Source organism: Callospermophilus lateralis, chromosome 13, assembly GCF_048772815.1.
Source record: "Callospermophilus lateralis isolate mCalLat2 chromosome 13, mCalLat2.hap1, whole genome shotgun sequence".
NCBI classification, from domain to species: domain Eukaryota; kingdom Metazoa; phylum Chordata; class Mammalia; order Rodentia; family Sciuridae; genus Callospermophilus; species Callospermophilus lateralis.
In genome coordinates, this window is record NC_135317.1 from 3,018,250 (window position 1) to 3,090,338 (window position 72,089).

A 72,089-nucleotide genomic window follows, 5' to 3' on the forward strand; every position below is an offset into this window, starting at 1 on the left:
AGGAATCATCTCTATATTTATAGACCCAGGGTGTACCTATTTGTATCCCCAATACTAATTTATAAGCCTTTAAAATATTGCTTTCAAAAATGGTGGAAGAAATATTCTAGTCACCTGATATACATATGCATTTCATCACAGTAATATTCCTGACAAAAAATGCAAGTGTCACACTTATGATTGTACCAAAGCCTATATTGAAAGTGAGCATGTATTGCTAACAACATCCATGTCCTGATTCACTAATGACCTCGAATATCATTCCTATTGGTGACTACATATTTGTTTCTTCCTAAGATTGTATATTCAAACTCAACCCTGTTAAAAATGTCTTATCCTATCACTCACTTTGTACTTTGCCTGATTTCCTAATGTCTCTATTGATATCTGCTTTCCTACGCATTTTCCCCAGTTCATCACTGTGGCTGACTCTTCACATATGCTGAAATTTACATTTACTCTCTAACCAAAACCCTATATCTAAAGCCTTTGATCCAACTCCTTGATTCACTTAAATGGGTTCTTCAAATCCCTTCAGAGGGTAGCCCATAGGTGCTTGGGTTTTCTCATGACCCCAATTCACTTAAAGAATCTATACCCCACAGAGAGTAGGCCTCAAATTGGAGAAGTAGAGCAGTATTAATGGCAGGCCTATTTGATCACCCCTCGTTCACAGGAAGGGTTTCCATGCCACCCTGACTTTAGGCAAATGAGTGGCAAGTGAGCTTATTTTGAACACTGTCTTGGGCTGCGCCCCTCATGGAAACCTGCAGCCAGAGTTTATTATGACTGTCTATATGGAAGAAGATGAGGGCCATGTTGGAGTGTTTTGGTTTAATTGTGGTCATTTGTGTTACGGTTGGAAAAGATTCCAGGGTCAACCTGGGCTTGAACTCTTGTGTGATTCCCTTTAGAGACTGAGTTCTGGAACAGATCTCAGAGAAGTATTGGCATGAATTGTGTTTGGAATTTAGGAGGCCACACATGAGAGTTGCCCTTGGAAACTGAGATCTAGGTCCAGGTTGGCTTTTCAAAGAGCACTGGGAATCTCAGCCAGGATATCACATGACTTTATTCAGAAAGACTTGGCAGCCATAGTTGAGAGTCAAAACACACATGGACCTCAATTGTAGACCTCAATGGGCCTGGCTTCATGTGACCTTTTGGCCACTCTTTGGGAAGCCTTGCCTGTGAGAGTTGTCCCGAGCTTTCATTGAAATGAGCTTCCTCACTATTTCATGGTTCCTGAATGAATTGAAACCCACAGTGCCTCCAACTTCATCCTTGAAAATTGGCTAGATAAATACCATAAAATTTTTGATATTCCTATGAACAGGTGGCACTAGATAATCTTTGGATGTCTGTTGCTGATCACTAGTATACCAGACAGTGCCCTGATTGACTGGGTTTCATGAAAATGTTGTAGAACAGAGATGCCAGAATGTTGGAGCCTGCTGAGTAGTGGGCCTAGAGCAGTGGTTGGCAGGTGTATGATAAAACATCTGTCGTGGGGCCACATGGATCTTCCCTTGGCTTCCAAATGGCTTGTGACTGACATGGTGCAGCCAGCAGACCCTTACAAATAAAGGGATCTTGTTATATGGAGAAGTTTCAGGGCAATGTTCAGAATCATGTTGCTATGGACATGGGTGCAAGCTTTTTGGGATAGAAGCCTGGTTGGTGCATTCTCCTGCAGACCCTCACCCACCACACATGAGAGTACTCCCTCTAGGACTGTGTCCCAGTTTATCTCCTTGTACTTCGTGAAGCCAATACCAAACTCAGAGTACTGCAGTAAATAACACCACAAAAATTCGAGTATGACCAAATGGCTTCACAGACCACACGGTTAGACACTTAGACACCAGTGGCCTCAGTTTAGCTACAAAGAGAGAATTCAGAACTGCTTCCTCATGTTCAATAGAAAATAAGGAACCATGTCATCCAGGTCACATAGATGCTGACCCAGATTTGATGGTCTCACTACAAAGGAAGCTAAAGCTCCTGACAACAACAAATATTTCAAGGGCCCAAACTCAGAGGCAGTTTCTCAAAAATTTATTAGGCCACCAGAGCTCCATGTTTGTGGAGTGTTTATCCTTTCTTTTACATTTGGAAATTCCTCTACCACCTCCAAGGTTGTGAACTCCATTCATTTTCCTTTCCAGATATATATTCACAGATTTTCAAACTCTTCTCCACTAATTGTGTCTTACTTGTGGCGAAGGAAATATCAAGGCATTGTTCTGGAGGACAGTGGGAAGATTTTTGTCTAGCAAATATTTGAATACACATTAGATTCATTTTCCTATTTTCTATTTGAAACACTGAATTCCTGACACTAACCCATACCCTACTAGACTCTGACTGTTCCCGGGTGCCTATGGTTGGTATACCATTCTAACTTGTGAATGTGACACAGGAAGTAGGGGCAGCCTCCATGTCATGGAGCCATTGGAAGCAAATGTTAGAACAAAGTGGTTGCCAAGGCAGTGACCTCATTCAGTTCCTGAAGGAAGTGACCTACCTCACTTCCTTGGTGATGGAACCCTCTGAACTTGGGATCCAGGAAGCCAGGCACCCAGAGCCAGTCCCAGTCCCTTTCCCAGTGGGTTCACTTGTTTGGATATACCAAGGACAGAGTCAGTCTTTCTTGTGGATCACTAAATGCCAGGAAAGCTCTGAAGAGGGGTCTTTCCTGAGAAAGCAGGTAGTGACTCACTGATGGCTCCAGAAAACTTTACAGAGTTGGTAAAGGAGACCAGATCTGAGACAGGACAGGCCATTTCGGGGGAACATATTATGGCCTATCAGTCTGAGGACACTCTGGTTATTCACAGACCTAAGTGGGTAAAAGATATGCCTTTGTGGTTGTAGATGTGAGTTTATGGTTTTGTCTCATGTTCTGAGAATAGGTAGGAAAGGCAGTTTGTTTGGTTTGGAGTGGACTGTTTTTAATAAGTCATTTGACATGGTGAGTGATTCTATGTCTGTGTATCCCACTTTGTCCGTGGTTGTAGATATGAGAAAAGTGAATGCATCAATGCATGTGTCCTGACAAGTAGAAAGCATCCCAGCACACATCCTGCCCAATTTATGAATGGACTGTGGCTTGCCTTATCGATGGGCAACACCTACTATTTTCCTTAGTTCCTGTTTTTTTTCCTGAATTCTGGTCATTCTCCAGAATAGGCTCATTTATTTTTGTCCAAGATATGTACCACCTTCGAGCTCTGTGACATGGCCATTTACTGGATACCTGAAATGAATGGGAGGATCTCAGAAAACTCAGATATCAGTGTGACAAGTAAAGTCTCAGTAGAGAAACCATGCTTTGTGCCTTTTGCTTACCTACTGTTCTGTTGACCTGAATGTCAGGTAGGTCTTTGCCTCAGACCACCAGTTTGTGAAGCCTGAAGAAAACCACTTTCAAATGGAAATGAATGAGCATCACCCGTGGCTCTTAGCTGAATTGCTTTAGAAAAGGATGTGTCTAAATCATCCTCTCGGCTCTGTGTGAGGCTGTGGCTTAGATTCTCAACACCTGATGGATCTAAAGAAAGATCCCATGTGTGCATCCAAAACCAAAATGGCAAAAAGATCTGTCATTGTGGATGAAGTCTCTTGCTTCCTCTGTTAGGTTCCTCACCTCCATCAAGTAAGAATAGGGATCCTTTGGGTCTAATGAGTTCTTCAAAGACCAGAAAAGGTGCTTGGGTTTCACGTGACTCCAAATCACATAAAGAATCTATACCTCACATTCAGTAGGCCTCAAAAAGGAGAAAAAGAGCATTATTAATGGCAGACCTATTTGATCAATCCTGGTTCACAGGAAGGGTCTCCAGGAAACCCAGACTTTAGGCAAATGAGGGGCAAGGGAACTTATTTTGGACACTGTCTTGGGCTTTGCCCCTTATGGAAACCTCCAGCCAAAGGTAATGATGAGTGTCTACATGAAAGAATATGAGGGCCATGTGGTAGTGTTTTGGTTTTAATTGAACATGTTAATAACATTAACCATACATTGTTCCATCAATTTAAGTATTCAGAAGAGCAGGGACAGATTTGTTCTTACAATACAGGAATGTAGGGGATCTTCAAACTGCTGAAAATCTCAAAGGTCAATGCAGATATTATCCCTTGAGAAGATGTAGGCAGCTATGAAGGACCGGAGAGAGCAAAAGTAATCTTCCATGGCAAAGAACCTGGTCAGGATGAAGGGTTGAGTCTGAATCAGACTCTCTATCCTTAACGTAGAGGAGATGGAGCATACTGGGCCTGTGTGGAGAGCTGTTCCTGGGTACCTATGGTTGGTATACCCTTCTAACTTTTGAAAGTGTCTCAGAAATTAGAGGTAGCCTCCATCTCATGGGACCCTTGGAAGCAAGTGTTAGGACAAAGTGGTTGCCACGTCAGTGACCTCATTCAGTTCCTGAAGAAATGACCTTCCTAACTTCCTTGGTGATGGAACCCTCTGAACTTGTGATCCAAGAAGCCAGGCACCCAGAGCCAGTCCCAGTCACAGTTCCAGTGTGCTCACTTGTTTGGATTTACCAAAGACAGAGTCATTATTTTTGGTACCTACTTATGTGAGGATGGCCAAATGCCAGGAGTACTCTGAAGAGAGGCATTTCCTAAGAAAGCAGGTTGTGGCTCAATGCTGGCTCCTGACAACTTCACAGAGTTGGCTAAGGCAACCAGATCTGAGGCAGGACAGGCCATTTCGGGAGAACACAGTATGGCCCACAAGTAAGAGGACACTCTGGATAGTCACAGACCTACTTGGGGGAAGAAGTTGAATTTGTGGGTTTGGGTGGGGTTTGTGGTTTTGTCTCATGTTCTCAGAATAGGTAGGAAAGAAGGTTTGTTTGGTTTGGAATTAACTGATTCTTCTAAGTCCTTTGAAAATGCGAGTGTTTCTATGTCTGTGTATCCTACTGTGTTAGTGGTTGTAGACATTAGAAAAGAAAATGCATCAATGGATGTGTCCTGTCTAGTAGAAAGCTTCCCAGCATTCATCCTGCCCAATTTATGAATGAACTGTGGCTTGCCTTATGGATGGGCAACACCTGCAATCTTCCTAAGTTCATGATTTCTTCCTCAATTCTGGTCACTCTCAAGAATAGGCTCATGGTTGTGTGTCCAAGATATGTACCACCTCCAAGGTCTGTGACATGGCCATGTACTGGATAGCTGAAGGGAATGGCGAGCATCTCAGAAAACTCAGATAGCAGTGTGACCAGGAATATCTCAGTGGAGAAACCTTGCTTTGGGCCTTATGCATACATATTTTTCTGTTGCCCTGAATGTCAGGAAGGTGTTTGCCTCAGGTCAACACTTTTGGAAGCCTTAACAAAAGAGTTTTCAATTGGAAATAAATGTGCATCTCCTGTGGCTCTTTGCTTAATTGCTTTGGAAAGGGATGTGTCTGAATCAGCCTCTTGGCCCTGTGTGAGGCTGTGGCTTAGATTCTATGCACCTGATGGATCTAAAGAAAGATTCCATATGTGTATCCAAAACCAAAATGGCTAAAAGTGCAGTCATTGTGGATGAAGTCTCTTGCCTTCCTCTGGTTGGGTACTTACTTCCATCAAGGAAGAATAGGGATCCTTTGGGTCAAATGGGTTCTTCAAAGCTCTACAGTGGCTTGCCCATAGTGCTTGTGTTTTCTCATGCGTCCAATTCCCAAAAAGAATTTAAACCCCACAGTCAGTAGGCCTCAAATTGAAGAAGTGGAGCAGTATTAATGGCAGGCCTATTTGATCACTCCTGGTTCATAAGAAGGGTGTCCAGGCAAACCTGACTTTAGGCAAATGAGGGACAAGGAAGCTTATTTTGGACACTGTCTTGGGCTGTGCCCTCATGGAAACCTCCAGCCAGAGGTTATGATGAGTGTCTATATGGAAGAAGATCAGGGTCATGTGGGAGTGTTTAGGTTTTAATTGTGAGAGATGACTGGTTCAACCTGGATTGAATTCTGGTGTGATTCCCCTTAGAGACTCAGTTCTTGAACTGGCCTCAGAGAAGAATTGCAATGAATTGTGTTAAGATTTTCGGAGGCAAAGCATGAGAGTTGCCCTTGGAAGCTGAGATCTAGTCCCAGGGTGGCTTTCCACAGTTCACTGGGAATCTCAGCCAGAAAATCACATGATTTTATTCTGAAAGACTTGGCAGCCACAATTGAGAGTCAAAACACACATGGACCTCAAATTGTAGACCTCAATGGGCCTGGCTTCAAGTGACGTTTTGGCCACTATTTGGGAAGCCTTGCCTGTGAGAGTTCTCCAGAGCTTTCATTAAAATGAGCTTCCTCACCATTTAATGGTTTCTGAATAATTGAAACCCACAATGCCTTCAACTTCATCCTTGAAAATGGTTACATAAATATCATGAAATTTTTAAAATTACCATGACCAGGTGGCACTCGAGAACCTTTGGATGTCCTGTTGCTGATCATGAGTATACCAGAGAGTGCCTTGATTGACTGGGTTTCCTTAACATGGTGTAGAACACAGATGCCAGTAAGTTGGAGTTTTCTGAGAAGTGGACCTAGAGCAGTGGTGGGCAGGTGTGTGATAAAACATCAGTGGTACGGCCATGAGGATCTACCATTGGATTCCAAATGCCTTGTGACTGACATGGTGCATGCAGCAGACCCTTCTATGTAAAGGCATCATGTTATATGCAGAGGTTTCAGGGCAATGTTCAGAATCAGGTTCCTATGGTCAAAGGGGAAAGCTATGTGGATAGAAGCCTTGTTCGTGCATTCTTCTGCACACACTGACCCACCACACATGACAGAACTCCCTCCAGCACTGTGTCCTAGTTGAACTCTTTGTATTTCATGAAGCAAACACCAAACTCCCACTGCAGCAGCAAGAAACACCACGAAAAGTGGATCATGAACAAATTGCTTCACAGTCCAAACGGGGAGACACTTAGCCCCCAGTGGCCACAGTTTACCTGCAAAGAGAGAAACCAGCACTGCTGCCTCATGTTCATTGGAAAATAAGATGCCATGTCCTCCAGGTCACATAGATGCAGACCCAGCTTTGATGGTCTCACTAGAAAGAAGCTAAAGCTCCTGAAAACAACATATATTTCAAGTGCCCAAACTCATAGGCATTTCTCAAGAAGTCTTTAGGCCAGCAGATCTCCATGTTTGTGGAGTGTTTATCCTGTCCCTTACTTTTGGAAACTCCTCTACCACCTCCAAGGTTTTGAACTTCTGAGGATTTTTCATTGAATATATGTATTCACAGATTTTCTAATTCTTCTCCTCTAATTGTGTCTTGCTTGGGGCGAAGGTAATGTCAAGGCATGTTTCTGGATGAGAGTGGGAAGATTTTTGTGTAGCATATATTTACATACACATTGGATTCATTTTCCAAATTTCCATTCGAAATACTTAATCCATGACACTAACCACTACATTACTAGATTCTGACTACTATTCCTAATATGATGGAGATAAAAACCCAAACAGAATAGAAATATAAGCAGTTCAGAGGATGCATGTTGTATAGTTGGACTTGCCTTTTGCATTATATAGGGTAGGAGTTATAAATCTAGTCAATTTTCTGTTGAAATAGTTCTCCATGTATTTCTAAAGTTAACAAATATGTGAATACCTGACTCCCTTTCTCTGCAGCCTATTCAGCACATGTAATTTTATATGCACATATAGAATCCTACCTGGAATCACACGTACATTCTTGTGAGATGGCTCACTGGCAGATACAAATTGTTAGAAGAGTTCACTCTTCCTAAATGATGCTGGAACTGAAAATTCAACCAATGGGTGAGCTTCCTGGTTGAACAACTTTACACAAAAACCCATGTTCAGTAAAATAAATGTTTCTGATCTGTGGATGATATATATTTCATGGTGAATTTCAATTGGCATATATATTCCTACTTTTTAAAGTCTGTGTGTGTGTGTGTGTGTATACATACTCTCCAGATTTTTCAAAATATGAAATATGTGTCTTATTATACACTCCCTAAAATAATTCATATTCATGTATGTGGATTTTTAATCAACTTTTCACGAGATTATTCTCTGGAATATTCACACACCTAAAAAATATATTTGTTTCCTCTTACTGAGAACTACCTTCAGTGAATGGTGCATACAAATCCTTTTATTTCTGCAGTAACTTACCCAGTTTAACATCAATGCAAATAGATTTCAATGGGACATGATGTGTATTTTAAAATTCATTTTTATTCAACACTGGTACATTGCAATTTCTTCCATTTATGCACATCATAGGATATATATTTCATCTAGAAATTCGAAAATTAATAGGCATTTGTTTCATTTTCAATCACTTCCTGCTTCAGAACACATGTATAACTCCATGTTTCTTGACTGGTCTTTTCATGAGGTTTCTTTTTCGATTTCCCTAATCACTTTTGAAGCAAAACTCACACACCCTTCATGATGAACCATAACCCTAATATTACCATTAGATGTATATTTAGTTTTAATGAATGTATATATATCAATATAAGATTTCCTCTATATTTTCATATATCAATTCAATCCATTATTCAAAGTTGGAACCAGTAATACTATTTATTCACAGTATGGTCTATTCATGCATTATCTCTATATTCATAGACACAATTTACACCTATTTGTACCCCCAGTACTAACTCATACGTCTTCACAATATTGCTCCCAGAAATGGTGGAAGAAATACTCATGTCACCTGATCTACATGTACATGTTATCACAGTAATATTCTGGAAACAAAATGTAAAGGTCACACTTATGATTGTACCAAAACCTAAATGGAAAGTGAGCATGGATTACTATAAATATTCCTGTCCAGGTTGCTACCGCTCTCAAATGTCAATCATATTGGTGACTATATATTTGTTTCCTCCTAAGATTATATATTCAACCTCAAGCCTGTTGAAAATGTGTAATCCTACCACTCACTTTATACTTTGCCTGATATTCTAATGTCTCTATTGATTTCTGCTTTCCTAAATATTTTCCCAGTTTATCATTGTGACTGACTCTTCACATGTGCTGACATTTAAATTCACTCTCTAACGGAAACCCAATTGCTAAAAACATTTCCTCCAAAACCTGTAATCACTATGCTTTCTAAACCTACCGACACTCTTCCTAATCCTACCGACTATAGCTTTTTGTCTGGATATTCTCGTGACATTCAATCATCCAAGGTACAAGGTCCTCTGACATTGTATATGGACTTATTTAAGACATCTGTGCAGAACGTAAGTCAAAGCTAAGTATCCCAACTAAAGGCCCAATGCCCTTCTGGGCTTCAAATTTTACCTAGATTTCTGTTTTCATACTTATATTTCACCTAAATATTCTTGTAAATTTCACACATTGCCAATACCATTATTCATCGCTCAGAATGATTCTTAATCCAAATAGAACCTGTTATTAAGCCTAACCAAACACTGTTCCCTCAATCTAACTTTACAGAAGAGCAGCGACAGAGTTTGTCTTACAATACAGGAATGTAGGGGATCTTCCAGCTGCTGAGATCCTCAAAGTTTTAAGCAGAAACGATCCCTGGAGAAGACATAGGCAGCTATGAAGGACCTGAGAGAGCAAAAGTCATCTTTCATGGCAAACAATGTACTCAGGATGAAGCGTTGTGTCTGAATCAGCCTCTCTTTTCTTAATGTAGAGAAGAGGGACAAAACCAGGCCTGTGTGGAGAGCTGTTCCCGGATTCCTATGGTTGATATACCATTCTAACTGTTGAAACTGTCTCGGGAAGTAGGGGCAGCCTCCACCTCATGGGAACCTTGCAATCAACTGTTAGGACAAAGTGGTTGCAAAGGCAGTAAACTCACTCAGTTCCTGAATGAAGTGACCTACCTCACTTCCTTGGTGAGGAAACTCCCTGATCTTGGGCTCCAGGAAGACAGAGAAGACCAAGACCCTGTCACAGTTCCAGTCCCAGTGGGCTCCATTGTTTGGAAAAACCAAGGATAGACTAAGTATTCCTTGGTACCTACTGATATGATGATTTCAAATGCCAGGAGAGCTCTGAAGAGGGGCCTTTCCTGAGAAAGCAGGTAGTGGTTCACCGCGACCAGATCTGAGACAGGACAGGCCTTTTGGGGGAACATAGTATGGCCCACCAGTCAGAGGACACTCCAGATAGTCACAGACCTACTTGAATGAAGGAGGTGCGTTTGTGGGTGTGTGTGTGATTTTGTGGTTTAGTCTCTTCTTATGAGAATAGGTAGGAAAGGCGGTTTGTTTAGTTTGGAGTGGACTGCTTCTAGTAAGTCGTTTGACAAGGCGATTTTTTGCATGTCTTTGTAACCCACTGTGTTCGTGGTTGTAGACATTGGAAAAAAGAATGCATCAATGTGTCCTGTCTAGTAGAAATCTTCCCAGCATTCATCCTGCCCAATTTAGGAGTGGACTGCCCCTTGCCTTATGGATGGGCAACACCTGCAATCTTCCTAAGTTCCTGATTTCTTCCTCAATTCTGGTCACTCTCAAGAATAGGCTCATTGTTTTGTGTCCAAGATATGTACCACCTCCAATCTGAGTGACATGGCCATGTACAGGATAGCTGAAGGGAATGGCGAGCATCTCAGAAAACTCTAATATCAGTGTGTCCAGGAAAGTCAGTGGATAAACCCTGCTTTGGGCCTTTTGCTATTGTTCTGTTGCCCTGAATGTCAGGAAAGTCTTTGCCTCAGGCCATCCCTTTGTGAATCCTGAAGAAAACAGTTTTCAAGTGGAAATAAATGGGCATCAACTGTGGCTCTGTGCTTAATTGCTTTGGAAAGGGATGCGTCTGAATCAGCCTCTTGGTCCTGCGTGAGGCTATAGCTTAGATTCTCAGCACCTGATGGATCTAAAGAAAGATCCCATGTGTGCATTCAAAACCAAAATGGCAAAAAGATCAGTAATTGTGGATGAAGTCTCTTGCCTTCCTCAGTAAGGTTCCTGACCTCCATCAAGTGAGAATAGGGATTCTTTGGGTCAAATGAGTTCTTCAAAGCCCTGTGGAGGCCATTAACAGGTGGCACTGGAGAACTCTTGAATGGTCTGTTGCTGATCATTAGTATACTAGACAGGGCCTTTATTGACCGAGTTTCATGAAAATTATCTAAAACAGAGATGCCAATAAGTTGGAGCCTGCTGAGTAGTGGACCTAGAGCAGTAGTGTGTGATAAAATATCTGTGGTGGGGCCATGTGGATCTGCTATTGATTTCCAAATGGCTTGGAACTGACATGGGGCAGCCAGCAGACCCTTCTATGTAAAGGCATCTTGTTATATGGAGACCTTTCAGGGTAATGTTAAGAATCAGGTTGCTGAGGTTAAGGGGAAAAGCTATCTGGGATTGAAGCCTGGTTGGTACATTTTCCTGCAGAACGTGACGCACAACACGTGACAGAGCTTCCTCCAGCACTGTGTCCCAGTTGAACTCATTGTATTTCGTGAAGCAAATACCAATGACCCAGTTAAGCAGCAAGAAACACCACAAAAGTTGGAGGATGAACAAATGGCTTCAGAGTCCACATGGGGCGACACTTAGCCCCCAGTGGCTTCAGTTTACATACAAAGAGAGAAATCAGCACTGCTGCCTCAGGTTCATTGGAAAATAAGAAACCAAGAACTTCATGTCACATAGATGCAGACCCAGCTTTGATGGTCTCACTAGAAGGGAAGCTAAAGCTTCTGACAACCACATATATTTCAAGTGCCCACCCTCAGAGGCAGTTTCTCAAAAAATCTTTTGGCAAACAGAGCTCCATGTTTGTGGAGTGTTTACCCTGTCCCTTACTTTTGGAAACTGCTCTACCACCTCCAAAATTGTGAACTCCTGATCATATTCCACTACAGATATATATTCACAGATTTTCTACCTCTTCTCTTTTAATTGTGTATTAATTGGGGTTAAGGTAATTTCAAGGCATTGTTGTGGATGAGAGTTGGAAGATTTTTTTGTAGCACATATTTGCATACACATTGGATTCATTTTCCAATTTTCCATTCGAAATACTGAATTTCTGACACTAACCCATACCCTACTAGACTCTGACTACTAATCCTAATATGATGGAGAACAATAACCCAAACAGAATAGAAATCCAAGCAGTTCAGAGGAGGCATGGTGTATAGTTGGACTTGCCTTTTGCATTATATAGTGTAGGAGTTATAAATCTAATCAATATTTTGTTGACATAGTTGTCCATGTGTTTTTAAATTTAACAAATATTTGAATTTCTGTCTCCGTTTGTCTGTAGCCTATTCAGCACATGCATTTTTATATGCACATATAGAATTTTACCTGGTATCACATGTGCATTTTTCTGAGGTGGCTGACTTGGCAGATACAAATTATGAGAAGAGATCACTCCTCCTAAACGCTGTTGGAACTGAAAATTTAACCTAAGGGGGAGCTTCCTAGTTGAACAACATTATACACAAATCCATGTTCAGTAAATTAAATATTTTTGGATCTTTGGACGATATGTATTTCTACATCAATTTCAACTTGCATATATATTGCTACATTTCAATGTCTCTGTGTGTATATGTGTCTGTTTGTGTGTGTGTGTGTGTGTGTATATATATATATATATATATATATATATATATTCTCTCCAAATTTTTAAAAATATGAAATACTTCTGTCTTCTTTTACACACCCTAAATTCATTAATATTCATGTATGTGGTTTTGTAATAAACTTTTCATAAGATTATTCTCAGAATTATTCATCCACCTGAAATACATATTTGTTTTCTAGTACTGACAACTAACATCAGTGAATGGTGCATAGAAATCCTAATATTTCTACAGTAACTGACCCAGTTTATCATCAATCCAAGTAGATTACTATGGGACATGATGTACATTTTGACGTTCATTTTTATTCAACACTGGTACTTTACTATTTCTTCAGTTTATTCACACCATAGGATATGTATTTCATCCACAAGTTAGAAAAATTATTTGCATTTGTGTCACTTTCAATCACTTTCTACTTCAGAACACATGCATTCCTCTATGTTTCTTGACTGGTCTTTTCATGAGACTTCTTTCCAAACACATTATTTTCCATTTCCATTCTCACTTTTGAAGCACAACTCACACACCTTTAATGATAAAATATAACCCTAATATTACCATTAGATGTATACTCATTGGAATGAATGATTCTATATCAATATAAGATTTCTTATATATTTTCAGATATCAATTCTATCAATCCATTATTTAAAGTGGAATCAGTTATATTATTTATTCACAGTATTGTCAATTTATGCATTACTTCTATATTCATAGACACAGGGTACACCTCTTTGTACCCCCAATACTAATTTATTTTTTTTCATTTTGCATTCTTTATTAAAGTATTTTTATATTATTTTCAACAACATTTGAAACAACAGGATTTTCTAAATAGACTTGTCTTTAGCATACCCAGGTGAAAAAATATAATTCTATTTCATATCCCTTTGTGGGATAATGTGGGTTTTTTGTACTGGAAAAATGCTAGGAATATTAGAATATATGATCCGTTAGCCAATTTTGTTTGTTTGTTTGTTTGTTTTTGCAAAGCTAGGAATTCAACCCTAGTAGTAACTAGTAATTCTACTCATTCAGAAAAGTTAGCGTGTCATTTTATTGAAATAACTATACTGGATATAAAATAGATACACATGTGATACAATAGATTGCATGGTATATAAATTTGTATCTCAGTAAAGCTGATATTAAAATAAAATTTAAAGTATTGAAATTCAGGCAAAGGATAGGAATGATATTTGTGTCTATTTTTCAGAAGTTTATTGTCATCCATTTAAAAAATCTTTTAAAAGTGACTGAATTTGAACAAAAGGTATTGTTTAGTGTGCTTTCTCTGTATTCTTAGTGGTTCTTCAGTATTACTATTTTATACACACCCTCTTAATTTCTTATTGTTGAGCCAATTCTGCATCTAAATGTAGTGGCAAGATATATTCAGGAATCTGGTGCAATAGTGCATGCCTGAAATCCCAGCTACTAAGACCCTTTCTCAAAACAACAAAAAAGTAGTGGGGGTGAGGAGCATGGATGTAGTTTAGCAGTCAAGTGCTTTCCGAAGCATGTGGAGGCCCTGGGTTCTATCTGCAGCACCCCAAAAGCAAAACAAACAAAAGATGTATTCCAGAGATTTTGATTATTTCTGCAGGAGACATGCAGTCAAGACTAAGTAATTTGAAACAGGAGTGGCACAAGAAGAGGAAGATAAAGTATCACTTTTTTTTCTTTTTCTTTTTTTGGTTAGAATTAGTTCACTTTGCATTCCTTGCCTATGCGCCTCTACATTTGGAACCACATTGGTAAAAGTTTGTGTAAGAATTGTTTGTTGGCATATCCTAGAGTGCTCAATTTATACGTCTTCAAAATATTGCTCCCAGAAATGGTGGAAGAAATACTCATGTCACCTGATCTACATATACATTTTATCACAGTAATATTTGGAACACAAAATGCAAAAGTCACACTTATGATTGTACCAAAGGCTAAATAGAAAGTGAACCTGTATTACTAAAAACATCCATGTCCAGGTTGCCTAATATTCTCAAATGTCAATTCTATTGGTGACTACATATTTGTTTCTTCCTAAGATTATATATTGAAACTCAACCCTGTTGATAATGTCTAATCCTATCACTCACTTTATACTTTGCCTGATTTCCTAATGTCTCTATTGATATCTGCTTTCCTACATATTTTCCCCAGTTCATCATTGTGACTCATTCTTCACATGTGCTGACATTTACATTCACTCTCTAACCAAAACCCTATTGCTAAAGAACTTTTGGTCCAAATCCTATGCTCACTCTTCTTTCTAAAACTACGGACTATATTTCTAATCCTACTGACTATCCCTTTTTGACTGGATTTTCTCTTCTACATTCAATCATCCAAGTAAAGATCGGTCGAGTGTCGGAAGAGGAGACCACCAAGGGTCTATCTCATGTAACAGCAAAGGGTTTATTGGGGGTCCAGCATGCTGGGGCTCAGAGTTTACTTGAAAAGAGTAGAGAGCCCTGAGAACAGCTTAAACAGAGGTTATATACTTTCCCTTGCGAGTGCAGGGAGGGAAGTTTATTGATGTGTCAGGGCGAGTGGTCAGTTTGCATGCAACCTGGTGAAGGAGTACATTCTGCAGTTTGACAGTTGGGGACAGCACATTCTGGGAACAAGATTGGCAAACATTTCTCAAGATTTCAACAGTGTTTTGTTAAGCGTACAGAAAAACAGGAAGTGACAACTACATATTTTATTAACCTTTCATTCGACACTTCTTTTTCTGGCTACTTTTAATCATAAAAATGATCATTGGGGGGTGTCACATTCTATGTCTGCTAGTGGGGTATTACCATTAGTTTAACTTGTCCAATTTGAGCTTGGAGAAAATAAATTATATGGTTGAGCAAGCAGGGTTTAATAGTTAGCAATAATATGAGGATTATTATTGGACCAGCCATGGTTGATAAATGCGTAGTTAACCAGGGGGACTTTGTGAACCAAGATTCAAAACACCCTTTTTTGGCCTCTCTCTCTCGTTGACGCTCTTCAAGTCATCTTTTTAATTTACTCATAGATTTTTTTACAACTCCAATATGGTTGGCATAAAAACAACATTCTTCCATCAATGCAAAACAAAGGCCCTCTTCTCTAATGAAGAGGAGTTCCAATCCTCGACTGTTATGTAAAACAACTTCAGAGAGATAGGTTAAAGATTCCTGCAATGCTGTTATGAAGGTTTCTAATATCTTTAAGTTTTGGTCTATAGCTGCTTCTATTTGGGTCATTTGTTTTGTCCCATGGACCAAGGCAGTGGTTCCTGTGCCCACCCTTGCAGCAACATGTATTCCTAATAGGATGGCGAAAGTGAGGGATATATGTTCCCAGTGGAACCAGGTTTTATGCCCCCCATATTTGATCTTCAAATGAACCTGTGTCATGATAGAGCACTCTGGGAAACATTTGCACAATTACACAATTAATCACATCTGATGACCACTTCATGAAAACATAAACAATGTTTTAAGTATATAGAATTATACTGTTGTAGGGACAGACAAGGCAAGGGCCTAAGATAGTACCAAAGACAGGAAAACAGTCCTATTTGTTTGCAACCAGATTCAGAGGGCATTACTTCTGTTGTAATCAATTAAATCCCCGGAAACCCAAGTTTAGGTACTTTCAGAATTTTGTACCCAACATATAAGGGAAAGGGCTCAGAAATTCACAATCTTAAGAAGTTAACAAAAAGCAGTTTGTCTTCTGTTTTTTTCCTCTGTTGTGGGAAAGTTAACTTTTCAAGAACACCTGGGTGAGGGAGAGCATTATATTCCCTTTATTTTTTTCCCCCTGCCAACTGTTACCATGGAGTCCAGTTGGTAACTTCTTTATCTTACAAATGTAGCCATCTCTGTGAAGCCTCAGCTCAAGGCCAAGGCCTTGTTCACATATTTTGTGAAAAAATAGTAAGGTGGTGTCTAGCTTAGGATTGCTTATTTTTTTAGCCAGTGGCCAAGTAGAATAGGGCAACACGAAAAGAGAAAGTTTATGTACTTAGAAATCTTTTATTGGGACTCTTTTGCTGAAAGTCCTAAATTCATCTATGTTGAAGATTTCTGGAGAAGGTCAGTTAAGACATTTCTGTGGGCCTGGTACAGAGGGGGAAGACGGGGAAGGCGCGGCTGTGAGCAGCTCCGTGGATCTGAGAATGAGGTAGGAGAGATGTAAAAGAATAATGGGAAAGGGGTTTTGGATTTTTCTAGGAACAAATCTTGAGCAGTACAACAGGTAGAGCAGAGGGTAAGATGGGAATTAGTATCCCAAAAAGCCTTTGAGGGATTTTAAATACTTAGTAACCTTTTTTCAGTGATGACAAAGCAACTTTAAAGGCCATTTACATTACATCTTGGATAAGGGTCTGAGGGCTCTCCTCAGCTGGTTTGAGCTTTGTGTTAGCTGGTAAGAGGACCTGGTGGGACCTGGTGCGGGCAATGACAAGAGAAGAGAGGAGTGAGTGGGTTAAGGTGTACCTCAGTACTTGCTACCTCAACAAGGGGGCAATGGTCATAGAATGGGCGGAGGTTTGGGTTTTTGATCTAGTAATTGGAGGGGAGAAATCAGGTTGCTTAGGTGAGAGTAAGAGCAGAGAGTCTGGAGCAGAAGGCTGAGGGTGAGGATCTATTGGAGAAGCATAGTTCAGGATGTGAACAAAGGAGGGAAAAGGCCTCCACATAGGGGAATCTCCTTTCACACTTTTGAGCATTTGCAAAAGTTAAAAAGGTCACGCAGAATTTGATGATCTAGAGACCCCTCTGGGGGCTATCGATTTTGGTTATCTAATTGGATATGGCCAATGCTGTGTACAGAATTTGATGAGGAGTTTGGGTTTCATCAAGCAGTCTCTGTATGCTCACATCCCCATGACATACAGAAGAAGTCGGCTTCCCCCAACCAGCTGTGACTGTTTTTGGCTTTGATAGTCCGCCGGGCAAACATAGTAATCTAGGCTAGTCAAACTGCATCTGGCTCGCGTGTCCCTACATCCATAATATTTGTTTCCATTATCTATGGTAGAGAAGGGATTTAATGGAATTTTAGTGGGATCCACTTCATCAGGGATATCCCAATGGAAAAGACCTATAGCCAGCTGACAAATGTCTCTGTGGAGAGATGGCGACCATGTCCTTAAGTGGGCGGCATGCGAGATAGACCATACTTCTTGTCCAGTAAGATTTGTGATCAGCCATTGCTGCTGAATGGGCTGATGAGGGTTAGGACTACTGGTGGTCAGGGGGAGAGTCTATAGCCTTATCCACAAGTCAAATACACAATTTGAAAGGGTTACCTGTCTTTTACAGTTTCCAGCCAGAGTCTGGACAGGGCACAGTCTTGAGATGAGAGGTATGGATCCAGGAAGTGATTCTGTCTACCTTTACTTCTGTAGGTTTTATAAGTAGCACCTTCTATGGTCCCATTCAGCGGGGTTCCAGGGATGACACCTGATGTTGTCTAATGTAGACAAAGTCTCTTTCTTGATATTGATGTTGATTCCCCTCGTCCCCAGGGTTGGTAGGCAGTGGCCATCTGTCTTCACAGGTATCTATGTGGCCCTGGCTGAAAGACAATATCTCTGACTTTTTAAATTAGTGGGAAGTAGAAAGATCCTTCTAGGGTCCATCCAAATCCAATGGTGAGCCATTCTGAGGCACAGAGAGTCTGCCAGGTCCAGCGTTTTACAGAAAAAGAAAGATTCTGATCCCTTAAGCAAACTTTGGTGCAGTGATCAAGGGTCAGAGACAGAGGCATTGAAGTGCTCTGTCCCATAATGAAAGATACACAAACAGTAAAAGCAACAACACACGACACAGACAAGACAAGACAATAAAGACAGGATGTGGAAGTCCAACACTGAGACCAGGACTGAGTAGTTGGCAAAACCTGATCGGTTGGCAATACTGAATCTGAAACAAAATATCACTGAGTCATGGAGACTATTGTTACCTCAATTTTCCGAGTCCTCTATGACGTTTCCCAGGGACTTGGCCTGTGGCTCTGTGACATGACTGTCAGCCACCGTCGGAGAGAGCTCACGCTCTTCATTGACATCCATTTTGCCAAGCCCTGACCTGAAACCTGACCAGAAAAAGGCGCTTTACTTACCCTGAGAGGAATTCGTTGGGGTCTCTTGTCCACCGCTCCCGGATCTCGGTGGAACCTCCATATGTAAAGGTCCGGTGACAATCGGGGGAAGAGACCACCAAGAGACTGTCTCATGCAAAAGCAAAGGGTTTATTGGGGGTCCAGCATGCTGGGGCTCAGAGCTCACTTGAATAGAGCAGAGAGCCCTGAGAACAGCTTAAGCAGAGCTTATATATTTTCCTTGGAGAGGGCAGGGGTGTAAGTTTATTGATGGGTCCGGGCAAGTGAGCGGTTTGCGTGCAAACGGTTGAGGGAGTACATTGTGCAGTTTGGCAGTTGGGGATAGCACATTCTGGGAATAAGATTAGCAAACAGTTCTCAATATTTCAACAGTGTTTTGTTAAGCATACAGAAAAACTGGAAGTGACAAATACTTATTTTATTAACCTTTCACTGCGAACTATACTTTCCCAGAATTCCTAATGTCTCTATTGTGTTTGTTAAAGTTCATTTTTATTCAAACCTGGTACGTTATTATTTCTTCAGTTTATGGACATCATAAGATATATCCTTTCATTCACAAGTTCACAAATTTATAAACATTTGGTTCACTTTCAATCACTTCCTCTTTCGGAAGACATATGTTACTCCATGTTTCTTGACTGGTCTTTTTACTAGACTTCTTTCTAAACATATTATTTTCGATTCCATAATCATTTTTGAAGCAAAACTCACACACTATTCATTATAAATGATAACCCTAACATTACCATTAGATATATAACTGGTTGGAATGAATGTATGTATATCAATATAAGATTTCCTATATATTTTCAGATATCAATACAATCCATTATTTAAATTTGGAACAAGTTATATAATTTATTCACAGTATGGTCTATTAATGCATCATCTCTATATTCATCAAAACAGGGTAAACCTAATAGTATCCCCAGTACTAATTCATAAGTTTTCAAAATATTGCTCACAGAAATGGTGGAAGAAATACTCATGTCACCTTAGCTACATATACATATTATCACAGTAATATTCTGGACACAAAATGCAAAGGTCACACAGAACATAATTTAAGCTAAGTATCCCAATCAAGGGCCCAAAGTCCTTCTGGGCTTCAAATATTACCTAGATTTCTGTTTTCATACTTATATTTCACCTCCATGTTCTTATAAATATCACAGGTTCCCAATATCATTATTCATCCAGCAAAATGATTCATAACCCAAATCGAACATGCTATTAACCCTAACCATTCTGTAAACTGAGATTGTTCACTCAATCTCACTTTACAGAAGAGCAGGGACAAAGTTAGTATTACAATACAGGAAGTTAGGAGATCTTCCACCTGCTGAGTACCTCAAAATCCATGCAGAAGTGATCCCTGGAGAAGACGTAGGCAGCAATGAAGGACCTGAGACAGCAAAAGTCATCTTCCTTTGCAAACAACCCGATCAGGATGAAAAGATGTGTCTGAATCATCCTATCTCTTCTTAATGTAGGGAAGATGTATGAAACCAGGCATGTGTGGAGAGCTGTTCCTGGGTACCTATGGTTGGTATACCCTTCTAACTTTTGAAAGTGTCACAGGAAATAGAGGCAGCCTCCTTTTCCTGAGACACTAGGAAGCAAATGTTAGGACAAAGTGGTGGCCAAGACAGTGGCCTCATTCATTTTCTGAAGGAAGTGACCTCACCTCACTTCCTTGATGATGGAACTCTCTGAATTTTGTGATCCAGGAAGCCAGGCACCCAGAGCCAGTACCAGTCCCAGTCCAAGTGGGCTCACTTGTTTGGATTTACCAAGGACAGAGTCAGTCTTTCTTGGTACCTACTGATGTGAGGGTGGCCAAATGCCAAGAAAGCTTTGAAGAGGGTCCTTTCTGAGAGGGCAGGAAATGGCTCACCACTGCCTCCTGAAAACTTCACAGAATTGGCCAAGGAGACCAGATCTGAGACAGGACCGGCCATTTCTGGGGAACATTCTATGGCCTACTAGTCAGAGGACACTCAGGATAGTCACAGACATACTTGGGGAAGGAGGTGACTTGGTGTGTGTGGATGTCAGTTTGTGGATTTGTCTCATATTCTGAGAATAGGTAAAAAAGGAGGTTTGTTTGGTTCGGAGTGAACTGTTTCTAGTAAGTCATTTGACAAGGCGACTGTTTCTATGTCTGTGTATCCCACTGTGTCCTTGGTTGTAGATATTAGAAAAGAAAATGGCTCAATGGGTGTGTCTTGTCTAGTAGAAAGTTTCCCAGCATTCATCCTGCCCAATTAATGAATGGACTGAGGCTTGACTTATCCATGGGCAACACCTACTATCATCCTAAGTTCTGGAATTCTTCCTGAATTCTGGCCACTCTCCAGAAAGGCTCATGGTTTTTTGTCCAAGATATGTACCACCTCCAAGCTCTGTGACATGACCATGTACTAGTTAGCTGAAAGGAATGGCGAGCACACCAGAAAACTCAGATATTGGTGTGACCAGGAAAGTCTCTATGGTGAAACCTTGCTTAGGTCCTTTTGCTTAACTATTGTTCTGTTGCCCTGAATGTCAGGAAGCTCTTTGCCTCAGGCCAACCCTTTATAAAGCCAGAAGAAAACAGTTTTCAAATGGAAATGAATGGGCATCACCTGTGGCTCTTTGCTGAATTGTTTTGGAAATGGTTGTGTCTGAATCAGACTCTGGGCCCTGTGTGAGGCTGTGGCTTAGATTGTCAGCACCTGATGGATCTAAAGATAGATCCCATGTGTGCATCCAAACCCAAAATGGCAAAAAGAGGAGTCATTGTGGCTGAAGTCTCTCACCTTCCTCTATAAGGTTCCTAACCTCCATCAATTGAGAATAGGGATTCCTTAGGTCAAATGAGTTCTTAAAAGTCCTGAAGAGGCTAGCCCATTAGTGCTTGGGTTTTTTCTTGTCTCCAAATTACAAAAAGAATCTATATCTGAGAGTCAGTAGGCCTCAAATTGTAGAAGGAGTGCAGAATTAAGAGCAGGCCTATTTTATCTCTATTTGTTCTCAGGAAATGTAGCAGGACTCCCTGACTTTAGGCACTTGAGGAGCAAGGTAGCTTATTTGGACAATGTCTTGGGCTGCACCCCTCATGGAAAAATCCAGCCAAAGGTTATGATGAGTGTCTATATGGAAGAAGATGAGGGAAATGAGGGAGTGTTTGGGTTTTAATTGTGTACATTTGTGTGGCGGTTGGAAGAGATGACTGAGTCCAATTGGGCTTGAACTCTGGTGTGATTTTCCTTAGACACTGAGTTCTGGAGCTGACCTCAGAGAAGTATTTATATCAATTGTTTTCAGATTTTAGGAGGCCACGCATGAGAGTCACCCTTGGAAACTGAGATCTAGGCCTACGGTGGCTTTCCACAGAAAACTGGGAGTCTCAGCTAGGATATCAAATGATTTTATTCTGAAACACTTGGAATCCATAGTTGAGAGTCAAAACACACACGGAACTCACATTGTAGACCTCAATGTGCCTGGCTTCAAGTGACCTTTTGGCCACTCTTTGGGAAGACTTGCCTGTGAGTATTCTCCAGAGATTTCATTGAAATTAGCTTCCTCACCATTTAATGGTTCCTGAATGAATTGAAACCTACAGTTCCTCCAACTTCATCCTTAAAAAATGGATAGATAAATACCATGATGTTTTTGAAATTCCCAATGACCAAGTGGCACTGGAGAACCATTGGTAGTTCTCTTGCTGATCAGGAGTGTACCAGACAGTGCCTTGATTGACTGGGATTTATGAAAATGGTGTAGAACAGAGATGCCATTAAGTTGGACCCTCCTGAGTAGTGGGCCCTGAGCTGTGGTGTGCAGGTGTGTGATAAATCATCTGTGGTTGCGCCATGTGGATTTGCCATTGATTTCCAAATGGTTTGTCACTGACACGGTGCAGTGACCAGACACTTATATGTAAAGGTGTCTTGTTAAATGGATAGTTTTCAGGGCAATGTGCAGAATCAGGTTGCTATGGACAAGGGGGCAAGCTATGTGGGAATGAAGCCTGGTTGGTGCATTCTCTTGTAGACCCTGAAAAACCACAAATGACATAACTCCCTCCAGAACTGTGTTTCAGTTGAACTCCTTGTATTTCGTGAGGCAAATACCAAACTCCCAGTGCTGCAGCAGGAAACACTACGAAAAGTGGAGGATAAACAAAAGGCTTCACAGTCCACACGGGGAGACACTTAGACCCCAGTGGCCACAGTTTAAATACAAAGAGAGAATTCGGCACTGCTGCCTCATGTGCATTGGAAAGCAAGAAAGAATGTCCGCCAGGTCACATAGATGCAGACCCAGCTTTGATGATCTCACTACAAAGGAAGCTAAAGCTACTGACAACAACATATATTTCAAGTGCCCATCCTCAAGGCAGTTTCTCTAGAAGTCTTTAGGCCAGCAGACCTCCATGTTTGTGGAGTGTTTACCCTGTCCCTTACTTTGGGATACTCCTCTACCACCTCCAAGTTTGTAAACTCCTGAATATTTTCAATTCCAGATATGTATTTACAGATTTTCTAACTCTTCTCCTCTAAATGTTTCTTATTTGGCGTGAAGGTAACGTCAAGGCATTGTTCTGGATGAGAGTGGGAAGATTTTTCTGTAGCACATATTTGCATACACATTGGATTCATTTTCCAATTTTCCATTCCAAAGACTGAATCCCTGACATTAACGCATACTCTACCAAACTCTGACTACTAATCCTAATATGATGGAGAAAAATAACCCAAACAGAATAGAAATACAAGCACTTCTGAAGAGGCATGGTGTATAGTTGGACTTGCCTTTTGCATGATAAAGTGTAGGTGTTATAAACCTAGTCAATTTTTCATTGAAATAGTTCTCCATGTGTTTTTTTCCTTTAATATTTATTGTTGGTTCTACAAAACATTACATAGTTCTTGACATGTCATATTTCACACTTTGATTCAAGTAGGTTATGAACTTCCATTTTTCCCCGTATACAGATTGCAGCATCTCATCAGTTACACATCCACTATTTTACATATTGCTATACTAGTGTCTGTTGTATTCTGCTGCCTTTCCTGTCTTCTACTATCTCTCATCCCCTCCCCTCCAATCCTCTCTCTCTACCCCAGCTACTGTAATTCATTTCTTCCTTTTGTTTTTGTCCCCTTTCCCCTCACTTCCTCTTGTATTTAATTTTGTATAACCATGGGTTTCCTTCCATTTCCATGCAATTTTGCTTCTCTTTCCTTTTCCCTCCCACCTCTCACCCCTGTTTAATGTTAATCATTTTCTCATGCTCCTCCTCCCAACTCTGTTCTTAGTTACTCTCCTTATATCAAAGAAAATATTTGGCATTTGTTTTTTAGTGATTGGCTATCTTCACGTAGCATAATACGTTCTAATGCCATCCATTTCTCTGCAAATTGTATGATTTTGTCATTTTTTAATGCAGAGTAATACTCCAATGTGTATAAATGCCACATTTTTTTAATCCATTCATCTATTGAAGGGCATCTAGGTTGGTTCCACAGTCTTCCTATTGTGAATTGTGCTGCTATGAACATAGATTTATCAGTGTCCCTGTAGCATGAACTTTTTGGGTCTATAGGGATTAGATTGAGAAGGGGAATTGCTGGGTCAAATGGTGGTTCCATTCTCAACTTTCCAAAAAATCTCCATACTGCTTTCCAAATTGGCTGCACCAATTTGCAGTCCCACCAGCAATGTACAGGTGTACCCTTTTCCCTACATCCTCGCCAGCACTTGTTGGCGTTTGACTTCAAAATGGCTGCCAAGCTTACTGCAGTGAGATGGTATCTTAGGGTGGGTTTGTTTTGAATTTCTCTGAATGCTCAAGATGGTGAGAATTTTTTGATGTACTTAGTGATTAATTGTATGTCCTTCTCTGAGAAGTGTCGGTTCAGGTCCTTGGCCCATTTGTTGATTGGGTAATTCATTTGCTTATTGTTTAATTTTTTGAGTTCTTTGTATAACTCTTGATATTAGGGCTCTATCTGAAGTGTGAGGAGTAAAGATTTGTTCCCAGGATGTAGGCTCCCTTTTTACCTCTCTTATTGTTTCTTTTTCTGAGAAAAATCTATTTAGTTTGAGTAAGTCCTGTTTGTAGATTCTAATTATTAACTCTTATGCTATGGGTGTCCTATTGAGGAATTTGGAGCCCGACCCCACAGTCTGTAGATCATAGCCAAAGTTTTCTTCTATCAGATGCCATGTCTCTGATTTGATATCAAGCTCCTTGATCCATTTTGAATTAACTTTTGTGCATGGCGAGAGAAAGGGATTCAGTTTCATTTTGTTACATATGTAATTCCAGTTTTTCCAGCACCATTTGTTGAAGATGCTATCCTTCCTTCATTTTATGCTATTAGCTCCTTTATCAAATATAAGATTGCTGTAATTTTGTGGATTGATTTCTGTGTCCTCTATTCTGTACCATTGGTCCACCCCCAAGTTTTGGTACCAGTACCATGCTCTTTTTGTTACTATTGCTCCGTAGTATAGTTTGAGGACATGTATCGCTATACCGCCTGATTCACACTTCCTGCTTATAGTTGTCTTTGCTATACTGGGTCTTGTATTATTCCATATGAATTTCATAATTGTTTTATCTATTTCTACAAGAAATGCTGTTGGGATTTTGATTGGCATTGCATTAAACCTATAGAGAACTTTTGGTAATATCGCCATTTTGATGATGTTAATTCTGCCTATCCATGAACAGGGTATATTTTTCCATCTTGTAAGATCTTCTTCTATTTCTCTCTTTAGGGTTTTGTAGTTTTCATTGTGTAAGTCTTTCACATCTTTTGTTACGTTGATAACCAAATATTTTATTTTATTTTTTTTTTTGAGGATACTCTGAATGGAGTGGTTGTCCTCATTTCCGTTTCAGAGGATTTGTTGCTGATATTCAGGAATGCTTTTGATTTATGACTGTTGATTTTATATCATGCCACTTTGCTGAATTCATTTATTATCTCTAATAGTTTCTTTGTAGACCCTTTTGGGTCTGCTAGGTATAGAATCATGTCATCTGCAAATAGTGATAATTTAAGTTCTTCTTTTCCTATTTTTATGCCTTTAATTTCTTTCATTTGTCTAATTGCTCTGGCCAGTGTTCGAGAACTATGTTGAACAGAAATCTTGAGAGAGGGCATCCCTGTCTTGTTCCAGATTTTAGAGGGAATGCCTTCAATTTTTTTTCAATTCAGAATGATATTAGCCTGAGGCTTAGCATAGATTGCTTTTACAATTTTGATGTATTTTCCTGTTATCCCAGTTTTTCTAGAGTTTTGAACATAAAGGGATGCTGTACTTTGTTGAATGCTTTTTCTGCATCAATTGGGGTGATCATATGGTTCTTATTTTTAAGTCTATTGATGTGGTGAATAACATTTATTGATTTCCGTATATTGAACCAGCCTTGTATCCCAGGGATGAATCCTACTTAATCATGTTGCACAATTTTTTAAATATGTTTTTGTATCTGATTCGCCAGAATTTTATTGAGGATTTTTGCATCTAGGTTCATTAGAGAGATTAGTCTGTACATTTGTTTCTTTGAAGTGTCTTTGTCTGGTTTAGGAATCAGGGTGATATTGGCCTCCTAGAATGAATTTGGAAGTTCTCTCTATTTTTCTATTTTCTGAAATATCTTAAAAAGTATTGGTATTAGTTCCTCTTTAAAGGTTTTGTAAAACTCTGCTGTATACCCATTCGGTCCTGGGCTTTTCTTAGTTGGTAGTCTTTGGATGGTTTCTTCTATTTTCTCAATTGATATTGGTCTGCTTACGTTGTCTATATCCTCCTGACTCAATCTGGGCAGATCATATGACTTAAGAAATTTATCAATGCCTTCACTATATTCTAATTTATTGGTTATAAGGTTTCAATATAATTTCTGATTATCTTCTGTATTTCAGAAGTGTCTGCTGTGATATTGCCATTTTCATCCCTTATGATAGTAATTTGAGTTCCCTCTCTTCTTCTCTTCATTAACATGGCTAAGAGTCTGTCGATTTTATTAATATTTCAACATTTAATGTTGTCAATTTTTTCAATTGTTTCTTTTGTTTCGATTTCATTAATTTCAGCTCTGATTTAATTATTTCTTGCCTTCTACTTCTTTTGCTGTTGTTTTGCTCTTCTTTTTCTAGGATTTTTAAATGAACTATGAGATCATTTATTTGTTGTTTTTTTTTTTCTTTTTTTAAGGAAAGAACTCTAAGCAATGAATTTTCCACTTAGAACTGCTTTCAATGTGTCCCATAAATTCTGATATGTTCTGTCTGTCTTTTTCATTTATCTCTAAAAATTTTTTATTTTTCTCCTTGATTTCTTCAATAACCCATTGATCATTCAGTACGTATTGTTCATTCTCCAAGTGATGCATGAATTTTCCTTCCTTTATTATTGTTTTTTTTAATTAATTTTTATTGTAGGTTGTTCAAAACATTACATAGTTCTTGATATATCATATTTCACACTTTGATTCAAGTGGGATATGCGCTCCCATTTTTACCCCATATACAGATTGCAGAATCACATCAGTTGCACAACCATTGATTTACATATTGCCATTCTGGTGTCTGTTGTATTCTGCTGCCTTTCCTATCCTCTACTATCCCCCCTCCCCCCTCCCCTCCCCTCTTCTCTCTCTACCCCCTCTACTGTAATTCATTTCTCCCCCTTATATTTTTCCTCCTTTCCCCTCACTTCCTGTTGTATGTAATTTTGTATACCCCTGAGGGTCTCCTTCCATTTACATGCAATTTCCCTTCTCTCTCCCTTTACCTCCCACCTCTCATCCCTGTTTAATGTTAATCTTCTTCTCATGCTCTTTGTCCCTACTCTGTTCTTAGCTACTCTCCTTATATCAAAGAAGACATTTGGCATTTGTTTTTAAGGGATTGGCTAGCTTCACTTAGCATAATCTGCTCTAATGCCATCCATTTCCCTCCAAATTCTATGATTTTGTCATTTCTTAATGCAGAGTAATACTCCATTGTGTATAAATGCCACATTTTTTTTATCCATTCTTCTATTGAAGGGCATCTAGGTTGGTTCCACAGTCTTGCTATTGTGAATTGTGCTGCTATGAACATCGATGTAGCAGTGTCCCTATAGTGTGCTCTTTTTAGGTCTTTAGGGAATAGACCGAGTAGGGGAATAGCTGGATCAAATGGTGGTTCCATTCCGAGCTTCCCAAGAAATCTCCATACTGCTTTCCAAATTGGCCGCACCAATTTGCAGTCCCACCAGCAATGTACAAGAGTACCCTTTTCCCCACATCCTCGCCAGCACTTGTTGCTGTTTGACTTCCTAATGGCTGCCAATCTTACTGGAGTGAGATGGTATCTTAGGGTGGTTTTGATTTGCATTTCTCTGACTGCTAGAGATGGTGAGCATTTTTTCATATACTTGTTGATTGATTGTATGTCCTCCTCTGAGAAATTTCTGTTCAGGTCCTTGGCCCATTTGTTGATTGGGTTATTCGTTATCTCATTGTCTAATTTTTTTAGTTCTTTGTATATTCTGGATATTAGGGCTCTGTCTGAAGTGTGAGGAGTAAAGATTTGTTCCCAGGATGTAGGCTCCCTATTTACCTCTCTTATTGTTTCTTTTGCTGAGAAAAAACTTTTTAGTTTGAGTAAGTCCCATTTGTTGATTCTAGTTATTAACTGTTGTGCTATGGGTGTCCTATTGAGGAATTTGGAGCCCGACCCCACAGTATGTAGATCATAGCCAACTTTTTCTTCTATCAGACGCCATGTCTCTGATTTGATATCAAGTTCCTTGATCCACTTTGAGTTAACTTTTGTGCATGGCGAGAGAAAGGGATTCAGTTTCATTTTGTTGCAAATGGATTTCCAGTTTTCCCAACACCATTTGTTGAAGATGCTATCCTTCTTCCATTGCATGCTTTTAGCCACTTTATCGAATATAAGATAGTTGTAGTTTTGTGGATTGGTTTCTGTGTCCTCTATTCTGTACCATTGGTCCACCCACCTGTTTTGGTACCAGTACCATGCTGTTTTTGTTACTATTGCTCTGTAGTATAGTTTGAAGTCTGGTATAGCTATACCGCCTGATTCAGACTTCCTGCTTAGCATTGTTTTTGCTATTCTGGGTCTTTTATTTTTCCATATGAATTTCATGATTGCTTTCTCTATTTCTACAAGAAATGCCGTTGGGATTTTGATTGGCATTGCATTAAACCTATAGAGAACTTTTGGTAATATCACCATTTTGATGATGTTACTTCTACCTATCCATGAACAGGGTATATTTTTCCATCTTCTAAGATCTTCTTCTATTTCTCTCTTTAGGGTTCTGTAGTTTTCATTGTATAAGTCTTTCACCTCTTTTGTTAGGTTGATTCCCAAGTATTTTATTTTTTTTGAGGATATTGTGAATGGGGTGGTTGTCCTCATTTCCATTTCAGAGGATTTGTCGCTGATATACAGGAAGGCCTTTGATTTATGCGTGTTGATTTTATATCCTGCCACTTTGCTGAATTCATTTATTAGCTCTAATAGTTTCTTTGTAGACCCTTATGGGTCTGCTAGGTATAGAATCATGTCATCTGCAAATAGTGATAATTTGAGTTCTTCTTTTCCTATTTTTATGCCTTTAATTTCTTTCGTCTGTCTAATTGCTCTGGCCAGTGATTCGAGAACTATGTTGAACAGAAGTGGTGAGAGAGGGCATCCCTGTCTTGTTCCACATTTTAGAGGGAATGCCTTCAGTTTTTCTCCATTCAGAATGATGCTAGCCTGAGGCTTGGCATAGATTGCTTTTACAATATTGAGGTATGTTCCTGTTATCCCTATTTTTTCTAGAGTTTTGAACATAAAGGGATGCTGTACTTTGTCGAATGCTTTTTCCGCATCTATCGAGATGATCATATGGTTCTTATTTTTAAGCCTATTGATGTGGTGAATAACATTTATTCATTTCCGTATATTGAACCAGCCTTGCATCCCAGGGATAAATCCTACCTGATCATGGTGCACAATTTTTTTGATATGTTTTTGTATCCGGTTCACCAGAAGTTTATTGAGGATTTTTGCATCTAGGTTTATTAGAGATATTGGTCTGTAGTTTTCTTTCTTTGAAGTGTCTTTGTCTGGTTTAGGAATCAGGGTGATGTTGGCCTCATAGAATGAATTTGGAAGTTCTCCCTCTTTTTCTATTTCCTGAAATAGCTTGAAAAATATTGGTATTAGTTCCTTTTAAAGGTTTTGTAAAACTCTGCTGTAAACCCATCCGGTCCTGGGCTTTTCTTAGTTGGTAGTCTTTTGATGGTATCTTCTATTTCCTCAATTGATATTGGTCTGTTTAGGTTGTCAATATCCTCCTGACTCAATCTGGGCAAATCATATGACTTAAGAAATTTATCGATGCCTTCACTATCTTCTATTTTATTGGAGTATAAGGATTCAAAATAGTTTCTGATAATCTTCTGTATTTCTGAAGTGTCTGTTGTGATATTGCCTTTTTCATCCCGTATGCTGGTAATTTGAGTTCTCTCTCTTCTTCTCTTCATTAGCGTGGCTAAGGGTCTGTCGATTTTATTTATTTTTTCAAAGAACCAACTTTTAGTTTTGTCAATTTTTTCAATTGTTTCTTTCGTTTTGATTTCATTAATTTCAGCTCTGATTTTAATTATTTCTTGTCTTCTACTTCTTTTGCTGTTGTTTTGCTCTTCTTTTTCTAGGATTTTGAGTTGAAGTATTAGATCATTTATTTGTTGGTTTTTTCTTTTTCTAAGGAATGAACTCCAAGCAATAAATTTTCCTCTTAGAACTGCTTTCAATGTGTCCCATAGATTCCGATATGTTGTGTCTGTGTTTTCATTTATCTCTAAGGATTTTTTAATTTCCTCCTTGATGTCTTCTATAACCCATTGATCATTCAGTAACCTATTGTTCATTCTCCAAGTGATGCATGATTTTTCCTTACTTCTTTTATCGTTAATTTTCAATTTCATTCCATTATGGTCAGATAAGATGCATGGTATTATCTCTACTCCTTTATATTGTCTAAGAGTTGCTCTGTGACATAATATATGATCTATTTTTGAGAAGGATCCATGTGCTGCTGAGAAAAAAGTGTAACTGCTTGATGTTGGGTGGTATATTCTATATATGTCAATTAAGTCTAGGTTATTAATTGTGTTATTGAGCTCTATAGTTTCCTTATTCAACTTTTGTTTGGAAGATCTGTCCAGTGGTGAGAGAGGTGTGTTGAAGTCTCCCATGATTATTGTATGGTGGTCTACTAGACTCTTGAATTTGAGAAGAGTTTGTTTGATTAACATAGCTGAACCATTGTTTGGGGCATATATATTTATGATTGTTATGTCTTGTTGGTGTATGGTTCCCTTGAGCAGTATGTAGTGTTCCTCTTTATCCCTTTTGATTAACTTTGGCTTAAAATCTATTTTATTTGATATGAGTATGGACACTACTGCTTGTTTCCGAAGTCCATATGAGTGATATGATTTTTCCCAACCTTTCACCTTCAGTCTATGTATGTCTTTTCCTATCAAATGCATCTCCTGAATGCAGCATATTGTTGGGTCTTGTTTTGTGATCCATTCTACTAGCCTGTGTCTCTTAATTGGTGAGTTTAAGCCATTAACATTTAGGGTTATTATTGACATATGGGTTGTTATTCAAGCCATATTTGTTTATTTATGTTACTAAACATGGTTTGTTTTTCTCTTTGATTATCCCCTTCCCTTTACTGTACTACCTCCCGCTGTTGGTTTTCATTGATATTTTCCATTTCCTCTTCCTGTAATATTTTGCTGAGGATGTTTTGAAGAGATGGTTTTTTAGCTGCAAATTCTTTTAACTTTTGTTTATCATGGAAGGTTTTAATTTCATCTTCCATCCTGAAGCTTAAAATCGCTGGATACACAATTTTTGGTTGGAACCCAATTTCTTTCAGTGATTGAAAAATGTTATTCCAGGATCTTCTAGCTTTCAGAGTCTGTGTTGAAAGATCAGCTGTTATCGTAATTGGTTTACCCGTAAATGTAATCTGCTTCCTTTCTCTTGTAGCTTTTAAAATTCTCTCTTTATTCTGTATGTTTGGCATCTTCATTATAATATGTCTAGGTGTTAATCTCTTATTTGGCGTCCTGTAGGCTTCTAGGATTTGGGATTCTGTCTCATTCTTCATGTCTGGGAAGGTTTCTCATATTATTTCATTCAATAGATTGCTCATTCCTTTGTTTTGCACCTGTATACCTTCCTGTATCCCAATTACTCTTAAGTTTGGTCTCTTCATGTTATCCCATATTTCTTGGATGTTCTGCTCATGGTTTCTTAACAGTCTTGCTGAGCTGTCTATGTCTTTTCAAGTTGAAATACTTTGTCTTCGTTGTCTGATGTTCTATCTTCTAAGTGATCTACTCTGCTGGTAGTATTCTCAATTGAGTTTTTAAGTTGGTTTATTGCTTCCTGCATTTCTATGATTTCTGTTTGTTTGTTTTTCATAACCTCTATCTCCCTGTATAGTTGATCTTTTGCTTCTTGGATTTGTTTATGTAATTAATTTTCAAAGTGATCTTTCATTGTCTGATTTTGCTGTCTAATGTCTCCCTGGAGACTCCAGATCATCTGAAGCAAGTATATCCTGAATTCTTTATCTGAAATTCCATCTGCTGCAGATATTACCTCTTCTAATGTTCAGTTGACCTGCATTGCTTGTGGTCCTTTCTTTCCTTGTCTTTCCCTACTGTTCACGTTTCTTTCTGCTTGGTGAAACATTTGTGTTATTGATTTTTACACCTAAATGTTTATATTTCTATTGTATTCTTGAAAAGTCTCCCTCACAAGCGTAAGCAGCGGCTCTGCCCCTCCTCCAGTTGGGGCAATGTGCCTACCACACCAGCAGGCCGCTGGACCTGTTCTGCCGGTCGGTAGCTGGTCCGCCTACCTTGCAGGAGGGGGCAGTTAATCTACCCCTCTGCGGGTGCTGTTCCTGTTCAGCCAGTGGGTAACAGGTCCACCTACCTTGCAAGCGCAGACATCAGCTCTGCCCCTCTGCGCTCCGCTGGGCCTCTTCTGTCTGTGGGTTGCTTGGCTGTCTATATTGCAGGCACGAGTGGCATCTCTGCACCCCCCCCCAATCCGGGGCGATGTGTCTACCACGCTGGTAGGTCGCTGGGTCTGTTCTGCCTGTGGGTGAGAGGTCCACCTGCTTTGCAGGCACGGGCAGCGCCTCGGCCCCTCCCCAAACCTGGTTATGTGTCTAGCACCCTGGCTTGGCCTAGCGCCTGGTCTATCGTTGTTCGCAGGTCCGCCTACTTCGCAGGCACGGTGGCCGGCTCTGCCCCTCTGAAGGCAGCCGGGCCGCTTCAGCGGGTGGGTCGCAGGTTCACCTATCTTGAAGTCGCAAGGGGTGTCTCTGCCCCTCCGCGGGTGTCTGGGCCTGTTCTGCCTGTGGGTCGCATGTCCGCGTTCCTTGAAGGCGTGCAGCGGCTCTGCCCAACCCCCAACCAGGGCGATGTGTCTTTCACGATGGCGGGCCGCTAGGCCTGTTCTACAGGTGGCTCGCAGGTCCGCCTACCTTACAGGCGCGGTTGGCGGCTCTGCCCCTCCCTTCTCCATGTGTTTTTAAAGTTAACTAATATGAGAATTCCTGTCTCCATTTTCCTGTACCCTATTCAGCACATGTATTTTTATTTTCACATATAGAATCCTACCTGGTATCACACGTACATACTTGTGAGGTTGCTGACTTTGCAAATACAAATTGTGAGAAGAGATCACTCCTCCTAAATGCTGTTGGAACTTACAATTCAAACTATGGGTGAGCTCCCTAGTTGAACAACATTATACATAAATCGATGTTCAGAAAAATGAAGATTTTTGGATTTGTGGATGATATATAATTCATGATGTATTTCGATTGGTATGTATATTGCTACTTTTTAATGTATATGTGTGTGTGTGTGTGTGTGTGTGTGTGTGTGCATATATATATATGTATAAACTCTCCAGATTTTTCAAAATATGAAATGTATGTGTCTTATTATATACTCCCTAAATTCATTGATGTTCATGATTGTGGATTTATTTTCAGCTTTTCATAAGAATATTCTCATAAATATTAATCCACCTGAAATACATATTTGTTTCCTAATACTGAAAACTAACTTCAGTGAATGGTGCATACAAATCCTAATATTGCTACAGTAAAAGACTCAGTTTAACGTCAATGCAAGTAGATTCCTATGGGACATGATATGTATTTTGACGTTCATTTTTATTCAAAACTGGTACATTAATATTTCTTCAGTTTTTGCACATAATAGAATACATATTTCATTAACAAATTCACAAATTTATAGGCATTTTTTTCACTTTCAATTACTTTCTGCTTCAGAACATATGTATTCCCCCACGTCTTGACTGCTCTTTTAGTGAGACTTCTTTCCAAGCACATTATTTTCAATTTCCATAATCATTTTAGAAGCAAAACTCACACACACTTCATGATAAACCATAACACTAATATTACCATTAGATGTATAACTGGTTGGAATGATTTTATGAATATCAATATAAGATTTCCAGTATATATTCAGATATCAATTCAATCCATTATTTAAATTTGGATCCAGTTATATTATTTATTCACAGTATGGTCTATTCATGCATTATCTTTATATTCATATAACACAGAGTATACCTATTTGTACCCACAATACTATATTATATGTCTTCAAAATATTGCTCCCAGAAATGGTGGAAGAAATACTCATGTCACCTGATCTATATATACATTAATCACAGTAATATTGTGGAAACAAAAAGCAAGGTCACACTTATGATTGTACCAAATCCTAAATGGAAAGTGATAATGGATTAAAAAAAAAAAATCCATGTCCAGGTTGCCTAATGCTCTCAAATGTGAATCTTATTGGTGACTACATATTTGTTTCTTCCTGAAATTACATATTCAACCTCAACCCTGTTGAAAATGTCTAATCCTATCACTCACTTTATACTTTGCCTGATTTCCTAATGTCTCTATTGAAATATGATTTCCTGTATTTTTTCCCCAGTTCATCATTATGACTGACTCTTCACATGTGCTGACATTTACTTTCACTGTCTACCCAAAACCCTATTGCTAAAGATCTTTTGGTCCAAATTCTATACACACTCTTCATTCTAAACCTACCGAATATCTTCCTAATCCACCAACTATTCCTTTTGGACTGGATTTTCTCTTCGACATTCAATCATCCAAAAGACAAGGTCCTATGCCATTGTATATCAATTAATCTGAGACACCTGTGCAGAACATAATTCAAAGCAAAGAATCCCAATCATGGGGCCAATTCCCTTCTGTGCTTCAAAAATTACCTAGATTTCTTTTTTCATACTTATATTTCACCTATATATTCTTGAAAATATCACAAAATTCAATACCATTATTCATCCAAGAGAATGATTCCTAACCCAAATGGAAGCTGTTATTAACCTTAACCATACGATGTTTCCTCAATCTAACTTTACAGAAGAGGAGGGACAGAATTGGTCTTCCAATACAGGAATGAAGGGGAACTTCCACCTGCTTAGAACCTCAAAGTTCCATGCAGAAATGATCCCTGGAGAAGCTGTAGGCAGCTATGAAGGACCTGAGAGAGCAAAAGTCATCTTCCATGGCAAACAACCCGGTCAGGATGAAGGGATGTGTCAGAATAAGCCTCACTCTTCTTAATGTAGAGAAGATGGACCAAACCAGTCCAGTGTGGACAGCTGTTCCCGGCTGCCTATGGTTGATATACAATTCTCAGTTGTGAAAGTATCACAGGAAATAGGGGCAGCCTCCATCTCATGGGTACCTTGGAAGCAAATTTTAGGACAAAGTGGTTTCCAAAGCAGTGACCTCATTCAGTTCACAAAGGAGGTGACCTTCCTCACTTCCTTGGTGATAGAACTCTCTGAAATTGGGATCCAGGGAGCCAGGCAACCAGAGGCAGTCCCAGGACCAATCCCAGTGTGCTCACTTATTTGGATTTACCAAGAACAGAGTCAGTCTTTCTTGGTACCTACTGTTGTGAGAATGGCCAAATTTCAAGAGAGCTCAGAAGAGGGGCCTTTCCTGAGAAAGCAGGTAGTTGCTCACAGCTGGCTCCTGACCACTTCACAGATTTGGCCAAAAAGACCAGATCTGAGACAGGACAGAACATTTCAGGGAACATAATAAGGCCCCCAATCAGAGGACACTCCAGATAGTCACAGACCTCTTTGGGGGAAGGAGGTGCCTTTGTGGGTGTGGGTGTGAGTTTGTGGTTTTGTCTCATTTTCTGAGAATAGGTAAAAAAAGGCGGTTTGTTTGGTTTGGAGTGGACTGTTCCTAGTAAGTCGTTTCACAAAGTGAGTGTTTCTATGTCTGTGTATCCCACTGTGTCCGTGGTTGTAGACATTTGAAAAGACAATTCATCAATGGATGTGTCCTGTTTACTAGAAACCTTCCCAGCATTCATCCTGCCCAATTGATGAATGGACTGTGGCTTCCCTTATAGATGGGCAACACCTACTAATTTCCTAAGTTCCTGTTTTCTTCCTGATTCTGGCCACTCTCCAGAATAGCCTCATGGTTTTGTGTCCAAGATATGTAGCACCTCCAAGCTCTGTGACAAGGCCATGTAATGGATAGCTAAAGAGAATGGCTAGCATCTCAAAAAACTCAGATATCAGTGTCACCAGGAAAGCCTCAGTGGAGAAACTCTGCTTTGGGTTTTTTGCTAACCAATTCTTCTCTTCCCCTGAATGTGAGGAAGGTCTTGGCCTCAAGACACCGCTTTGTGAAGCCTGAAGAAAACAGTTTTAAAATGGAAATAAATGGGCATCACCTGTGGCTCTATGTTAATTGCTTTGGAAATGGATGTGTCTGAATCAGTCACTTGGCCCTGTGTGAGGCTGTGGTTTAGGTTCTCAGCACCTGATGGATCTAAAGAATGATCCCATGTGTGCATCCAAAACCAAAATGGGAAAAAGATCAGTCATTGTTGATGAAGTCTCTCGCCTTTCTCTGTTAGGTTCCTGACCACCATCAAGTGAGAATAGGGATCCTTTGAATCAAATGAGTTCTTCAAAGCCCTGCAAAGGCTATCCCATACATGCTTGTGTTTTCTCATGACTCCAAATCACATAAAGAATCAATTCAATACAGTCAGTAGGCCTCAAATTGGAGAAGCAGAGCAGTATTAAAGGAAGGCATATTTGATCCCTCCTGGTTCACAGGAAGGGTGTACAGGCCACCCTGCCTTTAGGAAAATGACGGGCAAGCGAGCTTATTTGGACACTGTGTTGGGCTGCGCCCCTCATGGAAACATCCAGCCAGAGGTTATGAGGAGTGTCTATATGGAAGAAGATGAGGGCCATGTGGGAGTTTTTTTGGTTTTAATTGTGGTTATTTGTGTGGTAGTTGGAAGCGATGACTGGGTCCACCTGGGCTTGAACTCTGGTGTGATACCCTATAGAGACTGAGTCCTGGAACTGACCTCAGAGAAGTATTGCCATGAATTGTGTTGGGATATTAGGAGGACACGCATGAGAGTCACCATTGGAAATTGAGATCTATTCCCAGCATGGCTTTCCACAGAGCACTGGGAATCTCAGCCAGGGTATCACATAATTTTATGCTGAAACACTTGGCAGCAATAGTTGAGAGATAAAACACAAATGCACTTCACATTGTAGACCTCAATGGGCCTGGCTTCATGTGGCCTTTTGGCCACTCTTTGGGAAGTCTTGGCAGTGAGAGTTCTCCAGAGCTTTCTTTGAAATAAGCTTCTTCACCATTTAATGGTTACTGAATTAAATGAAACACTCAGTGCCTCCAACTTCAACCTTAAAAGATGGGCTCGATAAATACCATGAAATTTTTGAAATTCACATATCCAGGAGGCACTGGAGAACCATTGGATATCCTGTTGGTGATCATGAGTGTACCAGACAGTGCCTTGATTGGCTGGGTTTCACGAAAATGGTGTAGAACAGAGATTCCAGTAAGTTGGAGCCTGATGAATAGTAGGCCTAGAGCAAAGGTGGGCATGTGTGAGATAAAACATCTGTGGTGCTTCCATGTGGATTTCCCAATGGCTTCCAAATGGCTTGTGACTGACATGGTGCAGCCACCAGACCCTTATATGTAAATGATTCTTGTTATATGGATAAGTTTCAGGGCAATGTTCAGAATCAGGTTCCTATGGTCAAGGGGGCAAGCTATGTTGGACAGAAGCCTGGTTTGTGCATTCTCCTGCAGACCGTGTCCCACCACACGTGACAGAACTCCCTCCAGCACTGTGTCCCAGGTGAACTCCTTGTATTTCATGAAGCAAATACTGAACTCCCAGTGTAGCAGCAAGAAATATTACAAAAATTGGAGGATGATCAAATGGCTTCACAGTCCACATGAGGAGACACTTAGCACCAAGTGGTCACAGTTGACCCAGAAAGAGAGAATTCAGCAATGCTGCCTCATGTTCATTGGTAAATAAGAAAGCATCTCCTTCAGGTCACATAGATGCAGACCCAGCTTTTATGGTCTCACTACAAAGAAAGCTAAAGCTCCTGACAACAACATATATTTCAAGAGCCCAACATCAGAGCCAGTTTTTCCAGAAGTCTTTAGGCTAGCAGAGCTCCATGTTTGTGGAGTGTTTACATTGTCCCTTACTTTTGGAATCTCCCCTTCTACCTGCAAGTTTGTGAACTCCTGAGCATATTCAATTCCAGATATGTATTCACAGGTTTTCTTACTCATCTCCTCTACATGTGTTACTTGGGACGAAGTTAAGGTCAAGCCATTGTTCTGGATGAGAGTCGGAAGATTTTTGTGTAGCACATATTTGCATACACATTGGATTCCTTTTCCAATTTTCCTTTCGAAATACTGAATCGCTGACTCTAACCCATACCCTACAAGACTCTGACAACTAATCCTAACGTAATGGAGAAAAATAACCCAAACAGAACAGAAATACAAACATATCAGAGGAGGCATGGTGTACCGTTGGAATTACCTTTTCCATTATATAGGGAAGGAGTATTAAATCTAGTCAATTTTTTGTTGAAAGAGTTGTCCATGTATTTTTAAACTTATCAAATATGTGAATTCCTGTCTCCCCCATTTCTCTGTATCCTATTCAGCACATGTATTTTTATATGCACATATAGAATTGTACCTTGTATCACACATATATTCTTGTGAGGTGGCTGACTTGGCAGATACAAATTGTGAGAAAAGTTCACTCTTCCTAAATGCTGTTGGAACTGAAAATTCAACCTATGGGTGAGCATCCTAGTTGAACAACATTATACATAAATCCATGTTCAGTAAAATGAATATTTTTGGATACGTGGATGATATATATTTCATGATGAATTTCGATTGGCATATATATTGCTAGTTTTTAATGTCTCTGTGTGTTTGTATGTATATATATATATATATATATATATATATATATATATATATATATATATACACACTGTCAAGATTTTTCAAAATATAAAATATATGTGTATTTTGGCCACTCTTTGGGAAGCCTTACCTGTGAGAGTTCTCTAGAGCTTTCATTGAAATGATGTTCCTCAACATTTAATGGTTCCTGAATGAATTGAAACCCACAGTGCCTCCAACTTCATCCTTGAAAAATGGCTCTATAAATACCATGAAATTCCCCTGACCAGCTGGCACTGGAGAACCTTTGGATGTCTTGTTGCTGATCATGAGTGTACCAGACAGTGCCTTGACTGACTCAATTTCATGAAAATTGTGTAGAACAGAGATGCCAGTAAGTTGGAGAGTGCTGAGAAGTGGGCCCAGAGCTGTGGTGTGCAGGTGTATAATAAAACATCTGTGGTGGGGCCATGTGGGTCTGCCATTTACCTCCAAATGGCTTGTGGCTTACATGGTTCAGCTAACCGACCCTTATCTGTAAAGGCATCTTGTTATATGTAAAGGTTTCAGGACAATGTTCAGAATCAGTTTTCTATGGATAATGTTGCAAGTTATGTGGGATAGAAGCCTGGTTGGTGAATTCTCCTGTAGACCCTGACCCTCCACACGTGACAGAACTCGCCCCAGCACTGTGTCCCAGTTGAACTCCTTGTATTTCATGAAGGAAAAACCAAAAGCCCAGTGCAGCAGCAAGAAACACCACGAAAATTGTAGGATGACCAATTGGCTTCACAGTCAAGACGGGGAGACACTTAGCCCGCCGTGGCCACAGTTTACCTTCAAAGGACGAATTGAGCACTGCTGCCTCATGTTTTTTTGGAAAATAAGAAACCATGTCCTCCAGGTCATATAAATGAAGACCCATCTTTCATGGTATCACTACAAAGGAAGCTAAAGCTCCTGACAACAACATATATTTCAAGTGCCCAACCTCAGAGGCAGTTTCTCAAGAAGTCTTTAGGCCAGCAGAGTTCCATGATTGTGGACTGTTTATCCTGTCCCTTAATTTTGAAAACTCCTCTAAAATGCCCAAGCTTGTGAACTCCTGAGCATTTTCCATTCCAGATATGTATTCACAGATTTTCCTACTCTTGTCCTCTAATTGTGTCTTACTTGGGTGAAGGTAATGTCAAGGCATTGCTCTGAATGAGAGTGGAAAGTTTTTTTGTAGCACATATTTGCATACACAATGGATTCATTTTCCTTTATTTCCATTTGAATTACTGAATCCATGACACTAACGCATACCCTACTAGACTCTGACTACTAATGCTAATATGATGGAGAAAAATAACCCAAACAGAATAGAAATACAAGCAGTTCAGAAGAGGCATGGTGTATAGTTGGACTTGCCTTTTGCATGATAAAGGGTAGTTGTTAAAAATCTGGTTAATTTTTAAATGATATAGTTCTCCATGTGTTTTGAAAGGTATCAAATATGAGAACTCCTGTCTCCCTTTCTCTGTTGCCTATTCAGCACATGTATTTTTATATGCACAAATAAAATCCTACCTGGTACCACACGTACATTATTGTGAGGTGGCTGACTTGGCAGATACAAATTGTGAGAAGAGATCACTCCTCCTAAACGCTGTAGGAACTGAAAATTCAACCTATGCGTGAGCTTCCTAGTTGAACAACATTACACATAAATCCATGTTCAGTAAAATAAATATTTTTGGATCTGTGTATGATATGTATTTCATGATGAATTTTGATTGGCATATATATTGCTACTTTTTAATATCTCTGTATGTGTTTTGTGAAAAATCTACACTCTATAGATTATTCAAAATAAGAAATATATGTGTCTTATTATACATTCCTTAATTTCATTCGTGTTCATGTATGAGACCATGGCTCATGCAACAGCAAAAGACATTTATTGAGGATCCAATCCAGCATGCTGCGGCTCCGTGCTCACTCAAGAAGGGAGAGCAGCCCAGATCCCCGAGCAGAGGTTAAGCAGTGCTTAAGTACACTTTTTGGGGAGGGCGAGACTTTACATATATCACAGTCTCCTTTAACAAATCATCATACACTGCGGGAAAATCAAACAACAAATCCTAAACATGATTAGTTCATTCATTGGTGGGAACACGTCAGGCGGGAGGGATAGGTCAGTTCTAAAGTGGAGTACAGATTCATATTGATTTGTTTAGGCCCTGCGATGCATATGTGCCAAGCCACACAGGGTCCTAGATTATTAAACAACCAGGCGATCAGGGGGAATATTTACTGGGCAGTCCAGAAATTGTCCTACAAGTAACAGGAATTTCAGATTTTTCGTGTAGCATAGGAACTTAACAATACCTGGTCCTTTACATTTTAAATCAGGCCTTGAATCTTAGAAACTTTACAAACCCGGTCTTTTACACTTTAACTTTTACACTTTAATTTCAATTTCTTTTACCCTTACAGATCACTCCTGGTTCACAAGAAGGGTGTCCAAGCCACCCTGACTTTAGGCAAATGAGGGGCAAGGGAGCTTATTTTGGACACTGTCTTGGGCTGTGCCCCTCATGGAAACCTCCAGCCATATGTTATGATGAGTGTCTTTATGGAAGAAGATGAGGGTCATGTAGAAGTGTTTTGGTTTTAATTGTGGTCATTTGTGTGGCGGTTGGAAGAGATGACTTGGTCCACCAGGGCTTGAACTCTGCTCTGATACTCCTTAGAGACTGAGTTCTGGAACTGACCTGAGAGAAGTATTGCCATGAATTGTGTTGGGATTATAGGAGGCCACACATGATATTAGCCCTTAGAAACTGAGATCTAGGACCAGGGTGGCTTTCCACCGAGCACTGGGAATCTCAGCCAGGGTAACACATGGTTTTTTTACTGAAAGACTTGGAAGTCATAGTTGAGACTCAAAACACACCGTACCTCACATTGTAGACCTCAATGAGCCTGGCTTCATGTGAACTTTTGGCGACTCTTTGGGAAGCCTTGCCTGTGAGAGTTCTTCAGAGCTTTCATTGAAATGAGCTTACTCACCATTTAATGGTTCCTGAATGAATTGAAACCCACAGTGCCTCCAACATCATCCTTGAAAAATGGCTATACAAATACCATGAAATTTTTGAAATTTCCATGACCAGGTGGCACTGGAGAAACTTTGGATGTCCTGTTGCTGATCATGTGTGTACCAGACAGTTCCTTGATTGACTGGTTGTCATGAAAATCGTATAGAACCGAGATGTCAGTAAGTTGGAGCCTGCTGAGTATTGGGGCTAGAGCAGTGGACTATATGTTTGTGAATCAATATCTGTGGTGGGACCATGTGGATCTGCCTTTGGCTTCCAAAATACTTGTGACTGATATGGTGCAGGCAGCAGACCCTTATATGTAAAGGCATCTTGTTATATTGAGAGGTTTCAGGGCAATGTTCAGAATCTGGTTGCTATAGTCAAGGGGAAAGCTATGTGGGATAGACCTATGTTTCGAACATTCTCCTGAAAACCCTGACCAATCACACGTGACAGATCTCCCTCCAGAATTGTGTCCCAGTTGAACTCCTTGTATTTCATTATGCCAATTCCAAACTCCCAGTGCAGCAGTAAGAAACACCACGAAAATGGAGGATGACCAAAGGGCTTCACAGACCACACAAGGAGACACTTAACTCCCAGTGGCCACAGTTTACCAAGAAAGAATTCAGCACTGCTGCCTCATGTTCATTAGAAAATAAGGAACCATTTCCTCCAGATCACATAGATGCAGACCCACATTTGATGGTGTCACAATGAGGAAGCTAAGTCTCCTGACAACTTCATATATTTCATGTTCCCAACCTGAGAGGCATTTTCTCAAGTAGTCTTAAGGCCAGCAGACCTCCAAGTTTGTGGAGTGTTTAACCTCTCCCTTACTTTTGGAAACTGCTCTACCACATCAAATGTTGTGAACTCCTGAACATTTTCAGTTCCACATATGTAATCACAGATTTTCGAACTCCTCTCCACTAATTGTGTCCTACTTGGAGTGAAGTTAATGTAAAGGAATTGTTCTTGATGAGAGTGGCAAGATTTTTGTGTAGCACATATTTGCATACACATTAGATTTATTTTCCTGTTTTCATTTGAAATACTGATCCCTGACACTAACACATACCCTAATAGACTCTGACTACTAATGCTAATATGATGGATAAAAAGAAAACTAACAGAACAGAAATACAGGCCTTTCATAGGAGGCATGGTATATACTTGGAATTGCCTTCTGCTTTATCAAGGGTATGTGTTATAAATCTTGTCAAATTTTCATTGTAATATTTCTCCATGAGATATATATATATATATACATATATATATATATATATATATATATATATATATATACACACACTCTCTAGATTTTTCAAAATATGAAAAACATGTTTCTTATTAAACACTATATAAATTCATTCATATTCATGTATGTGGATATAAAATCAACTTTTCATAAGATTATTCTCAGAAACATTCAACCACCTGAAATACATATTTGTTTCCTCGTCCTGAGAACTAACTTCAGTGAATCGTGCTTACAAACCCTAGTATTTTTACAGTACCTGACACAGTTTATCATCAAAGCAAGTAGATTCCTATAGGACATGATGTGTATATTGATGTTCATTCTTATTCAACACTGGGACATTAAAATTTCTTCAGTTTATGCACATCATAGGATATATATTTCCTCCACAGGTTAGCAAATATATAGGCATTTGTTTCACTTTCAATCACTTCCTGCTTCAGAACACATGTATTCCTCCATGTTTCTTGACTGGTCTTTTCATGAAACTTCTATACAAACACATTATTTTCGATTTCCTTTATCACTTTAGAAGCAAAACGGACACACACTTCATGATAAACCATCACTGTAATATCACCATTAGATGTATTACTGGTTGGAATGAAAGATTATATATCAATAAAAGATTTTTTGTATATTTTCTGATATCAAATAAATACATTGTTTAAAGTGTAAACAGTTATATTATTTATTCACAGTATGGTCTATTCATGCATTATCTCTATATTCATAGACACAGGGTACACCTGTTTGTACCCCCAATACTAATCTATACATATCTAAAATATTGCTCCCAGAAATGGTGGAAGAAATACTCATGACACCTGATCTACATATGCATGTTATCACTGTAATATTCTGGACACAAAATGCAAAAGTCACACGTATGATTGTACCAAAGCCTAAAGGTAAACTGAACATGGATTACTAAAAACATCCATGACCAGGTTGCCTAATGCTCTCAAATGTCAATCCTATTGGTGGCTACATATTTGTTTCTTCCTAAGATAATATATTCAACCTCAAAACTGTTGAAAATGTTTAATTTTTTCACTCACTTGATACTTTTTTGCCTGATTTTCTAATGTGTCTATTGATATCTACTTTCCTACATATTATTCGCAGTTCAACATTATGACTGACCCTTCACATGTGCTGACATTGACATTCACTCTCTAACGAAAACACTATTGCTAATGATCTTTGGTCCAAATCCTATACTCGCTCTTCTTCCGAAACATACTGACTATCTTCCTGATCCTTTCGACTATCCCTTTTTGAGTGGATGTTCTCTACTACATTCAATCATCCAAGGTACAAGGTCCTATGCCATTGTATATCAAGTTTTCTGAAACATGAATGCAGAACTTAATTCAAAGCTACGTATCGCAGTCAGTTGCCCAATGCACTTCTGAGCTTCAAATCTTACCTAGATTACTGTTTTCATACTTATATTTCATCTCTATATTTCTATAAATATTGCAGATTCCCAAGACCATTATTCATCCCGCAGAATGATTCCTAACCCAAATCAAACCTGTTATTAACCCTAACCATACACTGTTGCTTCAATCTAAAATTACAAAAGACCAGGGACAGAGTTTGCCTGACAATACAGGAATGTAGGGTATCTTCCAACAGCTGAGAACCTCAAAGTTCGATGCAGAAATAATCCATGGAGAAGATGTCAGCAGCTATGAAGGACCTGTGAGAGCAAAAGCCATCTTCAATGGCAAACAATCTAGACAGGAAAAAGGGATGTGTATGCATCAGCCTCTCTCTTTTTAATGTAGAGAAGATTGACCTAACAAGGCCTGCGTGGAGAGCTGTTCTCAGGTGCCTATTTTGATATACAATTGAAACTAGTCAAATTGTCAAAGGAAGTAGGGACAGTCTCTATCTAATGGAACCCTTGGAAGCAACGGTTAGGGCAAAGTTGTTGTCAAGGCAGTGACCTCATTCAGTTCCTGAAGGAAGTGACATACCTAACTTCCTTGGTGATGGAACACTCTGAAATTTTGATGCAAGAAGCCAGGCACCGAGAGCCAGTCCCAGTCCCAGTCCCAGTGGGCTCACTTTTTTGGATTTACCAAGTACAGAGTCAGACCTTCTTGGTACCTACTGATGTGAGGATGGCCAAATGTCAGTAGAGCTCTGAAGAGAAGCCTTTCCTGAGATAGCAGGTAGTGGCTAACCGTTGGCTCCTCAAAGCATCACAGAGTTGGCCAAGGAGACAAGATCTGAGACAGGAGAGGCCATTTTGTGGGGAACATAGTATGGCCCACCAGTCAGAGGACACTCCTGATAGTAACAGACCTACTTTTGGGAAGGAGGTGCCTTTGTGTGTGGGTGTGAGTTTGCGGTTTTGTCTCATGTTCTGAGAATAGGTAAGAAAGGTGGTTGGTTTGGTTTGGAGTTGACTGTTTCTAGTAAGTCTTTTGACAAGGCGACTTTCTATGTCTGTGTATCCACTGTGTCCGTGGTTGTCGACATTAGAAAAGAGAATGCATCAATGGAGATGTCCTGTCTAGTAGAAAGCTTCCCAGCATTCATCCTGCTCAATTAATGAATGGACTGTGGTTTGCCTTATGGATGGGAAACACCTACTAACATCCTAAGGTCCTGTTTTCTTCCTGAATTCTGGCCACTCTCCAAAATAGGCTCATGATTTATTGTCCAAGATATGTACCACCTCCAAGCTCTGTGACATGTCCATGTTCTTGATAGCTGAAGGGAATGAGAACATCTCAGAAAACTCAGACATCAGTGTGAGCAGTAAAGTCTCAGTGGAGAAACCCTGCTTTGGTCCATTTGCTTAACTATGGTTCTGTTGCCTTAAATGTCAGGAAGGTCTTTGCCTCAGGCCACCCTTTTGTGAAGCCTGAAGAAACAGTTTTCACATGGAAATGAATGGGCATCTCCTGTGGCTCTTTGCTTAATTGCTTTGAAAAGGATTGTGTCTTAATCAGACACTAGGCCCTGTTTGAGGCTGTGGCTAAGATTCTCAGCTCGTGATAGATGTAAAGAAGATCCCATGTGTGCATCCAAAACCAAAATGGCAAAAAAATCAGTCATTGTAGATGAAGTCTCTTGCCTTCCTCTGATAGGTTCCTCCATTAAGTGAGAATAGGATTCCTATGGGTTAAATGAGTTATTCAAATCCTGCATAAGTACTTGGGTTCTCTCATGATGCCAAATCAAATAATGAATCTATACCTGACTGTCAGTAGGCCTCAAATTGGAGAAGCAGAGCAGCATTAACGGCAGGCCTATTTGATCACTCCTGGTTCAAAGGAAGGGTGTCCAGGCCACCCTGAATTTAGACAAATGAGGGGCAAGGGTGCATATTTTGGACACTGTCTTGGGCTGCGCCCCTCATGGAAACCTCCAGCCAGAGTTTATGATGAGTGTCTATACGGATGAAGATGAGGGCCATGTGGGAATGTTTTGGTTTTAATTGTGGTTATTTGTGTGGTGGTTGGAAGAGATGACAGGGTCCACATGGTCTTGAACTCAGGTGTAATTCTTCTTAGAGACTGAGTTCTGGAACTGACCTCAGAGACGTATTGCCATTAATTGTGTTGGGATTGTAGGAGGCCACACATGAGAGTTGCCCTTGAAACCTGAGATCTAGGACCAGGATGGCTTTCCACAGAGAACTGAAAATCTCAGCAAGGATATCGCATAATTTTATTCTGAAAATCTTGGCAGCCAGAGTTAAGAGTCAAAAGGACACATGGACCTCCCGTTTTAGACCTCAATAGGCCTTGCTTCATGTGACCTTTTAGCCAGTGTTCGGGAAGCCTTGCCTATGAGAGTTCCTCAGAGCTTTCATTGAAATGAGCTTCCTCCCCATGTAATGGTTCCAGGATAAATGGAAACCCCAAAGTGCCTCCAACTTCATTCTTGAAAAATGGAAAGATAAACACCATGAAATTTTTGAAATTCCCAATGACCAGGTGGCACTGGAGAACCATTGGATGTCCTGTTGCTGATCATGAGTGTAACAGACAGTGCCTTGATTGACTGGGTTTCATGAAAATGGTGTAGAACAGAGATGCCAGTAAGTTGGAGCCTGCTGAGTAGTGGGCCTAGGGCAGTGGTGTGCAGGTGTGTGATAAAACATCTGTGGTGGGGTCATATGGATCTTACACTGGCTCCAAATGGCTTGTGAATGACATGGTGCAGCCAGCACACCCTTGTATATAAAGGCATCTTGTTACATAGAGAGTTTTCAGGGCAATGTTCACAATCTGGTTGCTATGATCAAGGGGGCAAGCAATGTTGGATAGAAGCCTGTTGTTGCATTCTCCTGCAGACCCTGACTCCCCACACATTACAGGACACCCTCCAGCACTGTGTCTCAGTTGAACTCCTTGTATGTTGTGAAGCAAATACAAAACACCCAGTGCAGGAGCAAGAAATAACACGAACACTGGAGGATGACCAAATGGCTTTAAAGTCCACATGGGGAAACACTTAGGCCTGAGTGGTCACAGTTTAGCTACAAAGAGAAAATTCAGCACTGCTGCCTCAAGTTCATTGAAAAATAGGAAACCATGTCCTCCAGGTCACATAGATGTAGACTCAGCTTTGATGTTCTCACTAAAAAGGAAGCTAAAGCTCCTGACAACAACATATATTTCAAGTGCCCAACCTCATTGTCAGTATCTCCAGAAGTCTTTAGGCCAGTAGAGTTCCATGTTTGTGGAGTTTTACCCTGTCCCTAAGTTCTGGAAGGTCCTCTAAAACCTCAAAAGTTTTAAACTTCTGAGAACTTTCCATTCCATATATGTATTCACAGATTTTCTGACTCTTCTCCTCTAATCTTGTCTTTCTTTGGGCGAAGGTTATGTCAAGCCATTTTCTGAATGAGAGTGGGAAGTTATTTGTGTAACACATATTGCATACACATTGGATTCATTTTCCAATTTTCCATTTGAAATACTGAATACCTGACACTAACTTATACCCTACTAGACTCTGACTACTAATTCTAATATGATGCAGAAAAGTAACCAAAACAGAATTGAAATACAAGCAGTTCAGAAGAGGCATGGTGTATAGTTGAACTTGCCTTTTGCATGATAAAGGTTAGGTTTTATAAATCCAGTCTATTTTTAATTGAAATAGATATCCATGTGTTTTTAAAGTTAACAAATATGTGAATTCCTGTCTCCCTTTGTGTGTAGCCTATTCAGCACATGAATTTTTATATGCACATATCGAATCCTACCTGGTATCACACCTACATTCTTGTGAGGTGGCTGACTTGGCAGATACAAATTGTGAGAAGGGATCACTCCTCGTAAACGCTGTTGGAACTGAAAATTCAAACTATGGGAGAGCCTCCTAGTAGAACAACATTATACATAAATACCTTTTAAGTAAATTGAATATTTTTGGATCTGTGAATGATGTATATATCATGGTGAATTTTGATTGGCATATATGTTGCTACATTTTAATATCTGTGTGTGTGTGTGTCTGTGTGTGTGTGTGTATACACATACACTCTACAGATTTTTCAAAATATGAAATATATATGTCTTATTTACACTCCCTAAATTCATTCATGTTCAAGTATGTGGATTTATAATCAACTTTTCACCGGATTATTGTCAGAAATATTCATCCACCTGAAATACATATTTGTTTTCTAGTACTGAAAACTACCTTTAGTGAATGGTGCATACAACTCCTGTTCATAGCCACAGCCTAAGGGGCCCAGCAAACTTCCAGCTGCCTGCAAACTTTCAGCTGCCGGCTGATGATTGGCTCACAGTGGCCCCAGCAACATCTAGCTGATTGGCTCCTCTGTGGTGATGCTCATGGGAGATGCTCATTGAGCTGTTTCCCCGCCCTTTCAGACTGCCAGCTGATATTTGGCTCACAGCGGCCCCAGCAACATCTAGCTGATTGGCTCCTCTGCGGTGATGCTCATTGGGCTGCTTCCCTGCCTTTTCAGATCACAGAGCTGCTCATTGGGGGACTTTTTTTACTCCACCCACGTGACCCAGCCAATCGGCCTCAAGAGCAGGAGGATTGTGGAAAGTGGAGAGAGGCTTGTGTGGGAGGGAAAGGCTTGTGGGAAGCCGGTGGTGGCAGTTGGGACTCTGAGGGTTTTTCCTGAGAGGCTCTTTTGCTTGGCGTGTGTGGTTCTAAAAATAAATTTACTTTCTTTTGAAAAGTGGCTCCTGATTGTGCCCAGCCAGACTGCAGCATCTGGTGGCTCGCATGGGGAGTGACTGAGGGTAACTGATAAGGTAAACTGCTCGCCCCTGAGGGCAGGACGAGAGGATGAGTAGCCATTTTAAGATTCCTCTTTTGTTTTGCTTCACTTTTGCTTTAAGTTGCCTGTCCCTGGAGACGAATGAGACGGAAGAAAAACTGCTCACATCTGAGGAAAAACTATTTGTGTCTGAGGAACAGATAGGGAGAAAGGCTATAATGATATTTTGTTGTTCCATTTTTATTTCATTCTATCTCTGTTTTGTTTGGTGTTATCTTGTTGGGTTGTATTATTGTAGAAATATGGCATCAGAAATTAGAAAAAAAAAACAAACTGAAAAAGTGTTAAGTAAATTGTTAGAGGAAGGAGGCATCCCAGTAAAATTAAGAGCAGTCAGGGCATACGTTGATACAATACAATAATGTAGCCCATGACTTTTTAAGGAGGAGTTGTTAAATATATCACAATGGAACCATCATGGTGAAGATTTAAAAAGAATAGAAAAGAAAAGCCCAGGGACTCTGCCAGTTTGAACATTGTCATTGTGGACTTTCGTATCTTGTTTGTTTAGTGCAAAGCCTTCAGTTCAGACAATGGTAGAGGAAGGAGAAAACATATTGATTCAAGTAAAAGAGAAGGTCTCTCAAGTTAGTCAGACAGAGGAAAAAATTCAAGTAAAAGAGAAGGTCTCTCGAACCAGTCAGACAGAGGAAAAAAATCATGTAAAAGAGAAGGCCTCTCAAGCTAGTCAGACAGAGAAAGAAAGTGTAAAACAGTAAAAGCCATCAGGTGGAAATTTACAACAGGAGACTGCTACTAACACCTTTCTATCACCAGAGGGTGTAAGTGTCCAACCAACAGAACCACCTCTACAGGAGACTGCTACTAATACTTTTCTATCACCAGAGGACGTAAGTGTCCAACTAACAAGGCCACCTCCATATGCTGGGAAGCCCCCAACCCCTACAGTTGATAGTTGGGATCCTGAGACAAGATCTCAAATATTAACATGCCCTATATTTGAGGTAGGAGGGCAACGAGTTTACCATGCTTTAAATTTCAAAACAGTGAAGCAGCTAAAAGAGGCTGTAACAACCTATGGTCCTCAAGCACCCTTCACTGTAAGCATGGTTGAATCCATTAACAACTTGAACATGAAGCCAGTGGATTGGGCTAATATGTGTAAAGTTGTGCTAAATGGAGGGCAGTACCTGTTATGGAAGGTTGACAATGAGGAATTTTGCAAGGAGACGGCTAGGCGAAATGCGGCAGCTGGTTATCCTCAGAAAAATCTAGATATGTTGTTAGGAAAGGGACCTTATGAGGATCAGCAGCAACAGATTGCATATGATTCTGGTGTATGTGCACAAATTGCTGTAGATGCAATTAAGGCATGGAAGACTTTACAAGGACATGGAGGTTTACAAGGTCAATTATCTAAAGTAATACAAGGAGCTAATTAACTTTATGCTGAATTTGTCGATAGGCTTATTCAAACAGGTACCAGAGGTTCTGGGAAAACAGAACAAGCAATGCTATTACTAAAAAACTGGCTTATGAGCAAGCATATCGTTGGTGCAGAGATATCATTAGACCATGGAAACATGAAGATTTAAACACATATATTAAATTATGTAGAGACATTAATGAACAAGAGCAAGTCGTGGCAACTGCAGTAAAACAGGCTTTAGATGCCAGAGACATTAATGAAGAAGGGCAAATTGTGGCAGCTGCACTAAAACAGACATTAGATGCCAGGCCAAGAACATGCTACAATTGTGAACAAACAGGACATTTTAAAAGGAATTGCCCCATAGGAGGAGGGTTTAACAAAATTAGGTATTAAAGAGAAGAATACCAAGTATTTGCCCATGATGCCGTAGAGGGAGATATTGGGCTAATGAATGCCATTCTCAAATCACCATAGAGGATACTCCATTATCAAAAAATGAACAAGGACCAGGTGTCTATCCACAATGTTGTGGAGAAAGGCTTTCGGCTCCATTGCCAAAAATGGACAGGGGGGCTCAATGCTTCGGGTCCCAAAACCACAAATATATGGAGCATAGGAGGAACCCAGCAACCCCATCTGGTTCTTGCCCAGGACACATTGTCCATCAGATCCCTCATTACACAAACCAGAGGGAGCGCAGGGTTGGACATCTGTGCCTCCACCAGATCAGTATTAACTCCAGAGATGGGAGTTCAAATCATTCCCAGAGGGGTAAAAGAACCTCTTCCCAAAGGAACAGTAGGCTTATTATTGGGACACAGCTCTTCTACTCTAAAAGGACTCATGAGAAATCCTGGGGTCATTGATCCTGATTATGAAGGTGAAATAAAAATTATTGCCAGTGCTCCAAAGAATATATCAGTAATTTCACCAGGAGATAGAATAGCACAGTTACTAATAATACCCAGCCTACATGATAAATTTTCCAGTCATACTGTAGAAAGAGTTTCCAAAGGATTAGGCTCCACAGGTGTATATTGGGCTATGATTTCTTTAAATTTAGATTCTCGCCCCTTGCTAAAACTTAATATTCAAGGACATGAATTTAATTGGCTACTGGATACAGGTGCAGACCTTAGCATCATCTCTCGTCAAGAATGGCCAAAACATTGGCCATTACAACAAGCCACTCAAACGCTTTGAGGCCTAGGAGTGTCGACTAATCCCCATAGAAGTGCAATGGTATTAGATTGGAAGGATCCTGAAGAATGTGAAGGAAATATACAGCCAGATGTATTGGATCATCTTCCCGTAAATTTATGGGGACGAGAAGTCCTAGATCAATTAGGTTTGACATTAACAAATAACATAAAAAAAATGCACCCACTATTATGACTAGACAAGGTTTTAAAAGGAAAAAGATTAGAAAAACAAGAACAAGGTATAGCAGCAATACAAATAGATCAAGGAACAGAGAGACATTGGTTGAATTTTCAGAAAGAGCCACTGAGACAATAAATATTACTTGGAAATCAGAAAGACCAGTATGGGTTCCTCAGTGACCCCTGACTAAAGAAAAGATACAAGCAGCCCATGACCTGGTCAAACAACAATTAGCAGAAGGACATATACAACCGCCTGTATATCCCCATAATACTCCCATTTTTGTCATCAAAAAGAAATCTGGTAAATGGAGATTATTGCAAGATTAAAAAGACATTAATAATAAGATGGTTATTATGAGACCTGCTCAATCAGGGATTTCTCAATTCTCTGGTTTGCCAAAAACCTGGTATGTTTTACTTATAGATATTAAAGTTTTTTTTTTTTCAATTCCAATTCATCCTGAGGATAGTCCACGTTTTGCATTTACTATCCCTGCACTGAATCATGAAGGATCTGATCAGAGATATGAATGGAAAGTACTGCCTCAAGGGATGGGTAACAGCCCAACAATGTGTCAAATTTATTTTAACAAAGTAATCCAGCCACTTAGAAATCAAAATCCTGAACTACAAATATTTCACTATATGGATGATGTATTATTAGCACACAAAGCTAAAAACACATTGCTAGAATGTTATGCCACACTTACAAACTTATTAAAAAATAATCTAGATATAGCAATAGATAAAGTACAATTAAATTTTCCAATTAATTATTTAGGTGTTCTATTTTCCTCAACCATGTACCGCCACCAAAAATTCAAATACAAGTAGATCAACTCAAATCACATAACGACTTTCAAAAGTCATTAGGAGACGTAAATTGGATAAGGCCTTATCTAGGTATACCAACAGGAGAGTTGGGATATTTATTTGATATCCTAAAAGGTCCATCATATCCCAATTCATGGTACATGTTAACGCCTGAAGCAAGAAAGGCATTAAAAATCATTGAAACATATATGGAAAATATGCAATTGGATAGAATTGATTTAAGTTTGCCTTTATTATTTATTGTCTACCAACAAAAAATATTCCTACAGGAGTATTTTTGCAAGAAGGTCCATTATTAAAGATACATTTATCTTATTCTCCTAACACTATTCTTACTAGGTATCCTGAGGCTATAGGACAATTAATACTCAAAGGAATAAAAGCAGCAAAGTGAGTGCTTGGGATTTCTCCCAATAAAATTATTACTCCACATACTCTAAATCAAATTGATGAGTTAGTTAATGAGTTAAATACTTGGGCAATAATCATGTGCAAATCTAATGTTTCATTTCATAATCACTTACCATCTAATCCTTTATTGTCTTTTTGGTCATCGCATCCTGAAATTTTTCCAAAATTGACAAGAAAAACACCTATCATGAATGCTCCAAATATATTCACTGATGGATCAAATAATGGTACAGCAGCAATAGTTACACCTGATCAAACTTTTACATTTCTAGTACCCAAACAATCAGCTCAAAAGGTAGAGCTTAATGCAGTATTACAAGCTTTTGTGATGTTTACAGATTCTGTATTTAATTTATTTTTGATAGTCAGTATATAGTTAATGCTATAGTATGCCTTGAAGATGCTGGTAGGATTTCCCTTTCCTCTACGGTTTTCTCCTTGCTTTCCACTATACAAAGTATAATCTGGGACAGAAAAGATCCATTTTTTATAGGACATATCAGGGCACATACAGGATTGCCTGGAGCCCTCAGTTTGGGCAATGAATTAGCAGATGAAACTACACATGACATACATATTTTCTCTACACTAGAAGAAGCTATAAATTTTCATAAAAAGTTCCAGTCAAAAGCCTTCTAAAATAACTAAGGAAAAAGCTAGACAAATAATAAAACAATGTCAAAATTGTGTGATCTTTTTACCACAAGTTAATCTTGGAGTCAATCTTAGAGGATTGATACCTAACCATATTTGGCAGATGGACATCACACACTTGCCAGGATCTGGAAAATTAAAATATTTGTATGTTACAGTTGATACTTCTTCTGGATTTTTGATGGGCACCCTTCATGCCAGAGAAAAAACTAAAGATATTATCACTCATTGCTTACAATATTTTGCCACTGTGGGCGTTCCAAAACAGTTAAAAACAGATAATGCCCCTGATTATACTTCTATCTTTTTTAAACAATTTTGGTCATCATTTGGCATTACTCATATAACAGGAATCCCATACAATCCACAGGGACAAGGCATAGTTGAAAAAGCTCATCAAACTATTAAAAAGTACTTATTAAAGCAAAAAGACGCAATTGGGAAAGGGTATATATTCCCCAAAGACAAACTTAAAATAACCCTTTTTATTCTAAACTTTTAAAATTTGGATTCATCAGGACTTAGTGCTGCGAAAAGGCATATGTGTCCAAAAAATGTGCATAAGCCCAAGGTTCTTTGGAAAGATATTCTAACAGGAGAATGGAAAGGTCCTGACCCAGTAATTGTCTGGAGTCGGGGGTCTGTTTGTCTGTTTCCACAGGGAAAACAGCAGCCGATTTGGATTCCAGAGAGATTAACCAAGCTCCTGACCCAATGATTGTCTGGAGTCGAGGGCCTTTTGTGTGTTTCCACAGAGAGAACAACAGCTGATTTGGATCCCAGAGAGATTAACTAAAGCGATTTCTACAGAACAAAAAGAAGATGATTTGACTCAAGTCCATATCAGCTGATATCCAAAATTCCAGTTTGGCTACCCTTACATCTAAGATAGAACCAGGATGCTTTTTTCAATATCTATTTTATTATAGCCTTTTCCCACATTTTATTTTGTTTTTTTGAGCTCACACATACCTAGTTTAATGTTTTGCTGATCAGTTCTATTTTTTGACAATAGAGTTTTTAAACATTGCAATGGAGATTTCACATGTAAAAAGTTATGAGGCCTTTACTATTAGGTTATGTGTTGTATGAATTATATTATGTGTGCACACTTGTGTTTTGTGTTATATGTTTGAATGTTTGTATGTCCATATATCATATATGATGAGGGCTCATGAAAAAAATTGATCCAAATATTTTTATTCACATTATTTAAATGGTTTAATTTAAATTGGGTAAACAGCTGTTGAGGATTGTTTTAAAATGTGAACAAAAAAAGAGGTTAACAGATCTGTTTGTTTTCTTTCACATTTCCTTTTCATTATATTTAATAATTCTCTCCAAGACAATGTAAATTGTTAAGAAAATTGTTTTGTTTCAGTGCTTTCTGGAATGTTACATAATTTTTTGTTTAGCCATTATTGCCAGAATTTCTATCTTCGTCACAGTGCTTGTGAAATCAAAGATAAAACCAATCTACAGCTTCTGCAATAGCCATCACTGAACTTCTTCCAGAACTTGCCTGGACACATTGTGAAATCACATGTATGCAAAGTAAACTATCTGTTTGTGCAGCAACTTGTGGTAGTGTTGGGTTATATTTGCTGATGATGTCATTGGTGGTACAATTTTTCCAAAAGGAGCCGTCAATTGGCTTGGAGTATCTTCCTCCCTTCTGCGTGTCATGATTGTCCAGCTGAAGTTTGGAGGCCATCAGAGGTGAGACAAAGAACCTCAAACCCCACCCCCCGCTGGTACAAAGACCTCTCCACAGGTGTGGCTGTATACTGGACCGGTAGTCAGTGACGGGTATGATCCAATTGCAGTGGTACCCACTTAATGGTAAGGACCATATGTACTATTGGACAACCTAAGGCAGGCACTGTCCCTAAGCCACAAGTAGTTTGTTTAAACAGAGAAAGGGAGATGTTGAGAGCCACAGCAGAAGTGGCCCCAGCAAAATTCCACCTGCCAGCAAACTTCCAGCTGCCAGCTGATGATTGTCTCACAGCGGCCCCAGCAACATCTAGCTGACTGGCTCCTCTGCGGTGATGCTCATTGGGCTGTTTCCCTGCCCTTTCAGACCACGGAGTTGCTCATTAGGAGACTTTAATGGCTCCGCCCACATGACCCAGCCAATCAGCCTCAAGAGCAGGAGAATTGTGGGAGGTGGAGAGAGGCTTGTGTGAGAGAAAGAGCCTTTTGGGAAGCCAGTGGTGGCAGTTGGGGCTCTGAGGGTTTATCCTGAGGGTCTGTTTTGTTTGGGGTGTGTGGTTTTAAAAATAAAGTTAGTTTCTTTTGACAAGTGGCTCCTGATTGTGCCCAGCAAGACTGTGGCATTATCCTAATATTTCTACAGTAACTGACCCAGTTTAACAGCAATGCAAGTAGATTCTTATGGGACATGATTTTAATTTTGACGTTCATTTTTATTCAACACTGGTACATTACTATTTCTTCAGTTTATGCACATCAGAGGATATATATTTCCTCCACAGGTTAGCAAATATATAGGCATTTGTTTCACTTTCAATCACTTCCTGATTCAGAACACATGTATTACTCCAGGTTTCTTAACTGGTCTTTTCATGAGACTTCTTTCCAAACACATTATTTCTGATTTCCTTTGTAATTGTTGAAGCAAAACTCACACACCTTTCATGATAAACCATAACTATAATTTTACAATTAGATGAATAACTGGTTGGAATGAATGATTGTATATCAATATAAGATTTCTTATATTTTTTCTGATATCAATTCAATCCATTATTTAAAGTGGAATCAGTTATATTATTTATTCCCAATATGGTCTATTCATGCATTATTTCTGTATTCATAGACACAGGGTACACCTCTTTGTACCCCCAATACTAATTTATATGTCTTCAAAATATTGCTCCCAGAAATGGAGGACGAAATACTCATGTCACCTGATCTAAATATGCATGTTATCACAGTAATATTATGGACACAAAATGAAAAATTCACACGTGTGATTGTACCAAAGCCTAAATGGAAACTGAACATGGATTACTAAAAACATCCATTTCCAGGTTGCATAATGCTCTCAAATGTCAATTTTATCGGTGACTACATATTTGTTTCTTCCTAAGATAATATGTTCAACCTCAAAACTGTTGAAAATGTCTAATACTATCACTCACTTGATACTTTGCCTGATTTCCTAATGTCTCTATTAATATCTGCTTTCCTACATATTTTCCCCAGTTAATCATTGTGACTGACCCTTCACATGTGCTGACATTGATATTCACCCTCTATCCGAAACCCTATTGCTAAAGAACTTTTGCTACAAAACCTAAATTAACAGTTGTTCCGAAATCTACCGATTATCTTCCTTATCATATTGATTATCCCTGTTTGAGTGGATGTTCTCCTCTACATTCAGTCATCCATGGTACAAGTCCTATGGCATTGTATATCGATTTATCAGAGACATGTGTGCAGAACGTAATTCAAAGCTACGTATCGCAAACAATTGCCCCATGCACTTCTGAGCTTCAAATCTCACCTAGATTTCTGTTTAAATACTTATATTTCACCTCTGTATTCCTATAAATATTGCAGGTTCCCAATACCATTATTCGTCTGGCAGAATTATTCCTAAACCAAATCGATTCTGTTATTATCCCTAACCATACACTCTTGCCTCAATCTAAAATTACAAAAGAGCAGGGACAGAGTTCGTCTTACAATACAGGAATGAAGGGGTTCTTACACCTGCTGAGAACCTCAAATTTCCATGCAGAAATGATCCCTGGAGAAGATGTAGGCATCTATGAAGCACCTGAGAGAGCAAAAGCGATCTTCCAAGGCAAACACTTTGTGATAACGAAAGGATGTGTATGAATCAGCCTCTCTCTTCTTAATATAGAGAAGATGGACCAAACCAGGCCTGCGTGGAGAGCTGTTTCCGGGTGGCAATTGTTGATATACCATTCAAACTTGTCAAAGTGTCACAGGAAGTAGGGGCAGCCTCCATCTCATGAGACCCATGAAAGCAACTTCTAGGACAAAGTGGTCGCCAAGGCAGTGATCTCATTCAGTTCCTGAAGGAAGTGACCTACCTAACTTTCTTGGTGATGGAACTCTCTGAAATTGGGATCCAAGAAGTCAGGCACCCAGGGCCATTCCCAATCCCAGTCCCAGTGGTCGAACTTGTTTGGATTTACCAAGGACAGAGTCAGTCTTTCCTGGTACCTAATGATATGAGGATGGCCAAATGACAGTAGAGCTCTGAAAAGGGGCCTATCCTGAGATTGCAGGTAGTGGCTCAATGCTGGCTGCTGACAACTTCATAGAGTGGGTCAAGGAGAACCGATCTGAGACAGGAGAGGCCATTTCAGGGGAACATAGTATGGCCCACCAGTCAGAGGACACTCCGGATAGTCACAGACCTACTTGGGGGAAGGAGGTGCCTTTGTGGATGTGGGTGTGAGTTTGTGGTTTTGTCTCATGTTCTGAAAATAGGTAGGAAAGGTGGTTTGTATGGTTTGGAGTCAACTGTTTCTAGTAGTCGTTTTACAAGGCGAGTGTTTCTATGTCTGTGTATCCACTGGGTTTGTAGAAAAGAGAATGCATCAATGGAGGTTTCCTGTCTAGTAGGAAGCTTCCCAGCATTCATTCTGCCCACTTTATGAATGGACTGCGGCTTGCCTTATGGATGGGCAACAAGTACTATCTTCCTAAGGTCCTGTTCACATCATGATTTCTGGCCTAGCTCCAGGATAGGCTCACGGTTTTGTGTCCAAGATATCTACCACCTCCAAAATCTGTGACATGGATATGTACTGGATAGCTGTAGGGAATGGGAACATCTCAGAAAACTCAGATATCAGTGAAACCAGTAAAGTCTCAGTGGAAAAACCCTGCTTTGGGCCATTTGCTTACCTATGGTTCTGTTGCTGTAAATGTCAGGAAGGTCTTTGCCTCAGGCCACCCCTTTGTGAAGCCTGAAGAACACAGTTTTAAAATGGAAATGAATGGGCATTACCTGTGGATCTTTGCTTAATTGATTTGGAAAGAGATGTGTCTGAATCAGCCTTTTGGCCCTGTGTGAGGTTGTGTCTTTGATTCTCAGAACCTGATAGATCTAAAAAAAAACATCCCATGTGTGCTTGGGTTTTCTATTGCCTCCAAATCACATTAAAAATTTATAACTGACAATCAGTAGGATTAAATTGGAGAAGCAGAGCAGTATTAACGGCAGGCCTATTTGATCACTCCTGGTTCACAGGAATGGTGTCTAGGTCACCCTGACTTCAGGCAAATGAGGGGCAAGAGAGCTTATTTTGGACACTGTCTTAGGCTTTGCCCATCATGGAAACCTCCATCTAGAGGTTACGATGAGTGTCTATATGTAAGATGATGAGGGCCATGTGGCAGTGTTTTTGTTTTAAATGTGGTCATTTTTGTGGCGGTTGGAAGAGATGACTTGGTCCACCTGGACCTGAACTTTGGTGTGATTCCCCTTAGAGACTGAGTTCTGGAACTGACCTCAGGGAAGTATTGCCATGAATTGTGGTGGGATTTTAGGAGGCCACGCATGAGAGTCGCCCTTGGAAACTGAGATCTAGTCCCAGGGTGTCTTTCCACAGTGCACTGGGAATCTCAGCCAGGATATAGCACGATTTTATTCTGAAAGACTTGGCAAACATAGTTAAGAGTGAAAACACACATGGAACTCACATTGAGTAGACATCAATGGGCCTGACTTCATGTGACATTTTGGCCACTCTCTGGGAAGCATATTGCCTTTTAGAGTTCTCCAGAGCTTTCATTGAAATCAGTTTCCTCACCTATTAATGGTTCCTGAATGAATTGAAATACCAGTTTCTCCAACTTGATACTTGAAAATGGCTAGATAAATACCATGAAATTTTTGAAATTCCCATGACCAGGTGGCACTGGACAACCTTTGGGTGTCCTGTAGCTGATCATGAGTGTACCAGACAGTGCCTTGATTCACTGGGTTTCATGAAAATGGTGTAGAACAGAGATGCCAGTAAGTTGGAGCTTGCTGAGTAGTGGGCCTAGAACAGTGGTGGACAGGAGTGTGATTAAACATCTGTGTTGGGGTCATGGGCATCTGCCATTGGCTTCCAAATGGCTTGTGACTGACATGGTGCAGTCAGAAGACCCTTGTATGTAAAGGCATCTTTTTATATGGAGAGGTTTCAGGGCAATGTTCAGAATCAAGTTGCTATGGACAAGGGGGCAGTCTATGTGGGATAGAAGACTGATTGGTGCATTCTCCTGGCAGACCCTGACCCACCACTCATGACAGAACTCCCTCCAGCACTGTGTCCCAGTTGAAATCTTTGTATTTCATGAAGCAAACACCAAACTACCATTGCAGTAGCAAGAAAGACCATGAAAAATGGAGGATGATCAAATGGCTTCACAGTCCACATGGGGAGACACTTAGCCCCCATTGGCCACAGTTTACCTACAAAGAGAGAATTCTGCACTACTGCCTCATGTTAAAGAATAAGAAAACATGTGCTCCAGGTTACATAGATGCAGACCCAGCTTTGATGGTTTCACTGCAAAGAAAGCTAAAGCTCCTGACTACAACATATATTTCAAGTGCCCAAACTCAGAGGCAGTTTCTCATAAGTCTTTAGGTCAGCAGAGCACCATGTTTGTGGAGTGTTTACCCTGTCCCTTACTTTTGGAAACTCTTCTACCACTGTCAAGGTTGTGAACTCCTGAGCATATTCCATTCCAGATAAGTATTCATAGATTTTCTAACTCTTCTTCTCTAATTGTGTCTAACTTGGGGCGAAGGAAATGTCAAGGCATTGTTCTGGATGAGAGTGGGAAGATTATTTTTAGCACATATTTGCATAAACATTCTATTTATTTTCCTAATTCCCATTCGAAATACTGAGTCACTGACACTAACCCATACCCTACTAGACTCTAGACTCTGACTACTAATCCTAATATAATGGAGAAAAATAACCCAAAATGAATAGAAATACAAGCAGTTCAGAGGAGGTATGGTGTATAATTGGACTTGCCTTTTGCATTATGTAGGGTTGGAGTTATAAATCTAGTCAATTTTTTTGTTGAAATAGTTCTCCATGTTTTTTTTTTTTTAATTTTTGTTGTTCATTGTTCAAAACATTATATAGTTCTTGATATATCATATTTCAGACTCTGATTCAACTGGGTTATGAACTCCCATTTTTATCCCGTATACAGATTGCAAAATCATATCAGTTATGCCTCCATTGATTTACATATTGCCATACTAGTGTCTGTTGTATTCTGCTGCCTTTCCTATCCTCTACTATCCCCCCTCCCCTCCCCTCCCCTCCCATCTTCTCTCTCTACCCCCTCTACTGTAATTCATATCTCCCCCTTGTATTTTTTTCCCTTTCCCCTCACTTCCTCTTGTCCGTAATTTTGTATAACCCTGAGGGTTTTCTTCCATTTTCATGCAATTTCCCTTCTCTCTCCCTTTCCCTTCTACCTCTCATCCCTTTTTAAAGTTAATCTTCTTCTCATGCTCTTCGTCCCTACTCTGTTCTTAGTTACTCTCCTTATATCAAAGAAGACATTTTACAGTTGTTTTTTAGGGATTGGCTACCTTCACTCAGTATAATCTGCTCTAATGCCATTCATTTTCCTGCAAATTCTATGTTTTTGTAAATTTTTAATGCAGAGTAATACTCCATTGTGTATATATGCCACATTTTTTAACCATTCATCTATCGAAGGGAATCTAGGTTGGTTCCACACTCTTGCTATTGTGAATTGTGCTGCTATGAACATCAATGTAGAAGGGTCCATGTATCATGCTCTTTTTTAGGTCTTCAGGGAATGGACCGAGAAGAGGAATAGATGGGTCAAATGGTGCTTCCATTCCCAGCTTTCCATGAAATCTCCATACCGCTTTCAAATTTGGCTACACCAATTTGCAGTCCCCCCAGCAATGTACATGTGTACCCATGTCCACACATCCTCGGCAGCACTTGTTGATGTTTGACTTCATAACGGCTGCCAATCTTACTGGAGTGAGATGGTATCTTAGGGTGGTTTTGATTTGCATTTCTCTGACTGCCAGAGATGGTGAGCATTTGTTCATGTACTTGTTGATTGATTGTATTCCTCCTCTGAGAAGTGTCTGTTCAGGTCCTTGGCCCATTTGTTGATTGGGTTATCTGTTATCTTATGGTCTAATTTTTTGAGTTTTTTGTATACCCTGGATATTAGGGCTCTATCTAAAGGGTGAGGAGTAATGAATTGTTCCCAGGATGTAGGCTCCCTATTTACCTCTCTTATTGTTTCTTTTGCTGAGAAAAAACTTTTAAGTTTGATTAAGTCCCATTTGTTTATTCTTGTTATTAACTCTTGTGCTATTGGTGTCCTATTGAGAAATTTGGAGCCCAACCCCACAGTATATAGATGGTAGCCAACTTCTTCTTCTATCAGATGCTGTGTCTCTGATTTTATATCATCTCCTTGATCCATTTTGAGTTAACTTTTGTGCATGGCGAGAGAAAGGGATTCAGTTTCATTTTGTTGCATATGGATGTTCAATTTTCCCAGCACCATTTGTTGAAGATGCTATCCTTCCTCCATTGCATGCTATTAGCCCCTTTATCAAATATAAGAAAGTATGTAGTTTGGTGGATTGGTTTCTGTGTCTTCTATTCTGTACCATTGGTCCACCCGCCTGTTTTGGTACCAGTACCATGCTGTTTTTGTTACTATTGCTCTTTAGTATAGTTTGAAGTCTGGTATCGCTATACCGCCTGATTCACACTTCCTGCTTAGCATTGTTTTTGCTATTCTAGGTCTTTTATTTTTCCATATGAATTTTATGATTGCTTTCTCTATTTCTACATGAAATGCCATTGGGATTTTGATTGGCATTGCATTAAACCTATAGAGAACTTTTGGTAATATCACCATTTTGATGATGTTAGTTCTGCCTATCCATGTACAAGGTGGAGTTTTCCATCTTCTAGGATCTTCTTGTATTTCTCTCTTTAGGGTTCTATAGTTTTCATTGTAGAATTTTTTCACCTCTTTTGTTAGGTTGATTCCCAAGTATTTTATTTTATCTGAGGATATTGTGAATGGAGAGGTTGTCCTCATTTCCATTTCAGAGGATTTGTCGCTGATATACAGGAATGCCTTTGATTTGTGCATGTTGATTTTACATCCTGTCACTTTGGTGAATTCATTTATTATCTCTAATAGTTTCTTTGTAGACCCTTATGGGTCTGCTAGGTAGAGAATCATGTCATCTGAAAATAGTGATAATTTAAGTTCATCTTTTCCTATTTTTATGCCTTTAATTTCTTCCGTCTGTCTAATTGCTCTGGCCAGTGTTTCGAGTACTATGTTGAACAGAAGTGGTGAGAGAGAGCATCCCTGTCTTGTTCTAGGTTTCAGAGGAAATGCCATCAATTTTTCTCCATTCAGAATGATGCTAGCCTGAGGCTTAGCATAGATTGCTTATACAGTATTGAGGTATGTTCCTGTTATCCCTAGTTTTTCTAGAGTTTTGAACATAAAGGGATGCTGTACTTTGTTGAATGTTTTTTCTGCATCTATCGAGATGATCAGATAGTCCTTATTTTTAAGTCTATTGATGTGGTGAATAACATTTATTAATTTCTGTATATTGAAACAGCCTTGCGTCCGAGGGATGAATCCTACTTGCTCATGGTGCACAATTTTTTGATATGTTTTCGTATCCGATTCGCCATAATTTTATTGAGGATTTTTGCATCTAGGTTCATTAGAGATATTGGTCTGTAGTTTTGTTACTTTATAGTGAGTTTCTCTGGTTTAGAAATCAGGGTGATGTTGGTCTCCTAGATTGAATTTGGAAGTTCTCCCTCTTTTTCTATTTCCTAAAATAGCTTGATAAGTATTGGTATTAATTCCTCTTTAAATGTTTTGTAAAACTCTGCTCTATACCCATCCGGTCCTGGGCTTTACTTAGTTGGTAGTCTTTGGATGGCTTCTTCTATTTCCTCAATTGCTATTGGTCTGCTTAGGTTGTCTATATCCTCCTGACTCAATCTTGGCAGATCATATGATCTAAGAAATTTATCAATGCCTTCACTATCTTCTATTTTATTGGAGTATAAGGATTCAAAATAATTTCTGATTATCTTCTGTATTTCTGAAGTGTCTGTTGTGATATTGCCTTTTTCATCCCATATGCTAGTAATTTGAGTTCTCTCTCTTCTTCTCTTCATTAAAATGGCTAAGGGTCTGTCGATTTTATTTATTTTTTGAATGAACAAACTTTAAGTTTTGTCAATTTTTTCAATTGTTTCTTTGTTTTGATTTCATTAATTTCAGCTCTGGTTTTAATTATTTCTTGCCTTCTACTTTTTTCCTGTTGTTTTCTTCATCTTTTTCTAAGATTTTGAGATGAAGTATGAGATCATTTATTTGTTGATTTTTTTTTTTAAGGAATGAACTCCAAGCAATGAATTTTCCTCTTAGTACTGCTTTCAATGTGTCCCATAGTTTCTGATATGTTGTGTCTGTGTTTTCATTTATCTCTATGAATTTTATAATTTCCTCCTTGATGTCTTCTATAACCCATTGATCATTCAGTAACCTATTGTTCATTCTCCAAGTGATGCATGATTTTTCTTTACTTTTTAATCATTGATTTTCTATTTCATTCCATTATGATAAGATGAGATGCATGGTATTATCTTTACTCCTTTATATTGCTTAAGAGTTGCCCTGTGATGTAATATATGATCTATTTTGAGAAGGATCCATGTGCTGCTGAGAAAAATGTGTAACTGCTTGATGTTGGGTGATTTATTCTGTATATGTCATTTAAGTCTATGTTATTAATTTTGTTATTGAGTTCTATACTGTTGCCTCAATCTAACATTACAAAAGAGCAGGGACAGAGTTCGTCTTACAATACAGGAATGTAGGTTATCTTCGAACTACTGAGAACCTCAAACTTCCATGCAGAAATGATCCCTGGAGAAGATGTAGGCAGCTATGAAGGAGCTGAGAGAGCAAAAGCCATTTTCAATGGCAAACGACCTGGACAGGACAAAGGGATGTATCTGAATCAGCCTCTCTCTTCTTAATGTAGAGAAGATAGACCAAACCAGGCATGCGTGTAGAGCTGTTCCGAGGTGCCTATTGTTGATATACCATTCTAACTAGTCAAATTGTCACAGGAAGTAGGGTCAGCCTCCATCTCATGGGACCCATGGAAGCAACTGTTAGGACAAAGTCATTGCCAAGGCAGCGACCTCATTCAGTTCCTGAAGGAAGTGACCTACCTAACTTCCTTGGTGACGGAACTCTATGAACTTGTTATCCAAGAAGCCAGGTACCCAGAGCCAGTCCCAGTACCAGTCCCAGTGGGCTCACTTGTTTGGATTAACAAAGTACAGAGTCAGACCTTCTTGGCACCTACTTTTGAGAGGATGGCCAAATGCCAGTAGAGCTCTTAAGAGGGTCCTTTCCTGAAATAGCAGGTAGTTGCTAACCGCTGACTCCTCACAGTTTCAAAGAGTTGGCCAAGGGTACCAGATCTGAAACAGGACAGGCCATTTCGGGTGGAACATATTATGGCCCACCAGTCAGAGGACACTCCAGATAGTCACAGTCCTACTTGGGGAAAGGAGGTGCCATTGTGGATTTGGGTGTGAGTTTGTGGTGTACCAGACAGTGCCTTGATTGACTGGGTTTTATGAAAATGGTGTAGAATAGAGTTGCCAGTAAGTTGGACCCTCCTGAGTACTGGGTCCAAGCTGTGGTGTGCAGGTGTGTGATAAATCATCTGTGGTGGCGCCATGTGAATTTGCCATTGATTTCCAAATGGCTTGTCACTGACACGGTGCAGTGAGCAGACCCTTATATGTAAAGGCATCTTGTTGTATGGATAGGTCTCAGGGCAATGTGTAGAATCAGGTTGCTATGGACAAGGGGGCAAGCTATGTGGGAATGAAGCCTGGTTGTTGCATTCTCTTGCAGACCCTGAAAAACCAAACGTGACAGAACTCGCTCCAGCACTGTGTCCCAGTTGAACTCCTTGTATGTCGTGAAGCAAATACCAAACTCCCAGTGCAGTAGCAGGAAAAACCACAAAAAGTCGAGGATGACCAAAAGGCTTCACAGTCCACATGAGGAGACACTTAGCCCCCAGTGGCCACAGTTTACATACAAAGTGAGAATTCAGCACTGCTGCCACATGTGCATTGGAAAATAAGAAAGAATATCCTCCAGGACACAGAGATGCAGACCCAGCTTTGATGGTTTCACTACAAAGCAAGCTAAAGCTCCTAACAACAACATATATTTTAAGTGCCCATCCTCAGAGGAAGTTTCTCAAGAATTTTATAGGCCAGCTGACCTTCATATTTCTGGAGTGTTTACCCTGTCCCTTACTTTGGGAGACTCCTCTACCACATCCAAGTTTGTGAATTCCTGAGCATTTTTATTTCCAGATATGTAATCACAGAATATCTAACTCTTCTCCTCTAAATGTTTCTTATTTGGGGCGAAGGTAACATGAAGGCATTGTTGTGGATTAGACTGGGAAGATTTTCATGTAGCACATATTTGCATACACATTGGATTCATTTTCCTATTTTCCATTCAAAATACTGAATCCCTGACACTAACGCATACCCTACAGGACTCTGACTACTATTCCTAGTATGATGAAGAAAAATAACCCAAACAGAATAGAAATACAAGCAGTTCAGTGGAGGCATGGTGTATAGTTGGACTTCCTTTTGCATGATAAAGTGTAGGTTTTATAAATCTAGTCAATTTTTAATTGAAATAGTTCTCCATGTGTTTTTTTCCTTTAATATTTATTGTTGGTTCTTCAAAACATTACATAGTTCTTGACATGTCATATTTCACACTTTGATTCAAGTAGGTTATGAACTTCCATTTTTCCCCATATACAGATTGCAGCATCCCATCAGTTACACATCCACTGTTTTACATATTGCTATACTAGTGTCTGTTGTATTCTGCTGCCTTTCCTGTCCTCTACTATCTCCCATTCCCTCCCCTCCAATCCTCTCTCTCTACTCCATCAACTGTAATTCATTTCTTCCCCCTGTTTTTGTCCCCTTTCCCCTCACTTCCTCTTGTATTTAATTTTGTATAACCGTGAGGGTTTCCCTCCATTTCCATGCAATTTTTTTTTCTCTTTCCTTTTTCCTCCCACCTCTCACCCCTCTTTAATGTTAATCATCTTATCATGCTCTTCCTCCCAACTCTGTTCTTAGTTACTCTCCTTATATCGAAGAAAACATTTGGCATTTTTTTTTTAGGGATTGGCTATCTTCACATAGCATAATACGTTCTAATGCCATCCATTTCTCTGCAAAATGTATGATTTTGTCATTTTTTAATGCAGAGTAATACTCCATTGTGTATAAATGCCACATTTTTTTAATCCATTCATCTATTGAAGGGCATCTAGGTTGGTTCCACAGTCTTGATGGAACACTCTGAACTTGGGATCCAGGAAGCCAGGCACACAGAGCCAGTCCCTGTCCCATTCCCAGTGGTCTCACTTGTTTGGATTTACCAAGAACAGAGTCTGTCTTTCTTGGTACCTAGTGATTTGAGGATGGCCAAATGCAAGTAGAGCGAGCTCTGAACAGTGGCCTTTCCTGAGAAAGCAGGTAGTGGTCAGCACAGGCTCCTGACAACTTCGCAGAGTTGGACAAGGAGACCAGATCTGAGTAAGGACAGGCCATTTCGGGGGAACATAGTATGGCCCACCAGTCAGAGGACACTCTGGATAGTCACAGACTTACTTTGGGGAAGGAGGTGCCTTTTTGAGTATGGGTGTGAGTTTGTGGTTTTGTCTCATGTTCTGACAATAGGTAGAAAAGGCAGTTTGTTTGGTTTGGAGTGGACTGTTTCTTGTAAGTCGTTTGACAAGGCGAGTGTTTCTGTGTCTGTGTATCCCACTATGTCCGTGGTTGTACATATTAGAAATTAGAATCAATCAATGGATGTGTCCTGTCTAGTAGAAAGCTTCCCAGCATTCACACTGCCCATTTTAGGAATGGACTGCAGGTTTTCTTATCGATGGGCAACACTTACTCTTTTCCTAAGTTCCTGTTTTCTTCCTGAATTCTGGCCACTCTCCAGAATAGGCTCATAGTTTTGTGTCCAAGATATATACCACCTCTGAGCTCTGTGACATGGCCATGTTCTGGATAGCTGAAGAGAATGGCGAGCATCTCAGAAAACTCAGATATCAGTGTGACCAGGAAAGACTCAGTGGAGAAACCCTGCTTTGGGCCTTTTGCTAACCTATTGTTTTGTTGCCCTGAATGTCAGGAAAGTCTTTGCCTGAGGCCACCCCTTTGTGAAGCCTGAAGAAAACAGTTTTCAAATGTAAATGAATGGGCATCACCTGTGGCTCTTTGCTTTATTGCTTTGGAAATGGATGTGTCTGAATCAGCCTCTTGGCTCTGTGTGAGGCTGTCGCTTAGATTATGAGCACCTGATGGATTTAAAGAAAGATCTAATGTGTGCATCCAAAACCAAAATTGCAAAAAGATCAGTCATTGTGGATGAAGTCTCTCACCTTCCTCTGTTAGGTTCCTGACCTCCATCAAGTGATAGTAGGGATCCTTTGAGTCAAATGAGTTCTTCCAAGCCCTGCAGAGGTGCTTGGTTTTCCTCATGACTCCAAGTCACATAAGGAAACTATACCTGACTTACAGGGGCTTCAAACTGGAGAAGCAGAGAAGCATTAACGTCAGACCTGTGTGATCAATCCTGGTTCAGAGGAAGCGTGTCCAGGCCACCCTGAGTTTAGGCAAATGAGGGGCAAGCGAACTTATTTTGGACACTCTCTTGGGCTGCGCCATTCATGGAAACCTCCAGCCAGAGGTTATGATGAGTGTCTATATGGAAGAAGATGAGTGCCATGTGAGAGTGTTTTGGTTTTAATTGTGGTCATTTGTGTGGCGGTTGGAAGAGGTGACTGTGTCCACCTGGGCTTCAACTCTGGTGTGATTCCGCTCAGAGACTGAGTTCTGTAACTGGCCTCAGATAAGTAATTGCTTTGGAAAAGGATGTGTCTTAATCAGCCTTTAGGCCCTGAGTGAGGCTAAATATCACCACCATATGGATCTAAAAAAAGATCCCATGCATGCACCCAAAACCAAAATGGCCAAAAGAGCAGTCATTGTGGATGAAGCCGCTCACCTTCCTTTGTAATGTTCTGAAAGTATAAAAGAAATTGAAATTGAAACGTAAAGAACCTGGTTTTGTAAAATTTACAAGCTGCACTCAGAATCTGAAATTCCTATGGCAGTTAAGACAATTCCCGGACCTGCCCATTAGATGTGTATGGAAATCTTCCCTGACCACCTAGTTACTTACAAACCCCTTCCCAGAAACTGTGCAGCTCAGCACATAAACATCTCAGGGCTTCAACCAATCACTTTAAATGTATACCTCTTCTCAGGGCTGACCAATCACCCATGCCCGACGTGTTCCCACCAATGAAGGTGCTAATCAGGTTTTAGAGTTGTTATTTGATTTTCCCGTGGTATATGATGATTTGCTAAAGGAGGCTATGATGTATGTAAAGTCCCTGCCCTCTATAAAGAATGTATATAAACTCTGCTCAAGTTGTTCTCGGGGCTCTTTCTTCTTTGCTCCTTTGAAGTGAGCTCTGAGCCCCAGCATGCTGGACCCCCAATAAACCCTTTGCTGTTGCATGAGAAAGTCTCTTGGTGGTCTTTCCTCTCACATTCGCCCCATCTTTTCATCTGGAGGCCCCAGGTGAGATATCTGGCAGCCGTGGACGAAAGACCCCAACAGACTCCTCTCGGGGTAAGTAAGGTGCCTCTTTCTGTTTTCAGTTTTCAGGTTAGGGCTTGGCTAAGTGGCTGTCGGTGAAGAGCGTTAGCTCTCTCTGACAGTGGCTGACAGATGTGTAACAGAGCCCCAGGCCATGTCCCTGGGGGACACTCCAGAGGACTCGGGAAATCGAGGAATAGTAGTTTCCTCAACTAGGTTATATTTTGCTTCAGGATTCGGTTTGACAGCCCATCAGGTTTTGCCGGCTACTCAGTTTTTTCATTGTCAGGAACTCATGTTGAGTTTACTGTCTGTCTTGATTCTATAGCCCATCAGGTTTTGCCAGTTACTCAGTTCTAATCGTTGTCTTGGACTCATTTTAAACGTTTACTCTTTGTCTTTGTCTGTGTCATGTTTGTGTTTTCACTGTCCCTGTTTGAGTAACTCCCATTATGGGACAAAGCACTTCCATGCCTCTGTACATTACCCTTGATCATTGGACTGATGTCCGCTCAAGGGCCCAGAATCTTTTTTTTTTTTTCAGTAAAACGCTGTACCTGCCAGACTCTCTGTGCTTCAGAATGGCCCATCCTCGGAGTCGGATGGCCCCCAAAAGAATCCTTCCACTTCCCCCTAATCTGAAAATTGAGAGATACTGTCTTTCAGCCGGGGCCAGGTGTCCACCCAGATCAACAGCCATGTAACCCTTCCCCCACTATCCTGTTATTCAAAACTTCCACTCCTCTCCCTCTTCCCTCCATTCTCTCTGAGTCACAAGACTGGACACTCCGCCTTCCACCTTATCCTCTACCCTTGCTCCCCAACCCCCAAAACGTTCCCGATGATCCTCCCACCGCTGACTCAGCCTCTCCACCACTAGAGGAAATTGGGCCGGACCCAAGCCCTCCAGAGGACTTCCCGGCAGCAGCAGCAGCCCCTCCTACCCTGGAGGAAGCTGGGCCACCTAAAGGAAACAATCGGCAACGGATAATAGAAAACTCGGAAGCCCATGTGATGCTCCCTCTCCATCCTTATGGGCCCATGAAACGACCCAACTGGGACCCCAACACCTTTGAAGGTAGGTAGCATCTGTCCACTTATTGCCGGACTCTAATAGCAGGTCTCCGAGTGGCCGCCAGAGGGCCGACTAATTTGGACAAGGTAAGAGAGAGTATCCAAGGGCCTAATGAGTCTCCCTCTATGTTTCTGGAGAGAATTATGGAAGCATATAGGAAATATACTCCTTTTGATCCTCAGGCAGAGGACCAAAAGGCATCTGTTGCAATGGCCTTTATTGAGTAGGCTGCCCCAGATATTAAGGGAAAGTTACAACGTCTAGATGGATGACAAGATATGACTTTAAGAGATTTAGTCAGAGAAGTTGAGAAAGTATATTATAAGAGAGAAACTGAGGAGGAGAGGGAACAGAGGAGAGAGAAGAAAAAGGGAACAAAAGGAGGATGATTGGAGCAAAAGGCAGACTAAAGCATTGGCTAAGGTTTTGTTCACAGCAGCAAATATGCCAGAATTTAAAAAGCAGGGAGACAGAAAGGGATACCTGGTCCCATGCCAAAGGCTGCCCCTGGCATCAGATTAATATGCCTACTGTAAAGAAAAAGGACACTGGGCCAAAGATTGCCCCAAAAAGAAGCAGCCACACCAGCCCGCCATGCTGACTCTAGAAGAGGACTAGGAAAGTCAGGGCTCGGATCACCTCCCCGAGCTCAGGGTAACATTAGAAGTGGAGGGGACTCCAGTGAACTTTGAAGTGGATGCAG